The 70,473-nt window shown below is 41.5% G+C and overlaps 4 protein-coding genes and 3 long non-coding RNA genes across 10 annotated transcripts; 1 reads left to right on the top strand and 6 right to left on the bottom strand.

Annotated features, from left to right (window-relative positions):
• Positions 1 to 19,758: 19,758 nt before the first annotated feature.
• LOC108056483 (uncharacterized) lies at positions 19,759 to 20,567 on the bottom strand. The gene is made up of 4 exons (XM_017140292.3): positions 20,391 to 20,567; positions 20,229 to 20,320; positions 20,018 to 20,171; positions 19,759 to 19,955 (listed from the first exon to the last, which is right to left on the bottom strand). The coding sequence occupies exons 1-4, from the start codon at positions 20,494 to 20,496 to the stop codon at positions 19,828 to 19,830; spliced, it is 480 nt and encodes a 159-aa protein (XP_016995781.2). The 5' UTR covers positions 20,497 to 20,567; the 3' UTR covers positions 19,759 to 19,827.
• A 2,013-nt stretch (positions 20,568 to 22,580) lies between these two features.
• On the bottom strand, positions 22,581 to 23,073 carry LOC108056484 (uncharacterized). The gene is made up of 3 exons (XM_017140294.3): positions 22,954 to 23,073; positions 22,801 to 22,892; positions 22,581 to 22,745 (listed from the first exon to the last, which is right to left on the bottom strand). The coding sequence occupies exons 1-3, from the start codon at positions 23,036 to 23,038 to the stop codon at positions 22,581 to 22,583; spliced, it is 342 nt and encodes a 113-aa protein (XP_016995783.2). The 5' UTR covers positions 23,039 to 23,073.
• Positions 23,074 to 25,126: 2,053 nt separating this feature from the next.
• Positions 25,127 to 25,763, bottom strand: LOC108056496 (dynein light chain roadblock-type 1). The gene is made up of 2 exons (XM_017140305.3): positions 25,641 to 25,763; positions 25,127 to 25,586 (listed from the first exon to the last, which is right to left on the bottom strand). The coding sequence occupies exons 1-2, from the start codon at positions 25,659 to 25,661 to the stop codon at positions 25,263 to 25,265; spliced, it is 345 nt and encodes a 114-aa protein (XP_016995794.1). The 5' UTR covers positions 25,662 to 25,763; the 3' UTR covers positions 25,127 to 25,262.
• Positions 25,764 to 29,187: 3,424 nt separating this feature from the next.
• LOC138912611 (uncharacterized) lies at positions 29,188 to 29,715 on the bottom strand. The gene is made up of 2 exons (XR_011418171.1): positions 29,574 to 29,715; positions 29,188 to 29,509 (listed from the first exon to the last, which is right to left on the bottom strand). It is a non-coding gene; the product is annotated as an uncharacterized lncRNA (long non-coding RNA).
• On the top strand, positions 29,242 to 30,676 carry LOC108056485 (uncharacterized). Of its 3 annotated transcripts, none has more exons than XM_070213754.1 (6): positions 29,242 to 29,382; positions 29,436 to 29,530; positions 29,588 to 29,744; positions 29,811 to 29,920; positions 30,114 to 30,149; positions 30,202 to 30,314. In XM_070213754.1, the coding sequence occupies exons 1-4, from the start codon at positions 29,283 to 29,285 to the stop codon at positions 29,879 to 29,881; spliced, it is 423 nt and encodes a 140-aa protein (XP_070069855.1). In that variant the 5' UTR covers positions 29,242 to 29,282; the 3' UTR covers positions 29,882 to 29,920; positions 30,114 to 30,149; positions 30,202 to 30,314. The 3 variants fall into 3 exon arrangements, with proteins under 3 accessions (XP_070069855.1, XP_016995784.2, XP_016995785.2); XM_017140295.3 differs by having other exon boundaries at positions 30,096 to 30,149; XM_017140296.3 differs by lacking the exons at positions 29,242 to 29,382; positions 29,436 to 29,530; positions 29,588 to 29,744; positions 29,811 to 29,920 and adding exons at positions 30,368 to 30,524; positions 30,584 to 30,676 and having other exon boundaries at positions 29,985 to 30,149.
• On the bottom strand, positions 30,584 to 31,795 carry LOC138912612 (uncharacterized). 2 transcript variants are annotated; one of them, XR_011418172.1, is made up of 2 exons: positions 31,643 to 31,795; positions 30,584 to 31,510 (listed from the first exon to the last, which is right to left on the bottom strand). It is a non-coding gene; the product is annotated as an uncharacterized lncRNA (long non-coding RNA). The 2 variants fall into 2 exon arrangements; XR_011418173.1 differs by having other exon boundaries at positions 30,584 to 31,500.
• A 15,334-nt stretch (positions 31,796 to 47,129) lies between these two features.
• Positions 47,130 to 53,067, bottom strand: LOC138912769 (uncharacterized). The gene is made up of 3 exons (XR_011418325.1): positions 52,846 to 53,067; positions 47,450 to 47,827; positions 47,130 to 47,374 (listed from the first exon to the last, which is right to left on the bottom strand). It is a non-coding gene; the product is annotated as an uncharacterized lncRNA (long non-coding RNA).
• Positions 53,068 to 70,473: the final 17,406 nt, after the last annotated feature.

The raw sequence follows: 70,473 nt of genomic DNA, 5'->3' as shown, positions 1-70,473 counted from the left end.
CGCGCTTCTTGACTAGTACGACCGGACTGCTGTACTCGGACTCAGAGTGCTCGATGACCCCGTCCTTGAGCCACTGCTCGATTTGATCGTCAATAATACACCGCTCGGAGAATGCGAATCTACGCGGACGCGAGTGTACGGGGGTATCGTCTTTTAACACAATACGCATCGCAACGTTTGTTGTTTTTGTACTCGTCGGCTTGTAGTTCTTGATCAGTTCGTAAACTTCGCGTTTTGCTTCAGCGGTTGCACTTTCGTCAATGTTTATGTTAAAATTTTCGGCACTTTCGACGTTAATTTTCATTAGCGAACTTAATTCATTTTCGGAGTCATGGTTTTCTCGGCTTTGTATTTTAATTCCGTCACGATTTATTAGAATTTCAGCGTTGTTGCAAAATTCTGCGCCTAACACAACTTGTACGTCCAAAAAGTCAGAAGAAACAACTAGAAAATTCTCTTCAAACACTTGATCGTCAACTTCGAATTCCTCTTTAAACGAACCGAATGGTTTCACCCTGTTGTTGTTTCCGAAACCGACAAGAAAAATGTTTACAGCACTCAATTTAGGCTTATTCAAGCTTACGTACGTTGTTTCACTCATTATGTTGTATTTGCTGCCTGTGTCAATAAGAGCTGTGTACTTGTTGTTCTGTATACGAATTTCTTTACACATCGATAGTTTATCATCCGATACTTTGCGCGTATTTTTCGGAGTTTCAACCGTTTCAATTTTGCCTGTGGGGCAGTCTTTAGAAATGTGTCCATAATTATTGCAATTAAAGCACTTCCGACCGTTGCTTCGATTAGGGCACTGATTTGATGTATGGCCACTTGCACCACAGTTGTAGCAATTCACCTTTCTTTGCACGGACACGTCTTTTTGGCCTGCACTGTCTTTGCCAATCGCGTATTTCGACTTGTCTTCTTGATACTTAGGCTTTCCGGATTTTTCACGAATTTTCTCGTAGCACTTCAACTTTTCCTTGAACTCTTTCAAGTCTTTAGCGTTGTACAAAATCGATTTGTTGACGCTCAAATCATTGATGCCATCAATCACGTATTGCATAAGTGCACTGTTGTCTACACTTCCACGAGAAGCCATTTCTTTCATTTTAAGAAGATATTCTTGAACACTTTCATTGTTTTTGATCTTTCTTTCGGATAGCAACTTATGTAAATGAGCACCATTCACTTCGGCTTTAAACTCTTTGATCAATGCGACTTTCAACATTTGCCAACTTCTGATACCACGCTCACTCATAATGTACATTTTAGCGAGGCCTTTAAGAGAACGTTTCGCGAAAATGAATTTTTGCAGGTCATCCCAATACATAATGGAAGCCATGTCCTCGAAATCGGAAACCCAAACCTCAACTGCAAGAGTATCATCTCCACTGAATGGTCGAATAGAATCTTCGACATCGCGGAAGTTTACGGAAAATCGCGGCGAATTCACGCCGAAACTTTGTACCGAAGCGGAATCGTTATTCTTGGACGCCACTGTGCCTTTTCGTTTTTGTTGCTCCTCTTTGCTTGCTTTTCTGCGTTGCTGCGTACAGAACGAAACTCGTTTGAACTTTTCTCGTCGTTGTCTTCGTTATTCTCCTCTTGTTCGTCTCTTTCATCGTCATCGGAATCCTCTTCATCAGCATCTTCTAGTAGTTTTCCCACACGCAAATTTCGGAAAATGTGCAGCATCAGATCATTTTTATCGTGTTGCAAGCCCAAAATGTTGCAAATTATGGCGAGGTCGTTGTTTGACAAATTTTGCGCGACGTAAGACACTTTCTGGTTGAAGAGCTCATCACTTTCCACAAAATCAAAGCCTTCGAAACCACGTAGTCGTTTTCGATTATGCCGATCACCGTCGTATTCGTACACAAATTTGTGCAAAAGGTCCACATTCTTCTTTTTTTCTGATCTCAACGCCTGTAAAACCGAATCAAAATCAGCAAGGGTCGTCATGGTTGCAGAAACAATTTTTTGCACACTTTTCGCTTTGCTGTTCTTCCTTCTACTCGTATTCGTCGTTCACACTCACGGTCTGTACTCGTCGTTTAAATACACTTATGCGTCGTTATAAGCATATGAATAGTGCAGATTATCGTGGTATTTGTGGCGTCGTTTTCACACACTCGTACGTCGTTTTTCCAAGCTTTTCTTTTCTGTTTCCACAGTCTTCGTCGTTGTAAATCTTTGGTTCTAGCACACTTTCTCGTCGTTTTACTTAACACTTTTCACGTAGGTTGAGCCCCCATATTTGTGGGATTGGTTTTCCTTTTTTAAATTAGAAGTCCCACTATTTGTGTTTTATTATAATAAGATGATAGTTTTATTGAAATGAAATTAGTGATAAGTAATTCTGATATTAGTTTTAGGTAATTTAATGAACTTAAATGGGTTTAAACTGCGTTTTTTAATACTTAAATCGCGTCGTTCTTAAACTTCTTTATTTCGCACGTCGTTCTACTTCGTCTTTCTCGGATTAACTTCGATTTTTAATAATTTGATCGCGTTCTTCGTTAATTCGCACGTCTTGCTCCTTCGCTTCTCTCGTTCTTAATGCCCGTTGAATACTTCTTTTTTCCTTCGCCAAAACTCTTTTTATGTCAGCTGGTTAGTGATGGGTTGGTCTCAACGGAGCTGCCAGACCTATTCCCACATATTTATGTATTTTATATTTTATAAGACAATTCTATATTTTATAAGACAGAAATGTTTGCTAGAATATGTTGCAACAGACTACCAATTTTTTTTTATTTTATAAATTGTGTGAAGTTTTTAACTAAATTAAAGGTAAAAAAGCCAGTATTAAGTAGGTATGTAAAAAATTTAAAATTGTATTGTATAAAAATATGAAAAAACAAAAATTAAAAGGTTTTATTAAACGTGCTGATGTCAAATTTATTAAATATATTTATATATATATATCTATCCATTTTTCATGAATTAGTTTTAAATATCTTTAAATGACTCTGATAATCGTGTATTTAAGCACTAACAAATGTTGGTAATTCTATATAATTTTAAACTCATATTTATATTTGGTGGAAAATATTTATGACTCTAATTTAATAATATTTCATCAATTTGGTAATTCGCTTACACATATTTCTTTGATTAATATAAATCCTATTAGAGAACAATATTAGTTTTTCACGGTATTTGTAATCGTGAACCAATTTTCATGCTTTCTATTTACCATAAATACTGGCAGTGGCATATGGGTGCGAGGACCAAAGATTGCCATGTATATGGATGGCAAAGTGCCCGACAATGATTTAATCCCTTGGCCGTGCAAAATGCATTTTAATTACGCGCGCGCAGCGAGCAGTGCACTTTAGCATACTTAACAGGGCCACTTGGTGAGATTTTACTGCTCCGGGATGCCTGGATGCCGGCACTCCAACTATCCTGACCCTTCCGAATACCACCCTCTCGTTTTGACCCTCTGGTGCTTGTCTTTTCGGTGGCTGCGGGATTTTAAAATGCACATCATAAATGCATTCATTTGTGACACTTGATGTAATTTGTTAGTGCGGTAATTACATAAAAGTGCAATGGCCAAACAATCACACACTTAAAAGCCTTTCCCTGGGGAGAAGGAAGGCAGATTGGGAGCACTTCCGGTGCATGCGTGTGTGCGAAATCGCATTAAAATTAATGTAATTTACAACAATGACCATTAACTTAAATTAGCGATGAAATGCAGTGGCTCCACCCGAAGAGGGCGTGGGGCGAGGGCGGGGGCGTGGCTGCGGATTCCCGCACATGTCCTTGCGGCATGTGTGGCATGCAGTCACGTGCATCGTAGCCCGGCATTTTGGCCAGTGTCCCGTTGTCGTTGTCTGGTCAGTCAGCAGCCTTTGTTTTCAAACAGGCGCCAAGGAAACAAATCATTTGCACACACAGTGGAGTTCGGGTCCCTTTCTTTTTCCCTCCAACGTTGCCATGGCCAACAAATTAACGACCATAAAGCGATTTCCAGCGGGTGGCTGTCGAGAAGGGGGAAATTTACGAGCCAGCTCGCTGTCTACTGCCGCCCCAAAAATTATAGCGGACATAAATTGTTAAATGCGAAATCCTTTGATTTTAATTACGCCGAGAATTTTTATTGCCAGACATGCGGATGCCGAACTCGGACTCTTGCAGCTTTTTCCAGCTTCCAGCTTCCGGTGCTGGGAGCTTCTTGCCGCTTTTCTCTAGCCAGGCAAATTAATTTTAATTGTGGTTTGGCTGACGTAATTAATTGCAAGTAAAAGAAAGCGAAAACGAAAAGAAATTCATCTAAAATATGCGGCGTGCTCGACGGCCTATCAAAACAAATCAAATGAAACGCATATTTCTGCTTCAATTAATGGAATTAATTGAAATTTAATGAACTTAATTGTTATTCGGCGCCCGTTAACTTGGCCTACCTTACCTTACCATTTTGCACCTGCAGGCTTACAGGGAAAATATGCAAAACGGAAGAGCGGAAATGGCAATGGCTTCCCAAAGATGGCGCCGAATCAAAATCAAAGGCGGCGGCAAAGTACTCAAAGCATTTCCTGTGTTGAAAATTTAATAAAGTCCCCTTCGAGGCGCAAAGACAAAATGGCCACGCGCCTGTCAACGATTCCCACAGGAATCTCTTGTCAGGGATCCTCTTTTCCTTTGGCTCACACCGGTTGTCTTGGCATTTATTTGCGCACCCCATCCCCTTAAAAAACGTATATCTTCCCCTCGGGTCGCAGGCATTTTTCAATTTCTTGTGATTTTTAGTGTGGCCCAGCAAATGACAAAGTCTCAACATTTTAACAACGTATTATGGCTAAGCAGGATAATAACACTTGGACTTCCTTTCCATCCTGCGCGAGTGTGTGTGTGATGGTATCCGCGTACCGAGAGTCTTGGCAAGTGTGTAAATGTGTCTGTGCCAGTGCAAACAAAGCTGAAATAAAGATACTTCCGGGCCGTGACCAGTGACAAGCACTTTAGTTGCGGCCAGCGGACAATAGAATCAGAGCTGGGGGCCCAAACGATTAGAGCTGGGAACTCAGAGGATTTTCGGCGAAAGTCTAGGGGGATTTTATCTTAAATTTTTATCGGAAATTTTTAAGATTTTCGAGAGACCCGAGTACATGAAGCAATCTTCATTCAAAATTTCATCCTTTTTTTTAAATTTTTTCTGGTAGTTTTTATAACACATTAAATAAATCAAATAATTCCGAACGGGGTAAATTGATTAGCTTATTAGATAAATCTAGTCCAAAAAATTTGAGCAATATGTAAACATTTTCAATTTCTTCCACTCCTTATTAAAAATGTAATTTAAATTTCTAAATGTAATATACACTGTAAAATTTTTATTTTAATAAATCATTTTCTTGCTCTGAAAATCTTAAGAAATTAAAAAAAGATTTTGGTCCAACAGCTCTGGTCATTTTCTAATTTGTTGATATTTCCCCTTAGTTTATTGTTTGGCTTCTTTGTGCTTAACTTTTGTTTGGGTTGGCGAATTTCGCAGACGCCAACTTGAGTTGGCCCGACCGTTTGTTTGAGTTGGCCGATGTGTGTGAGTTTTTCCTCCATTTTTTTTATGAGCTGCCACGAGGATGCAGGACTTTGCTGGTCAACACTACACAAATTGTTGATGTGACCGGGTCCCGTGTCCTTTTGTGTGTGTTTGTGCGTCGTCGTCTTCTTCTGGTGTGTTGTTTGCTGCTGGCTCGTTCATTGTGTTTGCGCCATAAATCGCTTCCGTTTATGTTTTAGAGCCACACAATGGCCGGGCCAAGATAGGAGGAGGAGTAGAAGATGGCCAAAGGAGGAGCCATCGTCCTGATCACAAGCGTAAACAATAAAGTTTAAAACAACTAAGCAAGATACAAAATGTTCTACGGAATTTCATTTCGGACGGGTACAGTGAAAAAAGCCGCTTTCACATCATTACATATTTCAGTAATTTTCACAGTGATTGTAAGTGATTGTAAATAACCACAATTTTTTTAAAAAAGTTTTTATATTATGTTGTTGCTTAACAATTTTTAAAATGTTTGTATGTGTTTCAAAGGGGTTGTATTTTTTATTTATATTAATTATGTAAAATACATCCTTAAACCTTAAATAAAATTTGAGTATTTTCTTTCTTTGGCGAATTTTTACTGTGCACAGTCTGTTTTCTGATTTTCCCCTCTCTGTGTGCTTTATAGCCATGGCTCGCTTCACGCTCTTGACCATGTGACCAGCTAGCCGTGTCAGTCATTTTGAGCGCCGTTCCGCTTTTGTGCCCCCGGAGAAGAACAAATCTCATCTTTGTGTTTGCCCTGTCTCAGTTCCCCTATCCCCATTGCCTATCCGCTGTGCCCTCTCGCTCGCACCTCCTCCGTCTCGCTTGCCCGCATTATCATTGTCCACGCCCTGGACCGGCATAAAATAAGTTAGTCCTGGGCAAACGTCCTGTCCCCGGACACGCAATGGCCCAGCTCATGTTGACTTTTCCTATTTTAAGTCCGTTTATTTCTTTTACACTTGCTCCATCTTTTCGCTTTTCCTCCGCGCGACCCCATCGCCGCCCTCTAACCTTAGCGCGTTGTTGTAGTTGGCGGAAAAGTTTTCCACTCGCCTGCCAAGTGGCAGGACACAGAGGAGCAGCAACAATGCCGTGGAAAATTGTGTATTGCATTTGCTTGGCGAAAACTTTTAATGATCCGAGGCCGTGGAGAAGGGTTTGATCCCAAACCGGATCCAAAATGGCATCTTTATCGTAGCAGAAACTACGTAGGATCTTCATAGCTGCGTAATTTGTCTAATAAAGAGATGTTTTACAGAAATTCAAGGCGTTATTCACGTATTTTAGAGAGTGTTTTAAAGATTTATAAATATTTCCAAGTGAATGGAAGGGTTAGGGCAAAAATCGTCTATCAGTCAAAGAAAGGAAAACTTTCTTAGCCACAACATAGTTGAGGATTTGTTTCATCAAATTAATTAACATGTCTCATAAAATTCCTAAAATAATCATTTGAAAGAAAACAGTTTCAAACCAAACATACTTTTGGTTAAATATTAATTGACATATAATATCGGCAGCAAAAATATTTTATTGTATAAAACATCAGCTTTATGTTTTTTTGTGGCATAATAGCAGTGTTACGTACTAAGTATTAATAAAAATTTCCTTAAAGCCCCGCATCTAAGTAGCAGCTTCATATGTTCGACCCAGTTTTTACTTTTGTTCAGCTTATCACTTGCCCCTGCTACCCATTATTTTGGTCTTATCGCCTCTTACGGCAACGTTTTTAATGTATTTTTGGGGGCTAGGCCCGTAAGCCACTTCTATCTGCGCCGGGTTGTCGAACATAATCGAACTAATCAATTTGCGTAAATAAACTGCTCACGGTTTATTATCGACAAGGTGCCACGTGCCGCGCTCAGTGGCGGCCCCTTGCGACATAAATCTTTATTTACAAAAGTGTAAACAAAAATTACTCACTCACGCGCATTCACGAGGGAAAGCGGCAAAATGGGAAATCGGAAAATGCACAGAGAGAAGGGTGTAAAAGGCTGAAATGCGAAAAATCAACGACTTCGGCGGAGGGATAACAATGGGGACTAACCTCTCGAACTGGAACTCCCCATCGGATATGAGGGGGTATGCGAATTAGCATGTGAGCCGTTACAAAGGCCATCCACTCGGGTACCCGCCCACCCCCTCTGGAGCCAGCTAATGGCCCTCCCGTGAGTCTGATGCTCCGTTGAAAAGTCAACGATTGCCGCGCTGCGGAAATTAACGGAAAATCAGCAGCAGCGCACAAGGAGTACGAAATGTGGGTAGGGCAGAGCTACAGGCGAAACCCCCTAAGGCAATCTAAAAAAAGGCACAAAATATATTTCCTTAAAATATAAATTTAATAACGCGATTTCATCTGTGTTGGTAAACAAATTGGCTTTAAAACTGTTACCCTTTGTGTTTGTAAATTAAAATGCATTTGCGTACTAAAACAATTTTTTTAAACACAAAAAATGCTGTAGTAAAATATAAAGTAATATAGTTTTTGGTCCAAAACAGATTTTAAAATATCAGGGAACGAAAATAACTGTTATTGTAAATTTTTCATACAAAAAAATCACGCAATTAGAAGGGTCCTAAAAATTTTTTAAATACACCACAATTTTTATTAGCCATTGTAGTTTACAAATCCGTAATGATTTTTATTTTTTGATTTTTATAATAAAACTCAAAAAATAACTGTTATTTTTTGATTTTTATGAATAACAGTTATTCCCTTGACATTTTTGAAAAAATGAAATAATTAAAAAAAACATAATAGCCGTGCTTTTTATAACTTACTAAAAATTTGTTAAAAAAGGCAACCGCGCATATTTTATACCTATATTTTTTTAAAATTTTGTTTACCCACAAAATCGCCATAAATCAAGTTTGAGTTTTATTTTGATCACGACGAATAACTGTTATTTGTCAACTTTTATTATAAAACTCAAAAAATAACAGTTATTCTTTGAGTTTTACTTTACAAATCAGAAAATAACTGTTAAAGTGTGATTTTTAAAATAAAACTTATAACAGTTACGTTCCCTGTAAAATATATTTTAAACTAAACCTTGTATTGGAAAGCTCATTTTCGAATTCATTTTAATTTTTTAACGTGTTTTGATAAGATATATCATATATAAATAAAATGTTTTTAAACAAAAAATTTTTCTTTGCACTTCAAAATACGCAGTAGGTGTAAAGAGCTCTGAAAAATTGTTCGTTGTAAGTTAACAAACTATTATTATTAATACAATTCAAACACCATATGTTAAAATCGTGAAATATAATATTAATCCTCATATCCATATACTGAATGTTCCCAAATCCGAAGTTCCACTGTAGCTGACGTTAATAGCAACAAATGGCGAAGGATGCTTGATTTAATGTACAAAAGTTTTTGATGTTTCTCCGTGGGTTGATGATGGCGGCAACGTGAAGAGCCTTCGCTCCCTCGCCTTTTGCCCCGTGTGTGTTGGTTAACTGTCTGCTTATTTCAAATTGTAATTATGGCCCGCTCTTCCGCTCGTCCCCTTTCCCTTCCTCCACGGGTGCCGGGTGTCAGTATCAGTCGGCTGATACTGAGGGTCCTGCTCGCAGGACTGTCAGTCAGTCGCCTTGCGTGGCGTTGCCAACTCAGTGGAGCAGAATGCAGCAAATCACGGGGTCTCGAGCCTCTATGTTTCGCATAAAATGTATACAAATTATGCGTATTTATCGGGCAAATTCAATGAACTGTAAATGGTGTGGAAGTTGTTTGGCGCCCGAGTGTGTGTTGTCGGCAAAGGTGTTGTGCCATTGTTGTTACGCGGTTGTCTGTTACAACATTAAGCCTCGTGGATTGGGGCTGAGAATGCGCACAGGTGTGTGTCAAAAGGCCTGGCAGCTCCTCGGAGGGTTGCGTTTTCCAGGGGGTTGGGCGGGCATAATGAACGAAGGAATTTAGACGGGTGCACTGAACCGTGCTCATTAAAACGGGCGTGGGCCCAAACAATTGGTTGGCGTTTAATTCCATAACATAATGTACCCTTTTGGGCATTCGATTTGGCCCAAATCTGTTTTCCGATTGAACCATTTCACAATTAATATTCACTAATCGCTGTGGCCAGCAACTAGCATACATATCTGAAATCAGATTCTATATTTGGTTTGATTTATTTCTGTATCCCATTTAGTCATTTACCTCAACCGTCAAACAGTCGGGCCAAGTTCATTGATTTGCCTTTTGGGTTCCCCGTCGACAACCTTGAACCCTGACCCCTTGACAGGTGGCAGGCGCATAAATATTTCATCGGCTGGCTCTATCAACGGGAAAAAGGAAAACTTTTACGGTCAACACATCGGCCCACTGCCGCGTGCCAGTTATTAGTTAATAACTATTTGCTCTTTGTTTATTTATAATGTCTTAATTGCCGGAACGTGGGGCCCAATCCATCCAGGCATTGTAATTTAATGGTCGTCGCACAATTATTTTCCAATTCACAGCCCAATCGGGCCCAGGGATCCGCCGGAGTTCGTCCAATTTGCGTTTGCGTCCCCAGTTTCCCAGTTGCGCCTGGGCTTCGGCTGCCTCTCTTCCCAGCTGTCAAGTTAATTTGCTTGCCGCACAGCAGGTGTTGAGTTTGGCTAATTAATAGGCTGCCGGAGACTGCCTGGCTGGCCCACAGATTTTTAACGACAGGTTTCAAGGGGAATCGGGAACAGGGAACAGGGATCCGGGAGCACAGAACGGGTAACGGGTCACGTCCTGGCCCGTAAACGCATCCGTATCCGCATCGCAAACTATGCGGGCGACAGCTGCTGCTGCACAGCAAACAACTTCGGTAGAGCTAAATTAAGTTTAAAATAATAAATATAAGTTTACCCAGTCTGATTTGAACGTTTTTTTTTACAAATTCTTGATTTCCCATTTTAAATCAGACTACTTAATCAGACTGCACAACTTAGATAAGAAATTATATAAGCTCCAAAAAAGATTTAAATGTATAAGAATTAAAAAACAGCCTTTTTAAGCATCATTCTTGAATATTTAGCAATGTGTGCCTATTAAAATATAAATCAAAATAAATAATGTTCTTTTTATAGGCATTAACTGTAAATATATTTATAGTTTTTGAGCTTATGTTAAATACTTTTTAAATTCCTTGAAGTATTTATTGCAGCTAAAGGCACTTTAAGATTACAGGCCATTTTCAATTGTCTTATGAACAAAGAATAAAAACAGTTTTCCCATATTGGAAGATATTTATTTCATAAATGCATTTCTTTCAGTGTGCTCCTACTTTTTTATGGCTTTGCGTGTTTGGCAACGTTTTGTTTGGGGTCCGCGTTCCCCAGTTATTACTAATTTTTAATTTATGTGCATTTAATTGAAATTCGGCAGGGGCCTGCACTCGGCGACTATCCTCTGAATTTGGCTCTGACTTTGACTCTGACTTTGGCTTTGGCTCTGCCCCTGACGATGGTGATGGTGATGGTGACTGTGACTCTGACCCACTTGCCAGACAAACACGCATCGCATTGCATCGGAGGCTTCGGAGGCTTGGCATTGCCAAATGCCGAACGGAATCGCGCATCGAACATGGCCAACAAGTTGCAAACAAGTCGTCGCCAAAATCGCAGGCAACATAAATTTTCGCACATTTTCGGGCTGCGTTCGACAAGCACATGCAACCAGCAGGCCAGACAAAAAAACCAGAGTGCAAAAAGGGGAAAGAGTTATATGGCCGCACGTTTTTGCTGCCCGCTGTCCGCAAATTTATTACGTTAATTAAAATAATTCTTAATTAATCAGAAGCAAAGATGCGGGCAGTGCCGATGGCCACGAAAGATGACCGACTGAAAGTTCGGAGTGGGGGGAAAACCCTTTTGATGTCACTCTTCTTCTTCCTTAGCTGCAGCCAGTTTTGTCTAGTAATGCATGGCGCATCAATTATGGAAGAGGCTACCCCCTTCCGCAATGTCTTCCACCGATTTCCACTGCCCACTGGAGACGCGCCCACTTGGCGAGTTTCTCACGGGACTCGCTTAAAAATGAATTTAATATGCTCTTTAGTTCAAGTGAAGAAGCTACGGTTTCAGCGGAAACAGTGGGCTAAAGGTTACTAAAACATTATAAATGAAAACCATTATAGAGAAATTTAATTAGACTTATTTGTCCTCATTTTTCTTGTTTAAGAAATAATAGTGGTCTAAAGAAAGTCCCAAATCATTTTGAAAAATATTATATTTTCTTTAAATAGATATATTAAATCGATGTTTTAGTGCCATTTAAGTAGTGGATTTTCAATTGTTTATTGTTTTCTCAGAACTAGACTCTCCTTCCGTTGAAGTTTTTTCAAAAACTTAAATCTGTTTTTAACTACTTTGCAACCACTGTGGCTCCAGCGAGCGACCCATGCTGCACTTGTCCTCCATTCGCTGCAACTCATTACATTATTTTCGTGTGTTTATTGTTTCTTTGCAGTCTCTTGCCGCCAAAGCAGCGGCAACGGAGCCGCAGCTCGACTGGCGCCCTATTGTTCCCCGTCCTCCTCCTCCGGGCCAGGACCGCCGCCTCCTCCTGGCCAGCAGTTTATTATGCAGCAACGCACCCCCAAAGCGGTTTGGATCGGTCGGTCGGCTGGCAAACAGACAGCGCCTGACAATGAGTTTTTAGTTTGTGCAGCGTTCATTTCGCCGCTTATCTGCGCTCTGGCAATGTTTGCTGTCATTGCAAATTTCCGAGTTTGACAGCTTACAAGCAGCCAGAGTCGAGAGCCCCCCAATTGTCTGCCCTCCCGCCGTCCATGGTTCCCGTTTGCAGACCGCAGGCTCAATGTCCGTCGGCTTTTGGCTCTCCCGCCGGACACTGCGTCGCTGCTTGACGCACAGCGTCTTCGCTTAAGTGGCGCTATGCGTCGGACGTCTCATCGACCTGGTACACGGAGAGAAAAATATTAAACTTTAGGTTTATGAGATATGAAAGCATAAACATGAAAAGATTGAAGGGCAAAATAGTATTATTTCTTAATTAGGAATTTTTAAAGATTTGTTACCCCATTAGTTTTTAATACTATTTTGGCTTAAAATTGCTTATTAAGAAATATCTTTTAGGTCACTTATACGAAACTCTTCTTTAAGTAAAAAATTAAAAATATTAAATAAATAGTGGAAAATGGTCAAAAGTTCAAAGACTATTATTTTAAAAATTATGGAATCAAACGATAATCGTTTTCAGTGCACCCACTCTCCGCTCTCATTCGCATTCTCATCGTCGGCGGTTATTAGTTGGCCACTGCCACTGCGTCGAGTGGCTGTGGATGTGGATCCGTCGTAGATACGTGGATATGTGGTCTTAATGATGTCAGACCGACCGGGCGAACGGTACAGTGAACAATGCCAAACAGCCACGGACCTGATTAGCCATGTTGGCCCCTTTGGGTCTTGGGGATTGGGGCCTGTGTCTTGGCACCGCATCTCGTATATTGTTTGAAGATACACGTAATTAATGTGGACTTAGCAGTTTGGCACTCGGATAACAAAAGATATTGGCCAGACTGCACGGTTGGTGTTGCGGGAGGCAGTCTTGTCGGCAACGGGTAATGAGTTCAGGTCCTTGGCTTTGAGCTTCCCTCGAAGTTCCCTTGAAATTAGTTTAAACTTTCTTTAAAATTTTTTTAGTATTTGTTTCAAAATGGATAAAATAGAAAACATATTTTTGCATGAAATGTCTATAGTTTTTGCTTATATTATGGAGTTTTCTCTAGAATTGAAGTGCTTACTTCCTCCTAAAATAATACAAATTCAATATAAACCTCCCTTTTATCGGAATAACGTGGATCTATATTTACTCTCGGCTAGATTTGGCTTATTTTTCGATTTCTTAACAGCCTCTCAAGCCTTGTGCTAATAGCAATGACCATGCACTTTTCCCAATATTCCTGAAATATTCCCGGTTAAGGAGTAATCATATTAGCAGCCCGCCTGGCCCCGAAACCCAAATCCTCGCACATTTTCCTCCCATAATATATATGTCGATGCCAATTTAGCTATTACATAAGTGAGTCAGCTGAAAAGGAAACCCGCTCCAGCTCCATCTTGACTACAAACTGATGATGGAACGCGACTACAAGTTGGTTAGACGTCCCAAGCTGAGTTGTCAGTAAGTCGATTTAAGAAGCTCATAGAAGGGGCAGCGTCATCATTACGTTGATTTGCAGTTCAGAAATGCATGCACTTATTTGCTACCGTCCATGGCTTCAGCTGAATTTCTTCGAACCGAATTGGGTTTGGTTCGGTTAAACCAATTCCCTGGGGACCGGACTGCCACAGTGACTGACTGAATAGCTGACTGGTCCTTGACTCGCTGACCCAGTTGGCCTTTGTTTTAGCCCCGCCAATAATGTTTGCCCATAAGATATTTATTTGCTTTGCTTTTCCATTTGGAATTTCCAATTTTTCTGCTTCTTCGTCTGCCATTTATTGCTCTCGAGATGTTTTCACTTGGGAGCCGGGATGACGGCTCAACTCCTCCAAAGGTCATCCGCTGCAGGAACCCAGCAACAGTTCCGACTTCATCCATCCTTCGCTGTTGCCTTCGTCTTTGCCAGTCATCGGATTCCCCTCCAACTTTCACATTAGTTTGTGTGGGTCGACGTGCTCTATCGTTCATCGTTTATATTATCGGCATCGGCATCAGCATCATCATCATCCTCATCTTCCCCGTCATCGCTGTTGGGCCATGGCGCTGAGTTGGCCTTATCCGCTTGGCCCAATCGCCTCGCCCTCTCGCCTGGCCAATTCCTTTGATTACCGCACCCTTTTCGCTCTTTGTTCGGTCTTAGGTCATCATAAATTGTTTGCTTTCAAGTCAATTATTGATATAGGATTTGCGGCCGTGATTAGGCTGCCTCTTCCTTTTGCAATGGCCAAGTGGGTCAGTGGAGTGTGCCCGTTTGCCCATTGTTTTAGGCACCATTCCTCTCGCTGCCGAGAAAGTTCAATGCCAACGCCAAAGGCAACTGCACGCCAAGTGCATTAGCTGCCCCCATAAACATTGATAAGGCGGCGATGGCGATAAGGAGGATACCCACTCCAATGGCCATTTCGATCCCATTACGATCCGCATTCCCCGGGCAAATTGTAGCACTCATAATTTGTTTTTGATTGCCTGGCACTTTAGCCGGCTCCTCGGACCTAAGCAAACCGAAATATAAATCCAAACAAGTGCTCTCTGCGCCGTCTAGGGGACACTCGAAGCGCCGGGACAAACAAAACAGGACCGGGCTCAAGGGTCTTGGGACAGGGGATAGGGAGTGTAGGGGATAGGAAAACAGGGAAACGGGGCATCAGGGACCTGGGACCAAAGTCCAGAACCTGGGCCCATCTTTCCCTGTTTTGTCGGCATCTTTTACTCTTCGCTGGCGCTTCCGTCGCTGCAACGAGAGATGCAAATGGGAATGTCTGGCAAAGTGCACTGGGAGAAAAGTATATTTTAATATTTTAAAAGGTTTAGAAAGTATTAAAGTCACTGAAATAAAATTGTTTTTAGTGTGTTTTAGATAAATTTAATTTTACAAGTCATGTATAAAATATTTGAAAGTCTTGTGATTTCATTTCTCTTACATTTTTAAATCCTATTTTAGATTCAACCGATTACATGAAAAAGGGAGACATTAACGTTAAACTTTTCTATTATGCAAATATAATTCCATCATAAAAAGTTTGTCATAAAACCTTCAGAAGATGGCGTTAGAAATTAATGTATTCCTTTGTATTTCTGAATATTTTTTTCCACGTGTATGATTGAGTGGAGACCCCATCCACTCGGCTCAAAAGTCTTTTGACAATATTTGCGCGCCCTGACAATAAAACGCAAAGTGAAGTCTCGAGCTGCAGCAGCTCCTTTATCTGCCTCCCCAGTATTTTCGTATTTCAGTATTCCTGAATTCTTATATTTGTGTGTTTGTGCGGTGGGTCATTTAAATTTCATGCTAAATCAAAAATGCTTGTGTTTATTATTTGTTTTGTGTGCCGTGCTGAGGCCGAGGACTCCGTGGTTCGCTTTTCCTGTTTGTCTTTGAGTTCCAGTTCATTTCAACCGCTTGTGTGTAAGTTGATGTCTCCTCCTTTTGTTAGCCACGAAGGCGCCCTTCTCCATTCCCCCTTCCCGTTCTCCTTCCCAGGCCCCTGCCCCTCCCACTCATCGATTGCCGGCGGCATCCTTTGTGGCCTACACAGGATGTCGATTACATTTGTTTACTGCACTCGGCGCACTATAATTTCCCCTCGCTTAATGAACAGGTGCCCGTGTTGTTGTCGTTGCTGAAAGTGCATGCCTCCATCCAGGACATAGTTCTGGGACCCAGAGACATCGGAGACGAAAATGGCCATCTTCAGCTTCAGCGCCGCACAAATGACATTTAATCTCAAAAGCGCATCACCAGATTTACGCCCAAGACAAGATCAAAGCGTCAACTTAGCATTCAGCAGCCCACCAATCAGATGAACTGCGAAATCCACTCGAGATGCAAGTGGATATCGAGACTTCTCCTCTGGATTCCTTATTTCACATTCAGTGAGGTCTTGAGTGGAGAACTGGAGTAATAATCATGTGATTTGCATTTAATTTTTCAATTGCTTTGAATTAGACCTCAATCATTTTTGAAGAAAGAACATTTCATTCTTGCTTAAATCATCCAATGATGTTTAGATTTGTATTAGTTATTATTTTCGTAATTATTAGATTCTATTTATTTTAAAGGAATTCAATCTGTATTTTAAATTCATCTATCAGGACTTACAGTCACTCTATTCAAAATAAGCAGACAATACATTGTCCCTGAGTTAAGCTTTTTAGACAGTTGCAAATGTGCTCAACAAAGTTGCATAAGTGGGATTAGCGATGTTAAGAGCCAAGGTCTGGTGACCATGGTGACCACTCCCGGTCCAAAGATAAATAAGCTATAACAATTTAATGACTAGGACGCAGATCGCTGGAATCGTGGGTGTCGGAGAAGTGGGATCCCAGTCCCCGGTGTCATTACTCAATCAGCAGGCCATAAATGCAAGCTGATTAATGCAGCCGCCAGGCCGACGACAAGTGCAACATTTCCGGTGACAATGATGGGGACTTCTTCAAGCACTAAGAAAAATTACCATATTATTTGATTTAATGAATAGCTCAAACAGAGCTAAACATACTTAAAATAAAAAAATCATATTTTATTGGCAGGTCTTTCAAGAGTTCAGTATCAAAAACTTAAAAACTTAAAGTCCATAATTTAATTTAAACAAAATAATATTGGTTTACTTGATTATTAAAAAACGTATTTCACTTGTTAAATATTAAGTAAATAATAAAGTTATTAATAATAACTTATTATATTTCGACTTGTCTAATTATCTTTCTATTTAAAAGTATATTTTTCTGTGCAGCTTGGGTCTGGATGTAGTCGACGTCATGCAGTCTGCGGATCACGGAGTGGCCATCAAACGGAGGCCACATTCGGGGCCCATGACAATGACAAGTGTCAAAACGCAGGTTGCACTCATTTAAATTGGCATGATTTACTCTTGCCCCAACCAGCTACCGCCTTGCAGCCCATCGCCTGTCATCCGCTGGATGCAACTGTGGCAATATGGCAAATTCCAACTGCACTTAACAAGCCGCAGCCGAAGGAAATGACAAACAGCAGTGCGCAGCGGAGACAAGACGCTGACAGGGCTAAAGGGACTGGGAGATGGGGATGGGCGATCCCATCCGATCCGATCCGGATTCCGGAGTGGGCATTGAGTCGAGTCGGGGGCAGAGGGTCGCCGTCGCCTCATGTTGTCCATGTTCATCGCCAAGTCCCCTCCATCCTCACAGCCATTTGGTGTGCATGCAAAGTGTTGAATAATTTGTTGCGAAATATTTCTAGATACACAATGTCGCCGATTTAAGTGCACCTTAAAAATTTGTCAGTTAAATTTTCTAAAAAACCCTTCTTTTAGTCAATAAAAAATTATTGAAATATTTAACATTTATAATAGATCTTATAAATATATCTTATGATTTCGTTTTAAGTCAAGAATAAATTTGTTTTAGGTCACCAGGGAAAAAAGGGCTTTATTCAATTAAAATAGTTATATTTTTAAAGAGTGACCATGAATTGTTCCATCTATCCAAACCTAGAAATCGTTTGGATTTGAAGTTTTAGAGATTACATTTGAGAACAGACTAAAATTAACTTTCTTTATAATGTTAACTTTCTTCTAGATCTGTAGCTAAATATCCAAATATATTGCAGATGGCACAATTTGTAAGATTGATTTCACTTATAAAATCCGTCTGTTAAAAATGTATTTTTTTTAACAAGACTTTTCATAGTGGCTTACTCACAGCGTTATTTTTTCCATTCCTTCTGCGTTCTTTTGTCGGGTGCCCCGTGGCTAGGCTGGATTCCTGCCGAAGAGCTCTGCCTCCAAGGCAAGCTTGTTAGTGTGCAACATGCTGTTGCAACGCCGGCGACTGCGGCAGCAACAGCGGCAGCGACTGCAACTGTTGCGTTGCTGCGTAATTAAGTGGGCGACAGTCTGGTAAATGCAAATTTCTTGGCCTTGTCGCACTGCTCGCCGCAGGACATGGCCAAATGCAGATGCTGGCGACCGATATGGCCGATAAGCCATGAAGCCGTGTTGCGATGCCGCTGTTAGCGGGCTTCTGTTGCTGTTGCCGTTCCTTGTAGACGGCGATAAGCGCTCGCCTATGATCTATGATCCTGACCTTGGCTGGCAGCTCAGAATGCGCATACGCAATGTTGCACATTCTTAATTAAAATGTCAAAATTGGTTTAATGGCGTTAATGAACGAACAGTGCGCTGTTCGTTAGTCGGGCGAACAGGTCGCTCGAGGTTTGACAATATTGTTTGCTGCCCCTCGACTTCCCCGCGAAATACTTTGGATTCCTTCGGTACGATGCTCGTGGCCTGCAGATCGCTTGGCGGCTTTTGATCTGCCGGGCGATCTGGGCTTTGATTTATCGCCAAGTGCACTGCGTTTTGCGAACAAAAGCAGCCGCCGCCAGCGCCGGAAAATGGAAAGTTTTTCCCATTGCCTTGACAGTTTGCGTAGCGACTGTTGATTTATAGAAATCAAAGCGCGGTCTGTTATTGGCCATTGTTGAGTTCGTTATCGTGGCCGAAAAACTTTGAGCTGAGCTATGCCAAAAAATTGGTAAGACAACACATCGCTGGTTTGTTTGATCAATGACCCTGGCTATTGTACAACAGAGAGATAGCTAAAAAATTAATAATTTTAATCCGCAGGGCAAAAAAGATTTGAGTTTTAAGGATCGGAATGCATTAAAGTATTATCTTATTTGCTTAATCTTTAACCATCATATAAAAATCTGATATTTATTAAATTACTTTTTAATTCAATCTAGTCATTGGCAACCATTTAAGGTTTTATAATTATGTTAATAACTCATCTTCGTGCATGAAGCTTTTATTTGTTTTAAATGTTAACTCAACTGTGAAGAACCAATGCTAAAGTCCATCCAATTCATCGCATTCGCTCTTAGTCAAAGCAGGCGCCTGCAGAGCAACACTTTAAGAAATTGTTCAATAATAAAATATTTATTTATCAAAAAAATGCAAAAGTATAAATTATCTCCTTTAAAATATCTAAGAATATCATCCAGTTTTGACATAAAATGTAATTCCTTTAATATTAGATCCAAAACGATTTTCCCTGTGCATCCAGCCCGAAGCTCGACTCTTGGGGGATCCCTTGTCTGCAAAGTTGTGTGATTTATTTGGGCGGCTCGGGTGTTTTTTGCTCTTTGTGCGCTGCGCTTTTTATTATGGCACAATTTTTATTGTTTTTATTGGTGCGCACTCGAGTGGATTTCGCGGCACAAAGTGGAGCGCCGGAGTGGAGCTGCAGGAGTTGCAGGCCCATGACGCAGCACCCGCACCACTTTCCTGAGCCTGTAAACACACTGCACTGGCAATGTGGATATGGATATGCATATCCAGGCGAGCTCAAACGAATATGTGCATTTATTATTTTACTTGGCTTGCTCGCATTTTGCAGCAACGATCTGTAGACACAATAAATTACCAATTATATTTTCATTTCATATTTCTGTCATTGATTTCGCTTCCAGACTGTTGGTCCATGCCTCAATGAAATCGGAGGAATATGTGAGCCCCGCCCTGCAGCTCGGGCGAAAATTCATATCCAATATAAGGGACAGTTTGTTTTATCAATCAACAGACAGAATTGTATAACTTTTTAAATTATTTCGGAAAATACACAGACAGATTTACAAAAAAAGGAACAGTCCACAGCCCCTCAGAACATACAGCCAATTATGTTGATGCCCTTCAGTTCTTCTTTTTCTCAAATGCAACGAATACAACATCGTCTGATAAAGGCCATACAAACATAAACCTGAAAATAATCAAGTCCGTTAGAGTTTATGGGCCATTTTTTTTCCATTTCGAATAGCTCACATGGACCAATTATTAAACCAACAATGTTATACACTTTTCCTATGTCACCAAGGAAATCCCAGCTTCTGCACAGCCTGATAATCAGTACAGTCATGACTGTCACAAGCACTGCGAGCATTATTGCTATCCAGATCCATACGAGAAAGCGATTCTCCTAAAAATAAAGACAATTATTGGTATTAATTGTAAGACAGCAGCGGAGTCTTTACACCATTATAGCACCAATCAGAAGACATATTGCAGCTAAAAGTCCAAAGCAGGCTGCCCCCAAATAAATTTTGTTGTACAAGCCAAAATGGTCGCCTGCACATAAATAAAAACAGTTAAAGATTGTTACTGAATTTTGAGCTATTAATATATAAGGTTTATTTACGGGTAGACATATATGCTATAACTATGACACAAACTATTATTGCTGCGATGGCCAAAATACCGCATGTCATTCGAGAAGACTGATCCTGGCGACAAAATTTGCACATTGTACTTCTCTATCACTTATTTTTATAATATATACATTTTGACATTTTTGACACCAAATTTAACAGAAAATTCAAGAATGCGATGATTTCTAAACTTCAACTTAAACTTACAAAAAATATTAATAAAATATTTAAAATTAAATAATTATAATTTTAAATACAACTCAAATGGGATATTTCTGATTTTAATTTACAAATTTCTAAAACTTTCCTAACAAAAATACTTTGAAATAATTTGAGTTTATTCTTGTTTGGGATTGTCTCAAACCCAAACTTAATTGAAATTTAGCAGCCGGAAAAGTGCAATCTTCACCGTAAAGCTAGACCATCCCCCGAGCTCAGTTATCTGAAAGAAAAGCGCGAAAATCCCTTTGTTAGACTGTTTTTATTTTCGTCTGCTGCCGGGACCGTCTATATTTATTTCCTTTGCCGCTCTATAAAGCCGCCCAGCTGGCTTTGTGGAAAGCCTGCCGCCACATTAAGCCCCCGCCCAGCGAATGGGGGATTGGAAATCAAAAGTCGCCTTTAAAGTGTCTAGGAAATTGTGCATGCATTAAATAAATGAAACTCCCTTCATCCCGAAGGGCGGACAGAGTGACCAAGGGTCGGACCAGGGATAACCTCGGGTCCATGTGCAAATTAAAATGGGAATAACAGTCGACGGCGGGCGTTTGCTAGGGAGAGGTCAACGGTCGGGGGTTTGAGTGTAAAAAATTAAAACACACTTGACTTTGGGGAGGTAAGCAACGTGTAACAAAGGAGAATAAGTATGAGAAGTAGGAATCATTCAAAGCATGAATTAAAAATATTTGAAATATTTTCCAAAAATTCAAGAACATTGAAGATTTTAGTTTTCTTTATGTTATCCCTTGAACCATTGCAATGCAGTTGTTAAATTAAAGCTAGCTATAGATTTCGAAAAGAATATAGAAGTGTAAGGAAATTATTTAACCTGCTTTTGACCCCTCCTTAAGTTTTTTTTAATTGCCCTCGCCAATTATAAAGTTAGGCAGAAAATCCAAACTAGCCGAAAAACTAGGGAAAAGCCAAAGGCACGTCAATGAGGAGAGCACGTAATTCAATCTGGGCAGCTCAGTTTTTCCGGGCTCTTTGTCGAGCTTTGTGTGGGCTTACCTTGGGGGAGTGGGTGGGCAGGTGGACTAATTATATTCTCCAATTTTCATGGTTCCCTAGAATTTCTCAGCTCTGAGCTCCCCTTTTTTTTGCTTTGCATATTTTACCATAATTTGCTGTTCTTGTTTGTCTGCCAGTTGTCCTGGCGAACAAATTGCGAATTGAAAACTTCGAAAACTAACGGCAATTACAGAATTTTCCGAAAACCGAAACCAAAGACGAGTGCGAGCCCGAAGAAGCAAAGCCGGGCCCCAAAAGTTGGACTATTTGGCTGACTGTGCGTGTAATTATAATTTTCTTTAAGTCGGTTTGCGCAAACTTTTCTTTATGTCAAAGTTTCGCCTTGCGACCGCAAATAATTTTGTGGAAAAGTTGCCGCCTCTCCCCTTTTCACTGAATTTTCCCGATTTTTCCATGTTGTTGGTAATTATGCTCTTTGTGCGACGCTAGCAAACTTTTGGGTACATCGTCTGAGTGTATTAGTTGTAATGTGCTTCGGTTAGCCCAAGGAAGCGAGCAAGTTGCCAAACTTACGACAACAATAACAAGGAAAAACAAGCGTGGGAGGAGGAAAAGAACCCGTCTCCTTGCCGCTTGTATTTTGAAAACTTACCTTTCGGTTCGACCAGATCCTTTGGCTAGACAATGTGTCTTATTAGCGAGGCTTGCCAGCGGCAAACTTTCCAATGATTTTCATTCATTAGAAGTTCGGCTTCAAATTCTCAGCTAATCACGTTGGTGATGAATGGAAGAGCAACTTTATCAACTGCTTATTGTCATATTTGTTGGCCTGGGCATTCTGAAAATGTTTTACACAAACCCCAGTCGAAAATCATTTATCAGCCGAATGAGTTCAGGTACCATTTGTCTCATAATAAAAGTACACAGTAAACAGAACCCATAAGGAAGGAAATACTATTAAAATTAGTTAATTGCTTATAGAAATGAAATCACTTCTTACCTATTAAAAATGTCAGATGCAAAATGCCAATGATTTTCCACAATATTTTTAGCGAGCTCCAGTCTGTTAGTAGTGATCTTATCCTTAACACAAATTCGAATGTACAGCTAATTGGTATGAAAAAAATTGCCAGGAGCGCTAAATGTATATGTTCCTAAAAAAAGTTAAACGCTTACTAAATTAATCACAGAATTATTGCAGTTTATTACCACATCGGACATCATTTTTATGGTATACGCAAATCCAATAACCAAAACAACCGGAGTGACGAATAAAATATCGAGTGTGCTGACGTTAAATACTGAATAATACTTATTATAAATAATAAATTATGAAATTTTAGAGGAGCCACAATCATATACCATGTCTCAGGAGTCCTATTGAAATGGTCACGCAAACCACACCCACTAAAATCCACAAAATATGCAATTTATCTTTACTGCACATTTTAGGAAAAAATAAGGTTTGACATTGAATTCTAAAGTAACTCCTCTTATAAATGCCTAAATTCCACTTCTAATAACTCTCTTAAATGTATCCATCAAAGATTTTCACCTAATGAATTCCATCCATACTTCTGGCAAACAAATGAAAACTAATTTTAGTTGTCTGGCACTTAACACCAACTCACGACTTGTCCATTTCGCCTAATGACCAGATATATGGCCATACTGAGACCGATGCCGGCGGCTGTGATTTGGCTAACTGCGTCTGCATGATTCTCCCTTTGTGGCGTATGGAATGGCATTTTATTGGATTACTCAATCAAATATGTGCTGGGGGAACTCAGGTTGCGAAATAGGTAAATTGGTCGAGATTTCGACAATCAACCTGCAGCTAGGGGTAATCCGCTCAAGCATTTCTCTGTCCTGAAATGCAGATTTAACAGCGAACGTTAATTTTAAATTAATCTTTGTACACAACAAGAAATTGTATGTTATGACATTATAATGACATTGTGAAAAGTTGTTTTGCGTTCTGAAGAAAACTAAGGAGTATTTTTAATTTTTTTTTGTGGTTTTTAATTCATTTTTTAGTAAGGATCCAGTCTGGGTCTAAAAGTTTTACGTGATAATCAAAACCAAAGATAAGATTTTGGTTGTGTATATTTGATATTAAGACCCCTCGAACGGCAACATTCCACTGGTGCATTGCTAATTCGAATGCAAGCCCTCGAACATCCTTGAGAGTTATGCAAAGCAGGAGCTGCCGAATGCAAAATGTGTTTTCACTTTTGTTCGTTTATCAAACGGGTGTCGGGCTGACTGGCTGACTGGTTGGTTGGTTGGCTGGTTGGTTGGCTGGCTGGTTTGTCGATTTTGCTGGCAAGGCGCCATGGTCCGACTCCAACTGCAATATGACCAACGGCAACAAATAGCTGACAGTAACAGCGGCAACGGCGCTGGATACAGCTGAAAAGTGGAAAAGGACCCGGGGCAAATTCACGACTCGCATATTGAAAACAAAAACTGCAGTCTGAGTGGAGTGAAGACAGGCACACGTGATGGGGGATATTGTGTGATTGTGTTTACGGTGTGGCCGCATAGCTACATGGATGCCTGGATGTTGGGGGCCTCGATGTGGAGCGGGTGCAGCTGCCCCAACTCACAGTCGCAGCCCCTTCACCGCTGCTGTTGGTCCCTTGAAGTGAAGCCAAGTGAAAATGAAAACAAAGTTTAACAAACCGTGGCTAACGAGCTACATTATTAAAACTTCAAAAATGCATAAATTTTGCCGGAGACGAATGGAGCGGACTGGCGGCATTATAATAATATAATGCATATCCTGGGCAGGCATTTGAAAGTTATTGACACCTTCTCCCCTTGTCTCTCCCTCTATCATTCACTCTACAGGCGGGAAACTCGTGACGTGATCGGTCTGTGGCTCCTCCGCAAGAAGGTGTTGCAACACAGACCAGGTTCCCCAAAGCTGCACGATCTTGGCAACGGGCATTGGCACCCAATCCCAGTTCCAGCCCAACTGGATCTGAGGATCGAGTTCGAGACTCGGCTGCCAAGTGATTCTGCGCATATTAGTTGGCCATTAGGCGCACACCATTGTCAGCTGTGAACGGCAGTCAAAAGGCGCATTAAAATTCAGACGGTGTTAAATATTACAAGCGCCCCCTTGCGAAAAAGGGGAAAAGGTTTCGCGCTGATTTGCAGCTGCCACTCAAGTGCTTTCAGAGCGGGTGGAGCCGAAGACGTGGACGCGGACGAGGATCAGCGGATCGCGGAGCTTGTGAAATGTTGTGGCGACGTGATATGTTAATCTCGGGGGCCAAAACGTGGAGCGCTTCGGATGCGGATGTTTGGCAGACAGAAAGCCACTTGTTGGGTCAACATGGCTCAAACTGAAGAAGTGTTCACCAATGAGTCATCTTCGCATATTCATTTGAAACACTACAAATGTTTTTTCAGATTTTATATCTTCATGATTTTTGTTTTTATTGAAATCATTCAAGAATATTTTGAAAACGTTTAAAGTTAAAAAGATTTATGTTTATTCCCCATAATATTGATCAAAACTAAACTATTAGATTTTAAATGCTCTTTAATGGCTTGCAGTTTGAAATCGAACCATCTTCATTCATTTTTTATTACTGTTTGGTTAGTTGGAGATGAACAGCAATGACCACCATGAATTATATCTTACAACAGAAGGAATAGTGCTAGTTCTTCATGTTTATGAAAGTATCTTTGGCATTTTGGACCACTAAAACAGTGATCTTGGCATCTGGTGTAATGAGCACCTCGTGGTATTTGGTACGGACTCTCAAGAAGGTCAACGTTTGTGCTGGCTCCAATTTGGATAGGAATGCCTGACACTTTTCCCGCAAGTTGTCATATAGACAGGCGTACTGTAGGCTCTCCTGACGATCCATCGACGTTTTTACCGGAACACCCGAGTGATTCATGATCAAAATGTCCTCCACGCCCGGCTTCTCTTTTAAGAGACGAAAGGCTTCCTCCACATAACTTTTAGTGCGTTTTGGCTGCCGGTTTTTGGGATGATTTGATGTTAAAGCAAATAAATAAATTCAACTTACATCCACCTCTGCTACTTCCATTTTTAATATACTTTTTCGAGAGTTGACTTATGTATTTGATTTATTTTCTAAATAACTATTTCCTTGGCTGCTTAGATTCTTTTTTCTAATTATTTTTAAAAGTATATTTTGCAATGCAATGTTTGGCATTTCCCTGGAATTTTTTATTCGATATAATTGCAATAAACTGGCACTAAAATATTTTAACTCCGTTATTTGCAGCCATGAGGACAAACAGTAATAAATTGCGCGCGTATCATCCCTGTGACGTCATAATCACGGGCATTAGATGATTTAGCCCGATGTCGAGCAGGGCCAAATTAAGCGGGAGTTATTTGCCAAAGGTGGCTCTAACTCTGCGGCCGGTTGTAATCGGCTCCTAACTCAGCTGCCAAGCATCGTGGACGGCCCACTTTCGAGTTTAGAGTTTCGAGGTGCGCTCCCAGAGCATAAAGTGCAATTATAGCGGTGCAGCGAGGAGCAGGGCCATGAAATACCAACACCCGACAGCTGTAAACAACAATTTGCCGGGCGGCCATAACCGCATCGCGCATCTCGCATCGGGGACCAAATGCCAATAACTCGCCGTTCGAGCGAGAGCGCATATAAAAAAGTTATTTAAAAGCCCAGTCAGCCAAACTCGGCTGGAGTCCAAGAGCCACAGTTAAAGCTTCGTCCTCGGCCAATCCAATCCAACAATGGCAAATGATGATGAGACGTCCAGTCGTTTCAGGTTAAACGCTAAGCGTTTCGGCAGACGCGCAAAACCTTAGACTTGACTTGGCTGAAGTCAAGAGGATGGAAACTTGAATGAAAATACCCCGAACCGGAGAAGCGAACGTAATGAGCAAATTTATGGTCAATTGATAATTTAGAGGCACTCGGACTCATCAATAATGGTCCATTGCGATGCGGCTCTGGATCGACGAAGATGAGGCATTGTTATTGGGAGCAATGTGGCGCAAATTGTGCTAAATGTTTCGGCAGGCCCTGCGCAATTGCCGGGCCCAAAAGCACACACACGCACATAAAGTATATTAATGTGGGGCAGGGACATTATAAGGAACCCTCGGCCATATTTTATATGATTCGACTTTTGACTGTCAACCGGAGAACTGGGTCAGAGGTTCGGCTCGGAGCTGGAAATCCGTGGGCCCGCTTTTGTTGTCTAGGCCTCCTTGGCTCGCAATTTAAGTCGCTAATTGAACGCTTTGTCTGACACATCGAATAAATCACGCAATTTTCAGCTTGCACCTTGCAGTCAGCCGAGGTCTGAGCCCGAACTGAGCTTCCACCAACTGCACGTCGCCATGTTTATGCCAATAATATGCCATAAAGTATAGAAAGGAGCCGGCACAATGGAGCACAGAGCTTGGTGCACATGGGGTCCAAAAGCGGCTGGCTGCCGAGGAGCGGCTTCCTCTGATAAACTTTATGACATCGAAGGGAAGTGGAAGTGCAGCCACTTTGTCAGCGGCCATCCTGGTGCCCCGAAACACTGGTCCTCCGAGCCGGATCTCCATCCCTATCCCTTTGTCCGTGCCCAAGGAACGGCGCTAAAGTTTAAGCATTGCCCGAACTTTACGCACAACTTGCACACATAATTTACGTCCCATCCCCCCGCGCTCCCCTGCGTAATTATTGGCAAGAGGAGTCCAAGAGCCATGTTATATGTGAGTGCATTAGAGGCGACCACAAATTGTTTGGTTTGCTTTGGTTTAGCGCAAATTGTAGTCATAACTTCTTCCCGGGCTGCCGTCAGTCGGACAATCGGGCTTATGATGGCTAAAATTCACCTCGTTTGGCTGACGGAATTTGGGAAAGGTTAACTGGTCTCGAACTCCTCTCTATTACGACGTCATTTACTCGGGCTCGAGTAATGGGGCTCGTTTAAGAAGTTGCACCAACATAACATAGGTAGCATTAGCTTTTGAGGAGGTACCTTAATACGTTATTATTATTCTGAACTTTTAAAGGAATCTATTTAGGCAATAAGATAAAGATAGTAATTTTAATCGATATTTTTTATAGTTACTTAAAGGTAATTTTTCTTGAATTCCTGTTTATTTATTTGCAGGCCAACCAAGTACGCGCCTGTGAATATTCAATTGCACTTTGGTTTCTCTTGGCCAAAAGTATTACCACCTGAGCATTACCACTGTAAGTAGATTGGCCCATCAGGAAGACCCCTTCGGTGGACGGAACCGTTTGTGCCGGCAACTGCCGCAAATCCCACATCAATCAAATTGTCCGTTGCCCCGAACAACAGCTACATATCAACAACTAATGTATCAACAAAAGCTTTGTGTGTGTGTTGCGGGGCACTAAGGGTAAATTAAACCCGACTTAAGTAACCGCTAAGTACGATGGCGCAGATGCAAATTATATTGCCCATTAATCGGCGAAGTCAATCGAAGTCCAAGTCGGCTTTTCTTACCTTGGGTTTGAAAATTTCTTCGAAAGGTGTCTAAAAGTATGCAGTAAAAAATTTAATGCATTATGTGTGTTCTCTATAAAACCTCTCTGTAGTAAAAACCCTATTATATTGGAATGTCAGATCCTCGGGTTCCTACACAATGGTCCCCACTTTGCTTGCCCTGCAATTGGCTTGCATGCAGAATATAATACGGTGCCACGCCTCCGCAGCACTCACACATGCTTAAAGGGACACCTGAGTCCTTGGCCAGGACTACAAGTCGCAGGAGAAGAGGGAGCAGGACTCTGCCTGGGCTTGGACAAACTTCCGAGCCACCAGGATGTGTCCTTCGTTTTCTGCATTGATTTTGAATTTCCAAGGAAGTAGCGCGGAAACTTGTTAGTCCGCCATCCGCCCAACCTCCAACCCTTCCAGCGCCACATAATTTGCTTTGCATGCAGTTTGCAAAAAGGAGGGGAGACACGAGCCTGGCCCAGGCTATTACGCTGGCAAATTGCAATGTAATTAGTTTTTACATTTCTATATAGTCGGCGAACGTATAATTGTGGAAAATGGCATTTCTAGTTAATTAATGGCCTCCTGCTTCCCACCCACTGCCACTGCCAATAGCCCAGGAGTCCCGTAGCTGGGCGAAAACTTTCTGCACATTTGTTGCCGCTTCTCGGCGTGTGCAGTCAACAAAAAAAAAAAAAAACAAAAGTGCAGCTGCCACGCCCCCGCCCGCCCACTGTCAACCTTTGGCAACTTTGCTTGAATTGCTTGAAAAATTTAATTAAAATGCTGGCATTTTCATGCCCTCCACTCGTAAAAATATTCGTTCAATGAACACACTCACTCGGGAATCAGGATAAAATCCTGGCAGGATGAAGGGAATCCCTGCTGCCCCCGAAATGCACAAACAGCCACAAGCTGTTGATTCAATTACCAGGATGTTTGATTAAAATTGCATATTCCATAGAGTTCCTTTTTCCATATGCAGGGTATAGCTTTTGTGCTGCCAATTGAATTCGTTCGACTATCAATGCAAACCAAAGTGACTTAGTATTAAATGTCAAATCATTAGCAATCTTAAACTGCATAAAAACGCAAGTGATAAGTACTATTATCATATGTACAAACCATCGTATCTTGTTATCTTTACTTTCCCTGTCGCTTTCTTAGACTCATTTATTCACATTTTAAATTATTGATCAAAAGATATTGAGATGTGCTGCAATGTGAGCCGCCAGTACTGCTGCGTCTTTATCGGAGTGGTGGCGATTGTTGCGGGACTAGCGGATTCAGGATATAAGTACTACCAACTAGGTAATTACAATAGTGAAGAAACATAGCTACGAACAATGAAATTATACTTGTAGCCACACTTGGTGTAGAGAAGTTGACCTTGACAATGGTGGTAACCTGGAACCTCATCATCATGGCAGCAGTACTTCTGATTGTAGGCGCATTAAAGGCAAGTTATCTTGAAATATATTTCAAAATTTGCTTACCCTTACCTATTTTATTCTAGAAAATCCGATTTCTCTTGCTGATCTGGATAGTAGTTTCACTGATTGGCGGCGTTGTTCTGGTCATTGTAAAAATAGTGGTTTATGCTTGCTATTTTTCCAATAATCCTGATTTAGCCTATCACATTTTTGGCGCCAGTTCCATAATATTGTTCATATGTTAGTCAACTTGGTACTGAATTTTCAGTAGCATTTTAATGACAACAATATCTTTTCCTTTTTCAGTATTGATATTTTTGTTTGTGTACTTCCCTTACGCCTATAGGCGTGACCTGGAAGAAGAGCAATACGAATAAATTTTGGTAGATCAGAAATAACATTTTTCGAAACCAATGGTGAATATATTTAAACAGATCCTAGAAATTATTTCTTCTAACTAACTGCATCTCGTTACCTTTCCATTCCCCGTCATCTAATTATACTCATGTATTCAAATGGAAAATTATTAATTCCAATGTATTAAAATGTGCTGCAATGCAAACCACCGGTACTGTTCCATCTTTATGGGAGTGGTGGCAATTTTTGTAGGATGTTTGGAAATAGGATTCCAGTGCAGCGATCTAGGTAAAATGTTAATTATTTAACACTGTATAAGTGCTCTTGATTATAATTCTAGCTGCTGTGAATTGGAGTACCGAGGATTATTGGAATCGCTGGAAGATAGCGGCAGTTGTGTACTGGATTATCTTAATGATATCCGCAGGTCTTCTCATTTTGGGCGCAATAATAGTAAGTAATCGTGAAAAACACAAATTGTTACATTTATTTTTCTTTTGTTTTAGAAAAACCGCGTTTTGTTGCTGATCTGGATATTAGCTTCATTGCTTTGCGGAGTGGCTCTAATTATGTTGAAAATAGTATTGTTTGCATGCCATTTCTTTAGGGACAAAGATGTAGAGCAACTACTTCTTTTTGGCAGCCTAACGATATTTTATATTTGTTAGTCATATTAAGACAGTATTTTTAGTAGCCCTTTAATGATGTCTTTTATTTTGCAGTCCTTATATTTTTGTTCGTGTACTTCCCTTATGCATATAGGCGTGAACTCCAAGAAGAGCAATACGAATAAATTTTATTAAAGTTTTTTTAAAGCAGTGTTTTTAGGTAAAAACTTCATATATTTGATTTACAATAAAATGGCAAATAATGTTATGTATAAAAAACTACTCTGATCCCTTCTGCTATTTAAAAGGTTTTATTGTAAGGGAGTTGGTGGGGAAAATATGTAATTGCGACTTAAATTAAACTGAGCTAACGGTAAGGGCTCCGTAAATAAAAAGCTAAGTCCTTTTGGCTCAATGATCAACAATTTTTTCAAAGGAGTAGGCGCGGAAAAGTTGTAATTACTTTTCAATCTAAACTGGGCCAGCGGTATTGGCTCCATAAAGAGAAAGCAGCGTTCCTTTGTTTTATTGTTCGACCAGTTTTTGGAATGGATCTGTGGCCGATTCTGTGGCTCCTCCTTTTCCTCGATGGGCTCCAAACGAAAACATTTTGATGTTTCTGGACTAATCTTGTTCTTGTGCTGAACTTTTACTTTCGAGTGCTTGGACACCGCAAGAAGGCGACGCTTTAATATTCTCGCGGCTTTGGTCTCCAAATGAGACTGATTATCCACTTGCCTAAGAACTTGACCACTCTTAACATGTCCAGAAGTATCCACAGAGCTTCCTTTAAATTTAAACACGTCACCGTGCCAATTGTCGGTAAAGTCGAGGTGGCTCAAACTACGATTGTTTGCTGAACTGCCGCCAAAGCAAGTGGGTCCATGGTAAAATGGCGAGCTTAATGCTGTTGTCGTATTCAAGAAATTGAAGGGCCGCGGCTTAGCCCTTGAGGAAGCATGGTGGGTTGGATCAGTGGGAGTTTTACTGCTAGCTCCATCGACATTTCCCTTCTTCAATCTTCTTTCAACCTTGTCCATTCTGAAATACCACGATAATGAAAACAATTTTTTTGAGTCAATTTGTAAATGAGATAAAATTTATTTTGTTTTTGTCAAATGTCTTGAAACATCCAAATCAAAAAGCAACTAGCGTAACCAACTCCAAAATAACCTTGATCGACACCAAGCAGAACGCTTTCTTCAGAATTCTAAAATAGTAAATGGTCGGCAAATTCTTAGTTTTTTAAAGGTAAAATCTAATATTTTGGAATACTATAGAAACAGAAATTAATTATTTTTTAATGGAAAGCAAAGTGGCTTGACTTGAATTTCAAAGAAGTCTGATTATAAAAAATACACTTTTTGAGTATACCAAATTGTTTTAATAGCAATCAAACACGGCCGTAGTGTTCAGTGGACTCGAAGTATTACGATCAACTGTATAAAGCTTATTCGTATTTTTAAATGTTTTCATAAAATAACTTTTTTGTTGGTTGGTATGTTAGTCAACTTTAAATATTCTTTTGAGTACTCCTACTATACTATACTATACCAAGAATAATTTTTACTTTTCAGTGTTGGTCTTTGTTTGGGCATTCTACCCCTATGCTTACATGCGTTAACTGAAAGAACAACAATAGTAAAGTAATATTTTTTATTATAATAATTTAAAGTAGATATCTTTAAATATATAAAAAATGTTACAGAATTTGCAATTTAAAAAGTATCTATATAAGTTCTTGATTACTATCAACAGACGACCCATTTTACCTAAATTCAACATTTATTACTCTGCGATATTTTGACTCTGTTGCACGATTCCAATTTTTTATTAAACAAATAGCAAGCAGTGACCAGAGGATCCGAATTTGCATAAAATAACAAAAGCAATAACAATGGGCGACAACAAATCAAAAGCGAATGGTAAACCGACCGCAAATAGAAAGTGAAAATCAAACACAAAACGCTACCGTTTATTCCTGTGCTTTCGTATCTCGACATTTTCTGTCCGCTTTTCCAGGTCTTTTGTGTTTATTTGTCGGGCGTCTAATTTAAATAAACATTTATTTGTACAGAGCTTTAATACGTTTGGCAAATGACTTCCTGAATTGTGTGCGCCAAGTAGCAGGGTACCAGCCCAACTGCTGCTGTTCGAATTGCATAATCGGTGAGACAAATGCAGTAGGTTATGAAATCCTTCGCTCACAGGCTGCAAATCCAGCTAAAAAAAAACACGAGCTACAGCTCAGCGGAGACGCCACCGACCTGGCAACAACCTGTCGCATTTTTAAAGCGATTAACGGCACGATTTCAGTCGCTGCCTGCCAGCAGCAGCAACATCACAGCAGCAGCAACTGCAGCACAACAGTGGCAACACGGTGGCAAGGCTTCAGCATAAAAATTGAAATTGAAATGCTTTTGGCAGTGCCAACACTCTTGGGCCTGAAGTTGGGCAAACGAGACTCACTTGGGTCGAGTATTCCGAACTGGACCATCTTTATCTCCAGGGTTATCGATAAATAATAATACTCAACCTTAAAAAATTTTATAATTATTCTATTTTATTTATATCGATGTAACATATTTTTCTTAAAACAAACTGAGATATTTTAATTATTTAAATTACCCAAATTATCAAAAAAATATTAAAAATTTAACTTTTTAAATAAAATTCTTAGATAATATGATTTCTTATTATAATACATTTCTACGACTAATTTAAAAAAATTTAAAGTGTGTAGCATAGTTTAGTTTATTTTTTTTTTTAGCATTTCCTGTATTTTTTACGGGTTAATTCGTGCCCATAGTGCTGCAACAAAAACATTTGTAAATACTTAAAAAGTATTTCCAGCAATGGAACAAATACAAAATAGGCAACGCGGCCGCTGCAATTGGAAAATTGTGAAAAATAAAATAATATATTGTGCACAACACTTGCATGCTGGGGCCTAAGCCATTGTTGTTGCGGCGCTGCAGGTTCCCCCTACAAGCCATACAGCTCCACAATGAATGACCTATAAATAAAGTTGGCAGCCAAACAACTGGGCCCAGAAATGGCAAACAGCGCGAATTGTGCAATAGAAAAAATAATGTGAATATAACAACCGAAAGAGCCAGATTTTCAATTGGTTTTCCATCCCTTTTGCTTTTCCAGCGTCCTCCCGATTTTCCGACTGACTCTTGACCTTAGCAGTTTTTCGAATGGTTCCATTTTGTAAGCTGCTCTGGAGTGGGCAAATAGCGACTACAGGAATAGCAAGTAAATAAATATGGGTGATAGTTTTAAGTGCCCTAAAATGATGGCTTCTTTTTTAAGCATAGTTGGGGCTAAGCTTTGATTTTACTCTAATAACTTTGGAACCAACAGCCTCTTGAGTTCCTCCGACGCAGTATAGAATTTCTACATCCCTATGTAGCCCTGGGCTCTCAGTTCGGCTAAATGGCAAAAGCTTTTATCAGCTCCGATTACACACTTTAAGCAACAAAATTGTCACTTTAAATGCAGCGGAAGAACATGGAGCGCCCTCAAGTGGATGGACACCTGAGCGGACGAGTGCTGTGGTTGCCCCACCGCAACATTGTTGCCAGAAAACCACCGTAACCGAAGCCAAGCAGAAGGTAACCCACCCAGGACATTCGGGACATCCAGGACATCCAGGACATCCAGCGAGCGTAAGCTAACTCAACTTAAATAAATTTAATTTAATTACCAGTAAAAACCGCATGAGTAACTTCAGCCCGAGATGAGAGAGCAGAGAAGAGCAGACTGTCGTTATCCGGCGAACTGAGATGCGATGTTGAGCTGCACGTGGAAGTGGAGCACGAGCACCTGAACCTGAGCCATCCTCCCACCCGCTTGGGTTTATTTAGGAAATAACATTTTTGTGGCAACACATTTTTGGATTTCATTACTGGGCCCGTGCCAGGATGCTGAGTGCTCCTCACTCTCGGCTGCTCCGTTGAGGTCAACATGCATTTTATCATTTTAAATAGCAAAGTAGCAGCAGCTGGAGGGCACTCGACACTCGGCGATAAATAACCTTAATGTAGTGTCGGTTCGGGGGTTTTCCCTTGCTTTTGCTTTGGTTACATGTTTAATTACGAGCTGCACAATCTCAAAGCATACTTTTGGGCGGCGCTGAAAAAAGTGCTCGAGAAAGTGTAGTAGAAAAACGGGCTGCAACAGAATGTTAGTGTATGAGTGAGTGAGTGAGTATCTGTGTGACTGTGCCACAACCGGGTGAGTGTGTGACAAGGTCAAGTCGTCACTGCTCCCGATTATAATGCAAATTGGCCTCGCAGTGTTTGCACATGTCGGCAAATACTTGAGCGCCGGTGGCTCGGCGGTCCTTGAGACACATTACCCACTCAACCACACTAACACAGCCGCACCCCCACAGGCACACCGGGCGAAAGTTCCCAGGCGGCCTAATCGGAGGACTTTTTGCTTGGTAAAAGCTGTGAGTTAGAAAGGATTTAGTTCGGGGCTTGAGCTAACTTACCTGTGCTGATATTAAACATTTTATAAATGGAAACGGACGATTCTAAATTTTACCACATTTTAAGCTATCAATCTTTTGTTTTATAATGCAAATAGCTATAAATTAAACATTTATTCTGATGCCAAACCTTATCTGCTCTTTAGCAGCTGAAATCAGCCAAAAGTCATTTCTGTAGACCAACCTCACTTATTTGATTCTATTATTTAAAAGTTTCCTTCGCTTGAAAGAAATTATGTTGAATTTTTTAATCGACCTTTTCGTAATATTATTTGTTTTTTAAATAATACATAGTATTTATCAAGGTGCGAAGCCTTGTTTAAGAGCTTTGTATTATTTACAATTATATTTTAAAAACATTGAAAGCTTTTAGTTACTTACAATAATATTTATTTAATATTAAATTTGTTGTACAAATAAATGTGTAAACTATTCAGGAATATCCTGCTATAAATGAATGCTGAATAACGGGCAAACGTAAATTCAAGTGAAAAGAACCCTACTGTGGCATTCCGAGCAGATGAGTGCCAGATCCTTTTGTGTAATCGCTGCTTAAATGCATTTCATAAATCGTTTACCAGTCCAGCCTTGGGAAAATCCATTCATCGCCCTCGTGAGCCGTTGCCTGGTAACCTAGTTTAATAAATAAATCGCAGTTTTTTCGTGCCCTAGCCGCCGCCCAGCGATCCATCCACGTCCCCGTCCCGTCCCTCCCCCAGGACTCCTGTGTCTTTTTGTCTTCGGCAAGTCATTCATGTGTGCAATCTGTGGGTGTGACTAATTCAATTACAACGCCCAATTGTGCATGCCTCGGCGCCTGAACCTCCCCACCCCGCCCACCAACCTCTTTTCACTCCGTGATTTTTCATTTCGTTTTCACGCTTTCACCGTGCATGTGCAGGTAGTATTTGGCATGGGATCTGTGGACGAGCATTACTTGGGCTTTGGATTGTCGACTACGATTCCAAATCCGAACGGCGAACCACGACCCACTCCCTGTTTTCCATGTAACGGGACATTCACGTTCACGTTTCGTGTCACCCCGGGACTTAATTGTTTTTTGTCACACGAGTTATCCTTTTTGGGGCGTATCATGTTCGAAATTGAAATTAACTGACAGAGCAGCGGTGGTTGGGTAATGAACATGATTTGTGCAGTGCGAAAATCTGGGTGGGAGTCGTAGTCGCAGAATCGTTATGCCTTTCAGCCATTGCAAATGGCCCTGCGAAGGTCTGGGAACCTAAATAAACAAAAGTGGTTGGGCCTTTGACAGTCACGGAATGGGATTTGTTACACAAACACTGCCGCAAAAGAACAAAAAAGTATAAAATAGAAACCCACATGACACAAGGAATATTGGCTACGTCAATCAAATGGAAAGCCATTAACTAATAGTGCAATGCCGACTACCGAACCGAGTTCGCACTGTACTGCAGTAAAGAAAAGCCTGCAGTGGAAGAAGCCCGGTGGCAACACCTTCGAAAAACCCATTTTCCTGGGAGCCGTCGCTGCTGGCACTTCCCCATCATCATCGTCATTATGGGAAGGCCTCCTGGTGGGACTATCGGCGGCCCAGCATCTTGATGATCGGAGCAGGAACCAGGGCCATTGCGAAACGTGATTTGTAGGGTCATCATTCAAAAGGCATCGACTACAAGCGCGCCGAGATCCCATCCCATCCGCCGCAGCGAAGGAGTTCCAGCTCAGGAAGGCAGAGGCAGGCACCCAAAACCAGATCCCCGGCGATTCCGAGCAGCAGCCAAAAAGAAAATTAAAATGGTTATACATTCATGTAATTTAACGAAATTCAATTGAATGCCAAGTCACAACAACTGCCCGACCAGGGGCCAAACTAAACTAAAGCGAACTAAACCGAACTCCCAGTGCAGGTCGGACCTGGCTGCACAGAGAGAAAAGGGATTATATTATTTAAATTCTTAACGTGAGTTCTGGATGTGATTATAGAAAGCAAACAAAGATCATTAACAACATTCTAATATTTAATTTTATTATTTATTTTAGGTAATTCTGGTGGCTTTTCCTATTTAAGATTATATTTCTTTGCTGTATCGTTTAAAATGTCAAATAAAATAGGTTTAAAAGACCCAAAAACCAGGAGAAACATTCAAATGTTATTATTTTCAAAATTATTATTATATTCAAAATCACCAGAAAGTTATACACATTTTCCCCAGTGCGGATGCGCTGTCTGAGCCGATATTGGCGATGCCAAGCGTGAGATTATCGGCGATTGTATGCAGCGATGATGATGCTGATGAGGATGAGACTGTGGCTGGAACTGCAGTTTTGGCCTGGCCGAAACTGCCTTGGCCCATGGCTCCCGTAAGCTGGCAGTGCACTCGAGTGGTGCCGACTGCAGTCAAGTTCACTTTTCATGCCGGATAAGGAGGAGATGGTGGGGTGGCGCAGGTGGGGTTGGGGGATCGGGGATCGGATCTCAGACCGCAGTGGCAGTCATTGACTTGGGTTATCGCACGCCAAAAACGACAAAACAGTTGCATGCCCAAACCCAGAGCCTCAGAACCCAAGAAGAGCCCAGGTTTAAGCCCAGAACCTTGGCAAACTCGAGTCTCAGGGCCCAGCGCTATCTGCATGCGATCAAATTTCCTGGGCTTCTGTTGCAGAGAGGCAGCGGCGATCATATTGAGCCCGCTTTTGACATTTTGGACACAATTTGAACCTTTTACTTTTCGGTACCAGTATGCGAGCACACGATTTCCAGCTTTGGCTCGGATTTCCAGGAATCGCGCGACGCCAATCGAAATCCAGCAGTCCAGCAAAGCGGCTCTCCTCTTCCTCCGGCGAGTGTTTTGTATTCGCCCTGACATTGATTGAGAAATTGATTTAAAAATCGTTTTTGCTGCGCTGATTCTGATTCCGATTTCGATTCGATTCCAGCTCGGCCTGAGATGCAGATCCCGGCCGAGATTCGATTCGCATCTCCGGCAGGCGCTTCGCTTAACTGACTGATCCATTCAGTTAACTGGCTGTGAGTGCCCTTCAAATCGCTGAAGTTTTCGACATTTAACAGTTTTGATTTAAAAACTGTTCAGCTTAATTGAAAGCCCTGCGAAATGAATGTGTGTTCGGTCTGGTTTTTCTGCAAGTGGCTTTTTGAGGAGTCCATTCACCTGCCAGATGCATTCATTAAAATTAAATTTAATTTTAACATTTATTTTGAGTGGAGGAAAATATTTTATGTGAAATCTAAAGAATTATTTTGGAGTTTTTACAATAAAATATTTAAGCTTTTATTATTATTTATTCTGTACCTTTAGAGTATCATTATATTTAATGAGGTTATACAATTTTTAAAACCTCTTTGAGTGACCCGCCGAAATGCATACTTTAAATCTGAGTTGTGTTATCAAAAGCAGTTCCCACCATAATATCCAGAGCGGAAGGTTAACAGGCCGCATCCCATAACTCAAACTATCAACGAGTATGATGAAAAGAGCGCAGATACATATCAAATGAAATATTTTGTTATGCTCATTAAGAACGAGAATGCCGCGGACAAAGCCGGACAATCAACACCCCCGGCCCAAATAATTTATAATGTCTTAATTATTTCTTAGGCCTCGGCCCGAACCCGAAAGCAGGCCCAACAAATTGTTTATGAAGTCGGCGAGCGGTGAACTAACATGGCAACACTTCCTCTTCTCGTCAAAAGGGGCGGGGCGGCAGGTCTAGCTACGCCTCCGAAAATTATATGCAGCAGATTAGTGGACGTGATAATTCGTTCGACGCGCTGCTCCCTTGGAAAACTTTGCTTCCCGTTCCGCTCGAGTACCTCCAATAAGACCGAGACCAGGCCCGAAAATAAACGAAAAATTACAGAATGAAAAACTCATAGGGAGAGGGGCGGGTTTTTACTTATAAAAACACAATTTTTTCAGAGCGTCCAACTACTAAATTGAAAATTAACATATTTCGGCAGTAGATGCTATCGCTCTGTGGACTTGCATTTGTTTTGGCCAGCAAACAAAACACAGAAAACTGGCAAAGGAAAAGGGAAGGGAAAAGGAAAAGACAGCAGCAGCAGCCAGCAAAGGTTAATTTAATTTTCCATTTTCCGGCCACTGCCAAGACAGTAGGATATTTTTCACTTTTTAAATTGATGACCGGAGTCGTTGGCTTCCTGTCTTGGCAATTGTGCTGGCACAAATCTCAAGCCCACCGCAAATTGAAACTACGACGAGCCCTGGCCATTGTCCTTAGCGATTGAATAAGAATTATGCCAAGGATACCACACACTCAGTCGGGGACCAGGGACAATTCCACGTAGCTGCCTGTCAAGCCGTTTTGGAGCATTGTGATTAATGTGCTGCCGCTGTTCCGCCCTCATCCACAGTCTTTGTTGGCCGTCCTGCTGCTCCTTTTGGCCATTGTCTAGGGCTGCAGCCGTTTTGGCATGTTTGTCATTTGGGAAATTGTGCGGTGGCTCTAATGGCAAAGACAAACAGGCGGCAGGTAGCCGGAGGGAGTCGACCACACTGGGTCCTAAATGCGGGATTCAGGCTCAGGCTGAGTCGTTCGCCTAGACCGAAAGTCAATAAATCTGAAAGAAACCGATCTTGCTGGATTTCTGCTGTAAAAACTATCAATTTGAGGGATTTAAAAAAAAAATATTGATGTCTTCAATCTAAAAATGATTTTATTCCGCTCCTTAAAACTTTCCCAAACAATATTTTAAGTCGATAAAATTCCCATAAACCCCTGACAATAATTTTATTTAATTAAATAAAAATTCATAATTAACCTAAAGTTGTTGAGTTCTTTAAATATTTTAAAATTTTACTAAGTGATAACAAATTAATATACTGTTAAATGAGTAAATTAAATGAGTTGTGCCTTCACTGAATTCAATGTTAAATATACTTCAATTCCCAGTTTGAAAGATTGAAAGCGCCAACGCCAATCGTTTGCGAGGAAGTACTCGCCTTTGAGTGTTTTTTCTACTTGCTCACCCGTCATTAAGTCGAGCAGTCAGTCAGTCTGAAAGTCGGTTGACTGATGGCCATTGCCAGTCGGATCTCCATGGCCGTTGCTCATGCGCGTCGAAGGCAGCCATCGCCGACATTGTAGTCGAAGTTCGGAGCTAAAAACGAGATGAGGATGGGGCAGCTCCTTGAAAAGCATCGACGTCGTTTTGGTGCAAAATGTTTGCAGCGAAACCTGCAATTACCATCGCCAGCTTTGATAGCTTCTTGCCGGCCTCTTCGGCTTTTTGCCGCCTCGCACTTCTCTTCTAGGCTTAGCAGGCATTTAGCCTTTGTTTCGACAGCATTTGGTGCCCTAGCCGACAGCGAAACCAGCAGGATGCAGTCCAACTTCAACTGCAACTCCCAGTCAGAGCTTCAGCTCGTGGAGCAGCTGGATCTGGAACTGGAGCTGGAGATGGAGATGGCAGCATGGTAGCTCGCCAGTTGATATGTTGTTGAGTACTTTTAATTTGCATGCTGTTAATGGTGTTGCTTCATATTAGGCCATTGCCAGTCGAAGGCAATTCGACTGGTATTGCACAGAAAAGAAAAATACAAAATATTTAAGAGAATAATGCTACAAGATCGCTTTAAAAATAAAATAAGTGTGAAGCTTTTTAGCATTCTAAGTAGGGGAGAGTGGGGGAATTTCGTCACAGGGGCAATTTCGTCACCTGCAATATCTCGGAATCCATAAGTCGTAAAAATATATAATTTTTTTGTTTTAGTCCTTCAAGACGGCCAGACACAACCAATGCATTTGTTTTGCACAGAAGGCCAAGATAATTAAGCTATAATATTAAATGTGTTTTAACAGTTCAAAAGCTACATTTAGTTCTCGACGAAATTTTTTCTGTATGCCACAATTCAAAAGGAATAAGATACACGATTTTTTATATAATACACAGTGCTATAATGTGCATTTCTGCGACAGTGATTTTTAACTTCGCGCCTAATTTCGCAAGAAAAATAATTATTTCTAAAAAAGTACGGTCTGGGGAAATTTCGCCACCCTACGCTAAGGGTAAATTCGCACCTATTTTAAATACATATTTTTATATTTGACGAGCTGGCTAACGAACAGACTACCAGCAGCAGCAACAAATATGGGACGTCAAAAAAAATGGTACGCTTGATCAGTGTAGCATATTTTCAGGCGTTAAACTCCCTACATTTTTCAGGTGACGAAATTTCCCCAGTTGTGTGGTGATTTTACCCCCCTGTGTGGTGAGATTGCCCCAGTATATTGGTTTACATTTTATTTTTTTATAAATCACCAAGCTAATTAAAAAAATAGGAGAATGTCACATTTTAAAGCTTGGTGCTAACCGCATTCAACAATAAAAATAGAAATATGATAACGTGTCTCAAGATGGACAAAAAATAGCTTTGAAAAAATGCTGACGAAATTCCCCCACTCTCCCCTACATACATTTTAGGGTATCATGCCAATTGATTGCTTTAAAATTTTAATTAATAATGTTAGTGTTGTATCCTTTTTTTGTAGTGTACAACTGATTCAAAGCCGGAGGATATACGAATAATTCGAATACAAAACTGGCATATTAATGGCAGGATTGAAATAGAACTACCTCTCTTCGAAGTGTGGTAAAGAGTCTTTACTAAAGGCTAAAGGAATCCAGTAAGGAGCAGGAATCCCTTTACTACTTCATACTATGTAGTTGTTCGATAGCCCACAGCTTTTCTCCCTCCTTTGAGAGCCCGTTAAATTAATCGCAAGGCTCTTTTTATTTGCCATTAACAGTTAACCTGCCTGGGGGGCATTATTTCACAGCGAAACGGCTCTGACAGCCAGATTGCCGCTCTAATGGCCATATCCATGCCTATATGCACATGTCAGTTGGCCCAAAAAGATGCGGCAACGATAACCCAATGGGAATGACACAACTTTGGGTTGGCTAGCAGGGCAAGCGGACGGCGAGAACAGAACAGAAATTGCAATTGAAGTTAATTTCAACAAATTGCATGCCAAAATGTGTTAAAGGGAAGAAATTCCCAATCCGAGTGAGCGACTCGCAGAGGGAGCGAAGAAATGGCGATCGCAGCGCTAACTAACTGACTACTTTGGGCCACAAAATGCAGCAACAAGAGCAGCAGAAGCAGCCGAACGGGCAAAAAATTAAATTACAGGCTTAGTCTTCGATTGGAGAAGTCTGTGAAGTCGAGAAGCCCGCAGTTTCTTCCTCCACACGCAGAAAAATGGGTATTACCTTTAATAAGCACTTACAAAAATAAATTTAACAATGATTAATGCTTTTAGAGCAAATCATCTAGAATTTAAGAACATTTTTAAGTAACATGCATGATTAAAGGTTGTAATAAAATATATAATAAAATGCTTTTCTTTGGCGATATTTTCTATAATAATATTTTGTTTAGATTTTAGTATTACTAAATAGCACAAGACCCAATCGAGGGATATTGTTTGCATTAAATTAGGCATGTAACGATTTTATTTCGATTTTTTCCTGTGTACAAAAGCCGGCATGAATGAGTGACCGGGCCAACTGACTGCCTGGCTGACTAACTGAGTGAGTGAGCGGGTCGGCGAGTGAGTGAGTGACTGGCATGCCCCTGCGGATGGCCGTGGACGTGCAGCGGACTGAGGACAGCGGACTCCGGCGGACGGGGCATCACTTAAGTATCTGCGCTCGCGGTGCCCACCAGGCTCCGCCCACCAAGCTGCAGCCGTCTTAACCCAACCAAACCGTCTTAGCCCGGACGAAAGCATTGGGGCGCGAGATTACTCACGCGAATGTAATTTGGCAATTGCTTATTAGCGCTAACGCGCCGCCGCCGCCGACTCTGCGCCAAGATCCAAGACATCGGCACAGTGGGCTTAGGAACCAAAAGGTAAGTTAAGAAACCCATTTAAACTCAGTACTTTTTAATATTATCGGAAAGGTGGTTACATTTTGTATAAAATCACAAAAGTATGTTTCTCCATTAATAGAATTTTAATATTTTCAGAAGTGAAATACTAGTATTAATGCGGTTATTCCACTACATTGTTTGGCTCATTCATTAGAGCATTCATTGGAGGCTTAGAAAGGGACAAATATATATGCTATTTTTGGGATTTGTTTGGATAAGATGGCATGGTCACTTAAAATTTAGACGTTAAATTTAAACTTTATAATTCAAATAACTTTGACTGGTTATTTTTAGTTGGCAACGGAGTAATTAGGCCACTAAAATAATTTTTGTATTGTTCATATTTGTTTATAGCACCTTATTAGACGCAAAAGGTTTGGCAATTCAACCAAAAAAAATCAAATCAATTTTTATTATTGATCCCATTTCACAGTAGCAGCAAAATTGTACTTTTTAGATTCAATTTTGCTCATTGCTCATCGGTCCAGGTAATACCGTTTGGAAGTATTTTAAAATCCCAAAAAAAAATACTAAAATTGCCCATCGGTTTTTACAATTTTACTCATTTATTGCTCATTGCAGCTGACATACATCTGTCTTGCTCGCACCTATGTAAAATCGTATAGGCTGAGAAAAAATTGCTCTAATGAATGAGCCGAACAATGTAGTGGAATAACCGCATAATAGAAATAATATGTATGTAACCAAAAAGACTAACTTTTAGATTATATTCAAAGTAAAATAATATTAATAATAATTATAATTTACAAAGAAAATCATCTACAACAGAGTTTTATAAAGTCGACTAAAATTCCTTTGTTTATCAGGATACCATACTCAACCCTTCTTTTTTTTGCTGTAATTTTAAGTTAAATTTAAATTTATAATTTAAAATATTAGAAAAATTTTTGATGTATTTCTACATACCCCTTGCATCTTAAAATTCTATTTGAAAAATATTTTTATATTTATGGCAATGCTGGTTAGAGAGGGTTCCTTGGCCGAAAGCAGTGTGCAATGGCTGCGGCAATCGAACCACTTATATCACCTTCTTGTTAGAACGAGTGGCGGACCAGCCGGCTGTCGATCCTCGATCCTCATTTCTCGGTTCTCGATCCCCATGCCCGATTCTCGTCCACGATCGGTGGGCCTGGACTTCTTGGTCTTCTGGTCGTCAGTGCCTGTTGCGCAACGCGAAGTGCAGGAGAGGACGAGATGGCCCCGGGCCAAAGATGGCACTGTCCGATGACTGTGAATGTGAAGTGCAATAATTTTCTTTTTTATTATTATTACATTTTTCTTACTTTGGCACTGCGGCGTTTTACAGCAGGACGGAGGAGCTGATGCCGAGAGTGTTGAAACATTTGCGCGTCATTTGCAGATTCTTTTAATATTATTAAGTTTTGGTGGCTTTTTGGTGGGGCTCTTGAAGCGAGATTGGAGCGACGACATGGCAGCAGAAATTTTTAGTAATAAAAGATCGTTTAGCCGTTGAAGGCCCCTGGCAGATGGATAATTCAGTTCTTTTTCGTTCGAGTGGGCTGAGTAGTTTTTTCAGTCCCTTCTCAGACAATTTGAAATTTTAAGCTATGAGTAGGGGAGAGTGGGGGAATTTCGTCACAGGGGCAATTTCGTCACCTGCAATATCTCGGAATCCATAAGTCGTAAAAATATATAATTTTTTTGTTTTAGTCCTTCAAGACGGCCAGACACAACCAATGCATTTGTTTTGCACAGAAGGCCAAGATAATTAAGCTATAATATTAAATGTGTTTTAACAGTTCAAAAGCTACATTTAGTTCTCGACGAAATTTTTTCTGTATGCCACAATTCAAAAGGAATAAGATACACGATTTTTTATATAATACACAGTGCTATAATGTGCATTTCTGCGTCAGTGATTTTTAACTTCGCGCCTAATTTCGCAAGAAAAATAATTATTTCTAAAAAAGTACGGTCTGGGGAAATTTCGCCACCCTACGCTAAGGGTAAATTCGCACCTATTTTAAATACATATTTTTATATTTGACGAGCTGGCTAACGAACAGACTACCAGCAGCAGCAACAAATATAGGACGTCAACAAAAATGGTACGCTTGATCAGTGTAGCATATTTTCAGGCGTTAAACTCCCTACATTTTTCAGGTGACGAAATTTCCCCAGTTGTGTGGTGATTTTACCCCCCTGTGTGGTGAGATTGCCCCAGTATATTGGTTTTACATTTTATTTTTTTATAAATCACCAAGCTAATTAAAAAAATAGGGGAATGTCACATTTTAAAGCTTGGTGCTAACCGCATTCAACAATAAAAATAGAAATATGATAACGTGTCTCAAGATGGACAAAAAATAGCTTTGAAAAAATGCTGACGAAATTCCCCCACTCTCCCCTAAGCTAAAAAGGGATGGTCGTAGTTAAGTTTATAATATACATTTGTCTCTTTCGAGCTTGGCTTTCTATATACCAGGCCTAAACAACCCCAATAGAGACCCCGCCTCTCGATAAAGAATGATATTTCTAGCCAGGGGCGTGGATCCCCTCAACCGCTGAGGTGTTCCGCCCCTGAGAGCATTAATCCAGAACAACGGCAAATTATCCTAACTGGTCCATTCCGAGCAGACAATTAAAGAGACGATGGCGGCCTGCGGTGTAATTCAATCTGCATATGGAACTGCGAATCTGGATGGGGACCGGGCAAATGAAATCACAGAGAGACTCAATACAATAAGCTAGACAAAAGGAACTGTGCCCAAAAATAGAGCGAAATGCAAAAAGCTTGTTCCACAGCCAAGAACCAAAGAACGAAAGACCCAAGGAACAGGCTCAAATGGCTGGAAATTCTGTCAAACGAAAATACGGGCGTAGATTTCTATTAAAACGATTCGGACGGACAATCGACCTTTTGTCTTTTGTAATTTTATGCGACAATTTTTTCCTTGTGCACCGGTCCTTTTCGAAGGTAAATTAGAATACGGCCGAGGAGGGAGCCTACTACAAAGCATTTAAGGAATGCAGGGAAAAAGTATTGAATAACATTTTGATATGCTTAGAATTCGGTTCGAAATTCGAATGGATATGCCAAATGTCATCGGCAGCTGCGTGCTGCCCTCTCAGCCAGCCAACCTGCCCCTTTTCCCAAGGAATTGGGATGAAAAGGAAAACAAATTAAATGGAAAAGGCGGAAAAGAAACGAACGTTCAAGTGCAATTGAATGGAAATGAGAGCCACGCCTTCCTTTGGGGCGGGGAGTACTAGGGTAAAATAATAATAAAAAAGAGAGATGAGAGCCCAGCGAACTCGAACCGCTGACCACGCAAAACACATTAAAATTCAAATGCTTTGATATACCAATTAATTTTTTTCCTTTTATTTGGGAAACTTGAAAAACTTTGGGTTTGGAGTTTGGCTTTTGGAGTTGGCTTGCCTCAATTAAATGCAACGAGACGCGATAACAAGATTATCCGCCGCAGACATCTTGAGACAATATCTATAAGCCATAAAAAGCCAGGACAGCACCGCAACAGCATTCTTCGGCTTCGCCAGCTTCCTTCTCCTCGTCGCTTGCCAAATTGGCGTTTTGGCAATGAAACGCAAATGTTGCCGGCAAAGTTGCTGTTGTCCTCCTTGTCGTCGTTCTCGACGTCTTGTCATTGATTTGAATTTTATGCGCACGCAAGAGGCGACCAGGAAAAAGCGAATTTCCTGGCCGACTCTTTCAGCCTTATTTGTCAACCCAGACGCAGACGCAGGCCATGTGGCCATGTTGCCTGTTGCCTTTTGCCAATCCCGGCGATCTGTTTTGACTGCTACAGTTTTGGCAAGTGCCCGGAGTTGAACTCTGAAAGAGGGGAAAGGGGCATTGGATGCCAATCTGAAAAAGTCATGACTCAACCGCAATAGTGCGTATAATCCGAGTCATCATAAACTTTAATCAAAATGCAGATTTTTCCAATTAGGCATTCAGTTTTTGACAGACAACTGCAAAGCTTGAATAACAAATTCGATTTGGGCTTTGGCCATTTAATTATCCCCAAATACCACACAATTGTTCAGCTTTTTGATTAGAAAATGTCTAATTAGTAATTGACGTAATCGAATAGGCAGAAAGCATTTAATATTTATTGTTCCAATTTAACGGCCAATTTATATTGAATTTTAATTTGAAACATCCACAGATATATTCTTTCACTTAACTCCATTAACAAACAAATTTAAAAAATTAAGAATTGGTTTATTTATTTCTAATCTACGACAATCAACGATTTTCCTTTCTCTCGAGTCGTAAAACAATTCATTTACCATTTAATGTATTTACTCAAGCACAAATTATTCTTGGCTCCAAATCGGATTAGTGGCCCGGCAAGTGTCATGTGCAATTGTCTCCTTGTCTGCTGACCTTATCGCGGACTTCCTCCGACTTCGGCAGTCTTCTGAGCTCTGGAGAATGCAGAAAGACCCTCTGTTCGAGCCGTGCTAACAACCTAAGCCAATCCCAGGCACAGGCTTGCCAAAAACCAAAAACCAAAAAAAATAAGAAGAAAACAACATACAGCGAAAAACTAGTTTTGTGCGACTTACCCAACTTGAGCTCCCAGACATAACGTCCCTCGTACCCTCGCCACCTATCTTAGCCCTAACTTTAACTCCTTGGCCGGCTCAGAGCGCATCAAGTGTTCGCCGAGGCTTGTTAAAGTTCATTTTCGATGCAACGAGCTGCAATAATGCATAATTGTGCTCATTAGTCTTTTTGGGGCCAACGATCGTGTATGAATTTAAATTTTAGCGCGGCCAGCCGAGCTGACAGGCCAGAATGCCTGGCAAAAGGCAGTTGAGCGGGCCCTAAATAAATACAATTGGACAGCAATGGTCCGGACTGGATCGGTTGGAGAGCCGAGATCAGCTGAACCGAACTACACTTAGGGAAATATTAGCGTCATAGTATCAGGTAATGCCATCCTGAAGAGAAACAAACACTCTTTTACAAATCATAAGAAAGTTTCATAAATAAATAATCTAAATTAAATCAATATCTCAGAGTTATTCAACTCTTTTGCACGACAAAAAAATTGTTTTTTATAACAAACTTGTATTAATATTTTGTAATATTCATTTAGTTTTAAATTGCATACTTGGCTTTCCATTCTTTTTATGAAAAACTCAAAATGTGTACCACCTAACAATTATTTTCTGTGTAAGCTGAATTGGCGATCGCGTTGTCGGCGCGAACTTGAAACATTTGCGCGCAGGATTTACGCGTCCAGTTAAATTTACGCGCACCTTTGCATGAAATTGACGTGGCATTTTATTTAACTCCCCCCTCCTCGCACACTCGATTTTGTGGCTGAGGTCAAGACGAACGTGGGCCGAATCGAGTGCGATTGCGACTGTGTGTGTGGGTAATATGCGCGGAGTACAAGGCTTGTTAAGTGATTAATCAGCGCCAGATATAATTTGTGTCTGCGTTAATTTTTTCCTGCGAATAAAGCCTCCTTGTCGGATGTCTGGATCCAGAGGAGTCTCGTGTAAATTAGGACGTAGCCACCAGTTGGCTTTCGGGCCAAGGAAGACTCACAGATAGAGTGGACGTGTGAAATTACCGACAGAATTATGCCCGCAGTTTGGCAAGTTCTTAAGCCTTCTTTGGGAGCAGGGCCTAATTCGAGGTGGGACTATCACTCATGTCGGACGGTGTACTTGATTTGGCAATGATAAAGAGAAACTTCAAAGGCGATTTTTAATTAACTTCCTATCGCCAACATTAATAAGGAGATGCCTTTATCTGCCTTTCCGATAACTACCTATATCTTATCGTTAAAGCTTTGAATAAGTTTAAAATTGTATATCTTAAATAAACCAAAGTCCCACAAAACCTGAAAACTTCTTTAAGATCAAATTTTTGTACTTATGTTTTTTTTATTCTGCAGAAAACTTCGATATCACTTGAATGATCATACAAAAACAACACAAGCTGCGGATTTCCCAATAAAAACGAACCAAAAACCTCTTTTCCCATTAACCAACAGAACCGGAAGAGTTTATTAAACGAAATGCAATTATGGACTTTCTTTGAATAAATCATCGCATAAGTGATGGGATTTACCCTCGGCAATTCCAAATACATGCATTGAGGGGCACTGAGCTGCGGTGAGTTATGTAAGAAGAGGTCCTAACCAAAGGACAACTGCTCATTCCCTGGCCGGCAGCGCGTTGCTTTCGGATCAATCGAGCTTGGGAATATGCGGTTCCAAATAAAAGGCAACTGAGGCATGAATTACGGATGCCTGCGAGGGAAGTGCAGTCAGGCGTTAGATGAAATGAAATCTCCTATAGGGTTGCAGTCGCCTGAGAACGCCGGCGAAATCGTCACAAACAAGCAAACAAAGCCGGGCAATCTTGTTATCGAAGACGGGGCTGTATAAACTACTTCAGGTAATCTAGGGCTTAGAAATGCTAATCGCCTTTATTTCGGTCTATAGCAGGCAACAACAAACAAAGGCGACCTTTTCGCTTTGTCACCGACGTCGCCCGGCTTTTGATAATTGAAACCGTAGAGTTTTTCGGGATGCCAAAAGGATTCGCTGGGTTTTTTCCTCTATTCGATGGGGGTCCTACCTCTAACCCCCCTCCATTTGAGTGTCGCTTGTCGAGAGTTATTCGTGCGATTATTCCTCTTGGTATCTGCACCGTATTGTGGCTGAGCTGCGACGTTACCAGGCCCTCTCCATCCCACTTCCGGGCACTTCCTTTACATAGGAGTCAGCCCCTAAAACGCTCGCTGCTTTTTGATATTGCCTCGGATTTCACGGAGCACCCTTTTCCCTTTCCTTTCTCCAAAATCGGAAAAGGCAGGCAGTTGTCCTGGCTTTGATTTTCGGCTGCTTTGCCGCGGTTTCCCCTTCTTCTTTCTTGTGTTTCGGATTTCAGTTTGTCAAGTTGTCCTTGGCTTCGTTTGCCTTAGTTCTTCTCGGCATCAGATGCGTTTTTATTTGTTTGCTATCTTTGTCTCCTCGCCAACATCATCAACAACATCGCCATCACCATCGTTTCGTTTGACAATTTTCCGGCCGACATTCAAGATTTTAATCGCTGGCATTTGCCATAACTAGATTCTTGGGGTTTGCCGTTTGAACAGTCTCGAATTTCACCGAGCGAGTGATATAACGGAAAATTCCTTTACTTTGAGTAACGATAGGAAAATGTTCTTACGATTATTTACTATATTTAAAGCACTAGAGAATATTTTTATTGCCCTATAACTTTATTACCACAACTTTACCTCCTCTAACAGGCTTTTGTTATTCTTCAGTTCGATAATAATAAAAAAGTAATTCAATAAGATAGATAAAAAGGGTTCCATCGCAAACATGTCCCCTTATAAATTACGATTATTTAATGCATTTTCAATCCCTCACACAAAAGTCCCATTTCCACATCCGGGCCAACCTCCATTAGGTCTTCTCGAGCGTTGTCAAAGGATCTGCCGGCTATCTCATTTAACCCAAGTACCCATTTCCACATTGCGTTTGGGCCAAGAGCTCATTACGCGCCTCGTTATTTAACGGGGGAGGCCAAAAGAAGGGAAGTCAAAACACAATGGCAAAAAATTAAAAGCAAAATTAAACACATTCAATTATATTTTGTGAGCAATTTTTCGCCAGTCCAAGTTCCCCGGGTTTTCGCCCGCGAAAGGTGAAAAGTTATCCCTGTTGCCTGTTGGTCTGCCATTAGCGTTACGTACAGTTCGCCACCCCCGATTCAGCTGACCCCCAGTAATGCTTTGTTTTTCGGGGGACTTCTGGGGCAGGTGGGCTACCCGAAAAATATGGAAGAGTAATGCCGAACATCAGCGCTTATAACTGTGCCGATTATGAAGTTAATTTATCAGCAACAGAGCGGATGAGCAGGCAGTCAGTCAGTCGGTCGCTCATTCATTCACTCACTGTCAGCCGGGCGGGGATTATGGCCAGGTTTGCAAGGGCGAAGTCAAAGGCAAAGCCGAAGCAAACGGCAGGGGAAGTGGTTGGCTTTTTGGTTGCCATTCTGGATTGAGCCATTTGCTGGGGCGGACATTCATTAAGCCATCAAATTGCTGAAGACAAATTTACCCAGTCAAATGAATAAGTGAGCAGGTAACGAGGGCGGCTCTTGGAGTTTCCATGTTCCATATTCCTCTACTTACGGCCAAGTTATGGGCCACTCCTCGTTCGCCAGCTTAAAGCTGCCCCAAATAGTTGTGCGGGAAGTTCCTTTAACTTGTGAGCAGTCGCAAAAGTTTTGCTCCTTGGCAACTTTTTGCGACTGCTCCACCCCGCTCTTTGTTCACTTGCAGAAATTCCTGCTTCAATTTACTTTCAACATGCTTTTTCAAGGAGTTTTCCTTTTTTTCCTCTCCTTGCTTTCCGGGTATCCTGCCTCCCACACACACATACGTATATGTGGGGACTAGAGCCTTAACGATAAGACGCACGCACACCAGGATGAGTGGGGGTTTTTAGGGGGCGGAGTCTACAGTGCCGTAGACACTACCGCAGCCGAGAGCGTGTTTTACGTTCATCTGTCTACTTAACGTTGCAGGACTCATCCCCAGATCCTGTTGGCGAACCTCCCCTTCCCCTTTCCTCGTCCTTGTCGTCGTCGTCTGCGTTTTAACGTACTAATCCTTGCTTTTATCTCTTGTTTGACTTTTGCTACGCGCACTCCATACACTGGCTCATTTAATGTCATTGTCGCTGCCGCCTTGCCGCCATTTTCCCCTTTTTCCCCCGCTTTCTTCGCTTTCCACTTTTTCCCCAAACCCCCGCTTGCAATCCTTTCCAAATATTTGTCAATTTGTATGCGCAAGTTTCTTTTCAATTCGCACCACACGGCGTATGCGTGTAATAAGCGTTTCTTAAAGTGTTTGTCCCGTTGCCTTGATTTCGCTACGACTGCTCCGGAAGAGTAAAGAGTGGAAGTGTTTGCGCTGGTTTCCGCTCATCGCATTTGGATTTTCATTTATTTACTTTTCATCTTTCGCAGAATTTTTACCGTTTCTGTTTCGTATATTTCATTAATCAACGGCACGTGACCGAGTATTAATTTTTAAGCCCGTCGGGAATGCCAGAGTGGCTAGCTGTTTGCTGATGTTAAAGTTCAGGCCTTTAAAGAAGAAATAGGGTATTTTTCAAGTCTTTTATTTGTAGCAAGTTGCTTTTGCCACTGGCTTACATGGCGTATGTGCATTAAGCAAACAATTCGACTTTCACAGAGGTTGCTTTCCTTAAATTGAATTGGGGTTTTCTGTTTATTCCCGCAAAAAAAAGCGTGAGGAATATGAACAGTGGGGAATTCATTCTTTTAATCACGTTTTTAACTTACATTCCCTTTTCTAATGAATAACTCTTTTTGTCTGGCTCACATGCAACCCAATAAACCCAAATTAGCCAGATGACAATGACAACGAGCCTTCTGGACCAGCCAGAGAGTCAAGCGCTTTCGGGGACTGGAATGCGTATTTATTATAATTAACAAAAATTAAAAGGGCTAAAAAGTAAGAGCCGTTCGTTAAAGAGCAGGAAAAGCGGATGGGGAAGCTTGTGTGCTTTGCCATTATATAATAGACATTATCAACGCTAATTCAGTTATTTCTTAATTATAAACTACTTACGCTGCGAGCGTAACAAATTTTCTAACTCGACGGCAGTTGGGAAGTGCGATGTGGATATGGTGGGTGGTGGTGCTGGGAAAGCGGATGTCTCGGAAAACTCGGGACACGTGTGCCGTTGTCTCGGTTACAGTTTCTGCTGCATAATTACCCAAGTTGTGTGTAGTTATGATAGCTCGGATTACGCTGCTGCTGCTGTGCAACTTTGGCCGCCTTCTCCGATGGCCAAACTCCGGGAAAACAAGTTGGAACTGGCCGGAGGCGCCGGGCGTTTGTTTGCCCAATTTGCTACCCCTTTGAGCCCGCGGAGCCACTACAATTGGCAACTTACCCGCCCGTCTGGCAAAACACTTCAAGCAGCGAACTTTGATTGAAATATAAAATTTTAATGAGGCGGCGGCTGTTGAGCCGAATCGCGCTGCCAGCAGAATAGTCGTTTTATTTCGCTCTCTTTTGGTATTGTAAAAATCGAGGGAGGTAAACAAACGGCCAAACACAAACAAATGGAACTTAAAGAAACAATGATGCCGGAATCAGAATCGAGTTAGGGGAAGTCGGGCGGTGACTGAATTCCGGGGGTTACTTTGTTGGCAACTTATAAGACATTTTCGAACAGACAAAAGATAAACAAAACCGAGTAAACTGCGTTGTTTTCTAGTTGCTACTTTAAAATTTATGATGTTTGCGTTCTTGTATAGCCTCTGGAATATTCGTTATTGAATTGAGCAACGGTGCTTTAATTTTAACAAATTATATATATTTAATCAATATTTAATTTAATTATGTGATAATTTTTTAGACTAAAGAAGTATTTGTAAAAAAAGTTAATTATAAAATCATTATATGAATGTGGAATTCATTGAAATTCATTCCTCTGTTTCTCAACTTCAACTTTCCCAACAGTAAAGTACGCAGCTCAGCAGTTGTAATAAAAATCAAATCACCAAACCACATTTCGGGTAGCAAAGAATCCAAGTTCTGGTTCAAAGAGCACAAACGAATGTTAATGGTAAATGAAGTATTAATTAGCATCGAACTACTGTGGGGCACCAAAGAGAAAGAAAAACACAGACACAGAAAGAAAACCCCGAAATGGTAAAGGGCGGGTCACAAATACAGTGAATTACTGGAAAGACGAACACACAACACAACCCACACACACACACAACGGCGAGAAATGATTAATTACGCTCAAGAGTTGCCAGAGTTGCCTTTGAGTATGATTTATTGTAATTTAATTGTGGCACATTATGCGGTCGATTTGGGGTTTGCATTTGAATGGCATTTTTGAGCATGGAAATTGCCAAACAAGATGGAGCAAGATTGAACCGACATCAAAGCCGCTGGCGAAAAGTTTTGCTTGTCTTGTGGGAGGAGGCGAAACAAAAGCAAATTATCATATCATCGAAAGTTGAAGGACCCACAGGAGTTGCCAGGCAGTCGCAATGATGAGAAATGATGCCAACTGTTGGTTACAAAGTATGAGAAAACTAAGCTATGAAGCGGTTACCAAATAAATATCAAATAAATGCTTATATAATTCACGATTAATATTTCCTTGGAATATTTTGATAATGGAATTTTCCATTTCCAATAAATATTACCCAAATTCGGCTAGACAATAGCCAGGCTGGCACCTCTCCCGCTGCCTTTGTTTTTCCGTTTGGCCGTCCTTCTGGCAAGCCAGCCAGGTGAAAGGAATTATATATTCCCCTGATTATAATTTCATCAGCGGCAACACTAAAGAATCATCGAAGGCACGCCGAAGACAGCCATCCACTCCGTTCCACTTCACTCCACTCCACTCCTCGCGATGTGGTTGCAATGATTGAGTGGTGGGGCAGGATGCGCCTCCCAGTGGCCCAACTTATTGACTGGCAGGAGCCAGGAGGAGCAGAAGTCCTCGTGCTCGTCCTCGGAACCTGTCCTGGCAAGACCTTCGCATGCCCCAACAAGCTGGCTGGCAGACAGAAATCAATTGTTCCCATTATTATAATGAGATTACTTACCTACTGAACGACAAAACGTAGTGCCCAGAAAACAGCTCTGGCTCCTCTTTCCCGATAGATATAGATATATAGATGGAAATAGATGTGTAGATGGCAGCTCGCTCTGTGTCGACGTTCGCCTGCCAATATAATGACTTTAGTAGTCAGCGGAAAATGCTGGAAAATTGCTTGGCAAGTGCTCCAGTTGAAGGTTCGTTCGAGTTTCAGGAGCCCCAGTAGCAGCAACCTGAGCAGCAGCAGCAGAAGCAGGAAGCACATTTTTACCTGTTTTCCTTTTTGTTTTTCCCTATATATATTTGTATGTACGGGAACATTTTCCCCACCTGCCCATCTGCATTTTCCCCAGCAGCGTTTATCAGTTTTGCATTGCATTTGAGCTGAGATTAGCGGCGGCATCGCACAGGAAGGGGGCCACAGCGAAATCGAATCGTTAAGTCGTTTAATGGAATTCTGATTTATCTTAAATTCTTGAATAGAGATTGGCTGAAAGTTTGCTGCACTCCGATTGAAAATTAATAAGCCATCTCCCAATAAATCCAAATTTTGATTTGATGATAGTGAAATTAAGCTGTATTTAATGAACAGAAGATTTCATTGTTTGCTAGTGTCCATCTTTAAATTTACAGTAAAATACCTAAAGCCAGAGACATTTAGTTAACGTAAGTTAGTTGTAAGTATATAATTCTTATTATTCATTCTTCCTTTCAATTGCATTCACATTAAGTGAATTTTTTCAACCCTCCCTTTTGATTTTATTATTAGCTAAAAGCCCTATTAAATGCTCGTTCCCAAGACATATTTCATTTGCAATGAACTCATTCAGCTCCATTGTTGCGATGCCCGGACCATACTTTCTTTAGAATGGTACTCATACTTCTTTATGTGCGTTCACTTGGCCCGACTTGCAGAAGAATGACAGCGGAAATATGTGTGTCAAAGCCTCAGACAATAGAAAGTGAAGCGCCGTCCATTAGAGAACAAACAGATTGGAGTCTTCGATGGAGATGCCACAGGGCAATGGATACTTTGGAGCAATGTCTGGAGTGTTTGGTTTTTGATCTTAACCCACATAGCAGATATCAGCTCCAAAAAAGTAAGACCCCATGCACATCTCTCCACCGAAGGTGTGAAGCAACTTTCGATTTTCACAGCCAAGTAAACAACAATTGAAATGCGTAAGGCCCCAGAAAATGGAAAAAGCCAGCGTTGAAGGAGGAATGGTAACGAACGGTGAATGGTCAATGGTCTGGACACGGCTCAATTTCAGACGGACGGAAAGAGTTAACAGCCAGCTACAGACACTTATAGCAATATCGATTAACGAGCCGAAGATGGAACTCCATTTGGAGCCATCAACATCTTCAGGACACTGGGAGAAAAATTGCCCTCAATATTGAGTTCATTAGGCATATTCAAAATTCTTTCTTAGATTATTCCATTATTTATCTTTATTTAGTAAATAATATTTACAATGAAAATATTTTTTATTCAATTAATTTTTTTTTTTTTTAATTTGTCCCCAAGATTACTTATTCATTTATTTACGTGTTAGACTTTAAACTATAATTTAATTTTATATTTCATAATATTTTTTCCCGTGTACAGCTTAACTGCCCTGCAACAGATTCGATGGGACAACCAGGGTAGCGGAGGAGTGTGAGTATCGCATGTCAGTGGAGGTATAATTAATGCGGGTCAGACGCCGATTACAATGCGCCGACTGACAGCTTGAAGTGTCCATATGTGTGCTTGTCTAGGAAATGGCCAACGGGCAATGACAAGACGAAAGCCTGGCCAGCAAGAAAGAAAAGCAATGATAAGCGAATTCGACCGGCTTAGCTTAAATGTATCTGCCGCTTTCTACGCCGGTGAACTATTGAGCCGCAGCCTCAATGAATTTAATATTTATGGTTCAACAGCCGCAGGAATTTGTCTAACAATTTAACATCCACCTCCGGGTCCATGTGGCTCATGGCTCGTGGAAAATTAATGAATTTCCCATGCAAATGCTGGAGCGCGAAATAAAATTTAATGTCGAGCAAAAAATGCGCTGACGACGTGCCCGCGACAAAGGAGCTAAGGATCCGCGGAGCTGGCAAATTGTTGCTGAAGAAAAATTAAACGCATTAGCGAGGGCGAATCCTCGTTGGTTGTCCTTAAAGCGCTGCAACTAAACTAGCGAGCGTCTCCATCGATTTATGCAAAACTCAGACTTGCCACCGCCCCAAATGCCTGTCATTATTGTGTTCGTTTAGGCATTGTTGCCTCAGCCATTGTTGTTGCTCTTGGGGCCCGTGACAGCCGTTCACTCTGTTTGACTTTGGAGACAGCCAGGAACTGGGTCACCAGCGGATAGATGAGACACCAGCGACGTCCTTGCCCCAGTCTCAATCCCACTGACACTGCCACTCCCACTCCCAATACCGAGCCCATTTCAAGCCCCACTGACGCGCAACTGTCGGCGGTGGGCAAAGCAAATCAATTGCCGTCAATAAACAATTTGCAAAATATTCAATGCATCCTCAAGTAAAGCCGCTCAATGAATAAACCGCGGCCTATTTGTTAGCTGTCTTTCAGTGAGTTCGAGTCAAGAACATTGGACCAGGAGTTCTTAATGGGATTCGGATTAGGGCAACTAGAATACGGGATTAGGGCAACTAGAATACGGGAAGTGAAAATGGCTGGGAAATATTAACAAAGAAAAACAAAGCATGAAAAGGGATATTAAAATTAATTTATTTTTGATTTTAAAACGAATACTTTTTATACCCGTTACTCGTAGAGTAAAAGGGTATATTGTATTCGTGCAAAAGTATGTAACAGGGAGAAGGAAGCGTTTCCGACCCCATAAAGTATATATATTCTTGATCAGGATCACTAGCCGAGTCGATCTAGCTATGTCCGTCTGTCCGTCTGTCTGTCCGTCTGTCCGTCTGTCCGTCTGTCTGTCTGTATGAACGCTGAGATCTCAGAAACTATAAAAGCTAGAAGATTGGCATTTTGCATGCAGATTTTAGGAGTTCCTACGCAGCGCAAGTTTGTTTCAAAATGGTGCCACGCCCCCTCTAACGCCCACAATCGCTTATTTACGATTTTAAAAATTTTAATATTTTGGAAAAGTAAAAATGCAGTTTTATTGTGTTTATCAATACCTATCGAAATGTAGAAGAAATTTTTCAAATCGGACCATTCGTTAAAAAGTTATGCGTGATCAACGTTTTCTATCTCTATCTCCATCTCCCTCGCACTCCCTTTACCTGAGTAACGGGTATCTGATAGTCGGGGCACCCGACTATAACGTTCTCTCTTGTTTAAGCTCAGTTACATCATTTAATCTCACAAGTTAAGATGGTTAATAACTTGTACTTTGTACTTTGACGATAACTCCATGAATTATACCAATCCATGCAAATCTCCATTCAAATACAATACCTTTATTTGCTCTGTTTAGTTTTAAATAGTCAAGTGATCCGATAAACCTTAGTGGAAACTTTTCGGGGACTTTCTTTTGTTTGTTAAATTTTCCATTTCATGCAACCGCATTATCTTTACATCGACTATTGAAGTCATATTGAAACGTTCTGCATGCAATTTGAGGCCATTTGGGAAATCATGTAATATCATTGAGCGGGAACTGCATACCTGTGGGCGTGGCACATCCCACCTTTATAACCGCCATCTACCAACCACCCAGGAACCACACCACCCGCGTCGTCTTGCGGTGGCATTTTGCATAAGAACAGGGGAAGAAAGTTAATATGCTTAGAGCCTGGCCCGCTGCTCCTGCTGCTGCTGGCATACAACAGCATAAATTGGCTAATTAGGCGCAATTAAATATCCCTTTTGATTGCGGTTGCCACACTCACACTCGCACTCGCACGGGAACAGACATCAACACACGTACGCACCCGCACACTCTGTCATAAGTTTTTGTTGCAGTTTTTCGCCCCTTTCTGGGAAATTTCGGGCCAGGAGAAAAGTCGAGTGTTCGTTGGGCAACGCCCGGTGTTAGAAGCCTGTAATGTCCACCGCCCCACGAAGACAGTTGTGTGCATCATAATAAACATATTTAACACAATTTATTAAAGCTTTTATTTTAATTTTTTTTTTGTGTTTTAGTGTATGAACTGTAAAAAATATATTTGTAGAATATAAAAGTGTCGAAAAAGACTAAGTTATTAGAATAAACACTTAAACTCTTAAAAAATAAATGCAATCTTTTAAATTTCTATTTATGTAATATCTATTAATTTATATATTTCACATCACTTATCCGCTATAATCTTTAAGAATAGTTATAAAATAAATACTAGCATTTTGAGCACAACTGTACCCCAACTTGCACACCCACTGGCTCACTCACACACTCAGAAGTTTTGCCACAACGTGGAAAAAGTTTTGCCGCCAAGCACAAATGTTATTTTCGTCGCTGTTTTTGCCCCTTAAGGATAGTGCCGGTGCGAGAGAGATAGTGCGAACCAGAGAGAGAGAGGGAAAGCGGAAACGGAAGACGGGACTTGCCAACCGCAAACTTTTCATGTAGCAAAAACGGCAGCTCGGAAGAGCTCGAGCTTTTTGCACACCCACGAATGTGTGTGCTCAAATAATTGAGTTGGCATTGGTCTCTAAAAACAACATAATTACCGTAATTAATTGTAATTAAAGTCAAATAAATTATGTGCAATGAAAAATTTGCCTATTTTTTGTTTGGTTCTGTTCTTTTTTTGGTTCCGACTCGAACAACTGTAACAACTGCTGGCCCAAAAACCCGTCTAGACCCATTGACACTTACAAGCGCCAACGCTGTTGGCCTTCTAACGGTTTCTGGCATCACGCATACAGCGACAGAAGGCCCAGCAACTAGCAACCGACAACTAGCAACACACAACCAGCAACACCAACTGGCAACCAGCAACACGAACTTAACAACAGCAACAGCAATCCCAAGGAACGTCTAAAATTTGTACCTACAACTATTTCAACTAATTCTGCCGCACATTCCCAAGCAACACTTTGTGTTCTGGTTCCCCTCAGTTTCAACTTCTTCTTTATAAGAGGTGCTGAAACTCTTCCTGAGATCTTGAGAAAAGCAAAACCAAATTTTTTATCTGCTGCTGCTGACGCACAGTGGTTGCGGCTGGAGAGATTTAGATTATGATTTAAAGTTCACAGTTTAAATGTTTCCAGTTGGTAAGTCAACACCCGTTTATTATCCTCTTAAGTGGTTTAATGTTTACTAAGAAATATTCAAATTAAACGTTAGGTAATATCAATCAATGTGTTGGCCATGTCAAAATTAAACAACCGATTGCTGGTCAATTAAAATTAATGGGATTTTTGTATGTTCATAAACGAAACGATATTTAAAGCGTTTAATATAAACCATTTATGTATTCAAGGATTTTAAATATAGGTAATTAATAATTCTCTTTAATTACTTAACTCTTGTTTTTATTATCACAATCAAATTACGGGAAGGAGAATATAATTTATCAACTAAACTGTTTAGCTTATGCACCTGGTAATTCATCAAATATTCACAAAAATCCCTTTCCATAGCCACTGTATCTTAGCCCTGTTTCGGCAGTATCCGTTTTTGGCCCTCTGCCCCTCGTCCACCGGCCCCTTGAGATCGCGTTTGCCGCGACGCATGCGCAAAATGCCAAACAATTTTCGGCGCAGCTGTGCCCGACTGAACTTATCTTGGCGATCTGGATCTGGCCTCCCCCCATCGTCTGCCCCCTTCTGAGACCCACAACGCTAACTATGCTGACAACGAGAAGTGCCGAAAACAACCAAGGCAACGGCAAAGGCAACGGCAACAAAAGCGGCCAGAACGATCCGGCCTGGTTAAGCTGCACTCGTTTGCCTGTCGCTCATTTGGCGGCTGTCCATTTGGTTTCGCTTTGGTTCGTTCTTGTTAACTGTGAAACCGACGAGGGGAACGAGCGGTTTGGGCCATAAGTGGTATAATTTGGGCTGCTACATTATATCGCACTCACACACACAGATGCTTACACTGAGCCGAAAAGTTTGGGGTCTCCGCAATTAAACGTGTGGGCAATTGGCAAAGGAGTCCAGAGGCGTTTTTGGCTTTTCTGGTGTCTGGTGGTCAAATGAGTGGGTTAGTTAGTGGGCCGTGGCTCTGATTGGGCATTTGGTGGCATAACTAGCCCGCAATGTGTCCAAGTAACACAGTTCCAACTGCTTTTGGGTGCAATTGCAGTTGCAGTTGCAACAGCAGCATGTTGTTCCCGCTGATGATGGGGAATGCGTGATATTGCAGAGATTTCGGGTAGATAAACGCTCGACAACTGCGTCTTAAATGGACACACGGCGCAGATCTGAGGCATTCGGAATGCGATATCTGGGAATTTGACTAATTCCCCTTCTGCACGTCCATAAAGGCTTCCCACGCACATAAAATATCCAAATGGGCAGGGGAAAACCTCCTCATAACGAGGGTAACTTTGTGACTTTCTCAAATCGGAAATCAACGGAATAAAACAAAAGATTAAACAAAACGTGTGTCTACAAATTATGACCACCAACCAGTCGGGCTTTGAAACCCCAGACTATCTCAGATCGGAGTTCTGTCCGAGAGGCTAATAAATTACCACCACAGCTGCGGATGTGGAAGTGGATGCGGATGCATAATGGGTGGTTTCAGCATCCACCACACGTGTCTGCCGCTCTTATCTAGCCACTGCAGTTGCCCGAAAAGGGGGCGTGTCCCCTGCGTGACCTTCGCCAAGTTTTTGGCCTTGTTTGTCATGTTTACACCTCCCAACAGAATCCCCTGCTGCAGCAGCTGCCGCCTGTACTTAAGACTGATATGATAATGAGGACTTCCTCCGCCGAAATAAATCATGGTTAAGCCCCACTATGTTAATTGGCCCAAAAGGGCTGGCCAGAGAGCCGAGAACTGAGAGCACCAATTTGGAAGCAGAAATTCCTGCCAATTTAAACAATTTTCGCCAAAAAACAAAGCAGTCGGCATTCGGCAGTTGAAGAGGCTCCACCAAACACTTGAATACGCAAATTTAAATAAAATCATCAAGAATCGGAAATTTGAATTTCCGAAAAGAGGCACTCAGCTGGTAGGTAGCCAGGTAGCCCAAGCTAACCATCATTCCATCGAGTCGTCGACTGGCCACTTCAGTTTGCTGGCTTGGAGCAAACTTTTTGGTCTGCCAATGCCGGTGTCGCTGGGCTTTTTAGCCTGGCCAAAATGCCCGTCCGTCAGCCAGCCAGTCAGCACCTCATTCAAACGGCCGTCCCGAAGGTCCGCGGTGGTTCTACGGGCTGTGTCCTAAGTGCACCACTCGACTGGGCCCCACCACCACAATGTCTTCTCAAAATGTTCGTTTCGTTTCGATTCGCTCCGGTCTTTCTTCCTCTGTTTCAGCCAACTTTTCGTTCTCTTTCTGGTGAAGTGCATACAATTGAAATAATTTCCGTGTGCCCTCCTCGGTCGAGTGCAGCGCACTTTTTGCATAATTAAATTTATTTTTTAGTTGCATGCCATCGTTTGTAGCTGCCCCATGTTGCTCGGCATAAAGTAGTCGTAATATTTTAATTAAAATTACTTTTGTTTTCAGGCATTGAATTGTGCGAAAAGTAGCTCGGTTGCAAGCTACCGCTACTTATGTATACAAATAAATATATATATTAAAAGAAATTTGAAACTTAATTACGTAAGACTTTGTATTTTATAATAAAAAGATAAGGACTACATAATTTAAAAAAATTTTATTTTGCAGAAAAGCCACTTTTAGTTTTTGGTTTTTAGAGCATAAAAGTGAAATGTCCTAATTTTATGCATTAATCTAGTTTTCTGGCAGCTAAACCTCCTCCTTCTTTTCGCCAAAAAGCACTAATAATAGTGCCTGCGCATTGCCTGTAAGCAATTTTGCCAGGAAGTAGGCTAACTAAATTTATGTCAACTGACTGCGCACAACTTTTGTTGGCTGCAGACCCGCCCTCGCATTTTCTCCACATAAACGGAGGGATGACCAAGTAAGAAGTCTGGATTCTTCTGAAAAAACCTGAGAAAAACTAAAATGTATCTGCGGGAAAACTCGAGGGCAGAGCTGGCAGAGAGCGAATAAAAATAAAACTGTCCAGAAATTTTAATATAAGCCACTGCGTTGTTCTCTGGCCGGGAAACTGTGTCACTAGTCACTAGGCAGTAGGCACTTCCTTGCCCTTCCCTTTTGTCCATTTCTCCTGCCACCTTAGCTGGCATCCTGGCTAAGGATAGCTGCATTATGGCCGGGCTTAGGGCCAAAGCCAGGCTCCTGTTGCAGCGCCTTTTGCTTTTGCACCCAACGAACCGTTCCCGAACAGAAAGCCAATTCCTGCTGCCGTGTGGAGGCATTTTGTCTTTGACAAAAATTTAATACACGGCAGTTTGTCTTCGGCTTTGTTCCCCAAAAAGTTCACAAGTAGTGGTGGAAGCACCTGGATCAGGAATACCAGCAAAGGGAGTACAAATCTTGTCATCACTTGCAACAGTAGCAGCAGCAACAGCAACTGCAACTGCAAGCCCCGTGTTTTACATGACAAGCGAGTAAGTCGTACGGGGTAAAGTTGGAGTTAGGGTGGGGTTAAAGGTCTTGCAGTTGTTACGGGAAGTAGGTGCAGTTGGTTTTTCATCTTCCGATGTCCGGGACTTCAATGCTTCAATTCATTATAACATACTCACAGAACACAAAATAATCTCTGCTGTCTTTTTCAATTGGTACCATTCAGTTCTGATATACACAGTATAAATTCAAAATATTAAATATTTTCCAGGGAATTATAGACAAATATATAAGGGCAAGCAGCCTAGCAGTAATCCCCATCGATTGAGTTTTATTTTATTAGTTTAGCTTTTATAGCATTTTGGGCATCTAAGCAGTGCAACCTTAACTAATTGCAAGACACATTTAATCCTTTTGCTTGTTCATAATTCACTCTTTTATTCCTTCCAACAATACCCAAATGGAAGGTATTTTTCCTTTAATGGCTAAACACTTTTCTGTACTTATAGATATTTTATAGCAATTTTATTTCATATAGCCTAATGAATTTTCGGCTGAAGGAAGTACTAGGTTTTATGCAGAAGCATATCTCTTTTAGTTATTGATTTCGATGTAGGCAGAAATGTACAGTCGGCATAAATATGATCTCGTAAACACGTCAAAAAATAACTTTAACGTCAACTGTTAGCTGTTAGAGAAGGAATTATTAAAATGTCATGTCATATTCAAACTACATGCATTGCCGATACAAACCAGTTTAAAGGGCCTACAGTTCTGTGAATCGTTTTTCAATCTGTTGACCATCTGCAGCTGCAAATTAGGTCGCTGAGGCTGCTGCAGTTGCTGATGTTGCTGCCGTCATTGTTGTCACATTCGCTCGGAATTCGCTGGCAATTTTCGCAAACTGCTGCAACACGACGCCAACAATGCCGACACATATGTGGCAGGACTTCCCATTCCCATCCCCATTCGCAATCGCATTCGGAAACCCTTTCTGAGACCGAGTCCATGTTCCTGGCGTGGCCAATGTCGGTTGGCCAATGGCTTTTAATTGAAAGCGGCATATTCGCAGCGGCGGCCTGCTGCCGTTAAAAATTGTAATTTCCATTTCCCCGACTTCTTGTAGTGGCTTTTTTTCTGAAAGCACCAAGCGGCTTTAAAATTGCCTCTGGGGCAAAGGCAAGTTCCTCGGGCAGTTCTTTATGTTGCTGTGGTTGCTGCTGCCTCCGCTGCTGCCGCCAAATTAAATTGGCTTTAAATTGACACCTCCGGTGGCAGGATATAGCCAACACTCGCACACACTGGGCCCCCACACATCCGAGTTGCTTAACTTTATTAAGGATTTCGTGCTGCAGCTGCTGCTTCTGGCCACGCCCCTGCTGCAGCCGAGGCAGTTAATAAAAAACCAAATTATTGTGTTGTTCACACTTTGACACATGGAAACGGAAATTTAATTAAGGATTTTTTCAATAAAACTGCCCGCTTTATTGCGAACTTTAAGGTTCAAGAGATCCCTTCTTCGAGCAGCTGTGCCTGTTCGTGTTCCTATAAAAAAGTGCAGCACAAATTAGTTTGCATGCGATGGGCTGCCATTGCCACTGCCATTTTCATTTCCATTCGGTGGCGATACGGGGCACTAGCCCCGATTTCGATCCCGAGATGCCGGGAAGATGCCGCTGGCAGGGCGGCACTTCAGTGCGGAGCAACAAAAGAACTAATTAAAAAATTAATCTAGCTTAAAGTTCCATTAGAGCGCCAGCGAAGTTTGCGGCAAGCTTTTCCCAGCAGCTTGTTATAAGACGGGGCGGACGAGGAAATGGAAAAACTTTTCTAGTGCAGCTCGCTCTGTGCCGAAGACAAGGACAACAATGGCCGGAGCGGCAGGCCGGAAGTGGAGCGGCGGAAACCGGAAGCGGAAGTGCAAGCTGTGTGCAAAAAGTCTGCGAAAATAAGGCTGAATAATTAAATTGTCCTTGAAGAGTGAGAGGGAGACGGCCAAAACTGAAATGGCCAACTGCAGCATGCATAAAATGTGTGCAACATGCAGCGCAGGCAGAGAACAAAGCCAAGGCGAACTAATTTAAATGCCGCACTCAGTCGCTCCGGGCTTAAAAAACTATAACTTATGTTCATTGCGAATTTATGACAAGGAAAGTGGACCAGGACTACAACATTTCTTTTCAAGAGACTGAATCAAAAGTGAAAGCACGAAAGCAAGTGCAATTACGACTGGGTCAGATCGTTAACTTTGACTGTGGACGAGGGATTAAAGGTAAATCGGCTTACGTTATGCCGGTCTCTTGAACAAAGCAGTGCTGAGAATTATGTGAAAGTGAAGGAGGACCAGGAATATCTTCGGCCGGAGAACTTTCCCCCGGCCGAATTCTCCTTTTGAAGAGCGGTGTGTGCGGTGTCACTGAAGGAAATCGCCCATTTGGTTATTTGTTTCCCCTCGGCCTCGGCACCTCGTAAAAATGTAACTGACTAAGCAAAAAAGGCTGTGCCACGCCCCCTTGTCGGCGTCGTAAACGCCCGTAGAGCATTAACAATTTCCATAAAATATATACATATACCATACTTTCATATAGGCGAGAGATATAGGCTAGATTCCAAGGCAGCATAACGAGTGGCCGTTCGTCCCATCACGTTTATGAGAAATTCAAAATGCTGACGATTTTATGCCCGAGTCAGGGACTCGACCCTCTCGCTGGAGATCAGAGAAGAGGCCAGAAGACATAAAAATACTTGTGTAGGTGCCACGCCCAGTGCCATATAAATTCTTTCAAATCCGGCGGCATTAAATTGGTGGATCTCCAGCTCTCCAGCTCTTTTCTGTGTTGTTGGCACATTCTCGTCAGAATTCAACATGTTTCACAAGCAATAAAATTGCATTTCTCACATCATACTGAGAGGTGTCATAAATGGCAGGCCCACAAAGGGGTGGACTTTACAGTATAATGCTAAAAATCCTCGAGAATTGTTTACCTTTTGGCTTTTCGGGCACTGAAAGGGGTCATTGTCTAGCCAAGTGTTTGAGTGGAGTTGGCTCAAGTTCTGTTTGCCGTTTCATTCCGCATAATTTGACAGACAGACAATCACGATTGATGGCTCTCAGGGCATTGAGCTCCATCCGGATTCTGGATTCTGGATTCCCGATCTAAATCTGACTGGAAAGATGGGGGAGCCCCTTCAACCCAAATTACATGCATTTAATCAAACGCGCTCGAGTTCCATTTGCTGGCTTCTCGGGAAACTTTTCAACGCTCCTGCTGATAACGAGTTTTGTGCATTAAGCTCCATTATAACGCCCAAAATTACAGAGACACACAATGCGGAGTTGAATCCTAGTCGAATCCTCCGTCGTTTATCTTGGCAAACAGCCGGCGATTGCCTGCTGGGATTGGGAGTGGGAGTGCTCCTCCTCCTGCTGGGATCTGCGAAACACTCGTTTAGTGTAATTGGGCCAATGGCTCTTCCAGCTACACCCACGCAACTAACTGAAATCGGAGCAACTCGAAGGGGGGCGGCGAAGGCTCTCTGGTAACAAAAACTGCAAACTTTTTGGGCCGGCACTCGATGTCGACAACCAGCCAGCCAGCCCCCCGACTTCGGTACGGTTTACCCCAGACGAATGTATATTTCTGCGTGGACGGGAGATATTTTGGGCCAAAGTTTTATATTTTATGACAGCCAGACAAACCCGGCAACCCAGCAACCCGACCAGCCAGAACAGAGCAGAATAGTCAGACAGATGGAGGAGTGGCAGCGCCGTTTGAGCGACACTTGCAGCTCGACGCTAGATAAACTTGTACGCCAGACTGTATATAATTACAGTTAGATGGCATTACAGTTACACTTTCACTTGGCAACAAAAAGTGTCGGGTTTTCGGAGTCGCACATGTCAACGAAAAAGTTAACTTTGAAGTGCCCTGACCCACGGCTGACCCCTTTTAAAGTGTCATTGCAGTCGGAGATTGTTTGTGCCCGGATAAAAGGCGAGCCACAAACCACTCGTGAGTCATTTAAGTAACATAAATTCAAGACAATCGCCCTAAGAACAATTGAAATTTGTAATTATTTTATAATTGAAAAGGGGTAGAGACAATGGGCTTGGCAATGCAGCGAGTGTTCAAGCCAGAAACTGATTAAAATCATTTGCCGATCGCTTTTCTTGATAACTTTTATCAATGTGTCAAGTGGTTTTTAACTTTACTCTTATTAAAATGGCAAATGACAATCAACCAAAACAAATCTCAATAATATTTAAACTTATGACCTTGCAATTTTTATACCCTATAATTTCAGTCAGATGTTTGCAACGCAGTGAAGGAGACGTTTCCGACCACATAAAGTATATATATTCTTGATCACCACCAATAGCCGAGTCTATCTAGCCATGTCCGTCTGTCCGTCTGTCCGTTTCTATGCGAACTAGTCTCTCAGTTTTAAGGCTATCGCGATGAAACTTTCCCGAAAGTCTTCTTTCTATTGCAGGTAGTACATATGTCGGAACAAGCCGGATCGGACCACTATATCTTAAGGCTCCCATAGGAATATTCAAACAAATATGAGAAAATTCATTGTAACTTTGTAGGAAGTTGGCGTTTTGATTTTTGACAACTTAAAAACAAAATTGAAAAAATAGACACGCTAAATCTGGAATCCCTGGAACCGCACTGAGTGAGCATTAAACTATAGGTATTTACTTTATCTGCAAGGGTATATAAGCTTCGGCTGGCCGAAGGTAGCTTCCTTTCTTGTTAATTTTTATCTGTTACAAAAGTAGAGATTACTTTCCAGTTTTAAATATATTTTTTAAGCATATCATTAAATTCAAGGTACGTACTTGATTTATTCATCGCTTTAATTATTTTAAGTTCTCTACTGTTGTTTAATTTTTGGCCGACTCAGTCTTAAAATTGGATCATCAGCTCTGCCAACCATCTGTTGATCAATCGCAGCGCTCTGACGAAATGCCCAAATGAATCATAAATACGCTCGTTCTGCTTTGATTATGTTTCACCCACTTATAGCTTATAGCTGCACTGTTGGATCGCCTCGACGAGTTGAATCGAATCGGTTCTATATCAGATCTTGTTTGCTCTTTGACGCGCATCATCGCTGACAAATGTAACACTTAATTTTAATATCGCACATCATGACTGGCTCTGCGCGCTGTTATTGAGTGTAAGACGAGGATGGAGCTGGAGAACTTGGCTGTGAATGTGGATGAGATGCGAATGAGGATGAGGATGACGGGGCTGCCACCATATGGCCACATAAGTATCTTGGGGACGGGGGTGGGGAGCGTTCAGATGAGTTGAGATGAAAGCGCATTGCCGCCGCTGCCATTGAATCGCAAAAAAGGGAAACAAAACAAGTGGCACTCGAGGGTCGGGAAACAAGCCTAAATAAGTGGAAGCGATGGATGGGGGGATGGCGTATAAATATGACTCTTTTATTTTTGCACAAATTATGCAGATATATACAGCGAGTGCGTACGAGTATTTGCAATTTGCGTTGCTAATTTGACAGCCGTCAATGGATTTGTCTTGGGAAACCGGGGCTCTCCATCGAAGGTGTTCGCCGTACAGGAATGGTTTGGGTCGCGTGCCCTGGGCTTTGATGTTTGAGCCGAAAGACTCGAGTCTCGAGCAGAGCTAATTAGCCAGCGGACCATGTGCCACCAGCCACCAGGCAATCCCTCAACACTCGCCACCCAAATATTTCTGGGCAACAGCTGCCGCCGCCCGAAAATAAAATTTAATTACGCAGATTTTTACGCCTTTGCCCATAGCTCAAATAACACATTCGGAATTGGGAGCAGAGCGGAGCGGCAACTCAGCGACTCAACGACTATTTCCTTTTGACATAAAAGTGCCCCTTAACAAGCGTTTCAACAAATCTGTCCGCACTGTGCACAATTAAAATGCTAAAAAGCGTCACAAAATTCAAAAATTTATTTGCACGACCAAGTGTTAGGAAAAATTATAAAGCAGAAAGACGAAATCCTGGTGCTCTTTATTTAACAAAAGATTACAAAAAAAAATGTTTGGACTTCCTATATTTTAAATTTTTAGAATTTATGTTGAATTATTTCTCTATATTAAAATTCGTTGCTTAAATTTGTTATTGTGGGTCATTCTAAAATTGATTAATTTATTTCTAAAAGTAGTATGAAATTCTATCGATTCGATAATTTCAAAATGATCGATTTTAATCGTTTCTTGTGATTTACCTCTTCAGAATTTACTTTTATCGGGGGTAGAAAATCAACTACATGCAATCATCATGCAGTTGACGCGACCGTTAACTTGATTTATGAGGGGCTGCGCAAATGGGGGGACGGGTAGCCCCCCGGCACCAACCCCCCCCCCCCTTACCGGGGGCGGTGGGGTGGTGTGTCCGTGGCAGATCAAAAACAGCTGCGCTCTTGGGGATGACTCGCCTACAAAAGGAGTGCTTAACACTTGCAAATGCCTTCTGTTCGGCGTTGTTCTTTTGACATTTCAACTGTCATAAATGGCAAATGCAGTGCGCCCCCAGCTTCTCCGCCGTTCCAAGCGAGCGCCTTTAATGCTCATGTGGAAGAGATTCACATGTTGGCCCCCGTTGATTGACACACAACGAATGCTGAATGCCAACTTCTCCTCCGGTCATCAGTTACTTCTACATTTGCTGCAGTGCATTCACTGCACTGCATCATCGGCTGCAATTCATATCTGCCGTATAACAACTTCGCATTCGCCGACTGACTGTCAACAATTGGCGCAAAGTAGTCGTGGTCGGGGGCTGCGTTCCTTGGGTTCCATTCGGATAACCCGCCCAATTAATTTCAATTAAAATGCCTAGACAGTTGGTCAGTCAAACCGGGTGCGGTGTTGGCTTCAAATTCGCATAGACCTTTTAATTGATTTACGGCTGTCAAGTAATTTAGCCCGGCGGCAAGCGAATATCGGTGGATAAAAACATTATGATACGCAGAAATTATAATTGCGAAATGAGGAGCTAAGCATTTCCTTGGAAATTTAAAATAAATACGATTGCCCTGCAAACATGCAAATTTCTTTAAATATAGTGAGCTTTAAAAAAATAAAAGAAAATCTCACGATCATAAAGGAAGTGCTTTTCCCCCATTCACCATTCAATCGAACAGAGAAAGCCTCGGGAAATTCTCGGCTCGCTTTAACAAACTGCCAACTTTGCATATGGGCAGCATTTATAAAAATCAATATTTCGCCTAGCCAGATGGGATGCAGCCACGGCCAGAACCCAGAACTCTGAACCAGGCCGAAGTCCCCATCCTGGCCAGACTGCGTTGTCATATAACTCAGCGGCATAAAAAATGTCAACTGTCGGCGACACACAAAACTTATTTGTCATGCAATTTTGCCGAACGCCTTGAGAGGCGAACGAGGATGG

The sequence above is a fragment of the Drosophila takahashii genome, chromosome 2R, assembly GCF_030179915.1.
Source record: "Drosophila takahashii strain IR98-3 E-12201 chromosome 2R, DtakHiC1v2, whole genome shotgun sequence".
Taxonomy (NCBI): domain Eukaryota; kingdom Metazoa; phylum Arthropoda; class Insecta; order Diptera; family Drosophilidae; genus Drosophila; species Drosophila takahashii.
This window is presented reverse-complemented; position numbering and strand designations above follow the sequence as displayed.

Excerpts from the sequence above, each read along its gene's own strand:
- LOC108056483 (XM_017140292.3), bottom strand. The coding sequence starts at position 20,496 with ATGTGCAAATTTTGTCGCCAGGATCAGTCTTCTCGAATGACATGCGGT. Across the intron at positions 20,172-20,228 it reads TTCTGATTGGTGCTATAATG|GAGAATCGCTTTCTCGTATG; the intron begins GTGTAAAGACTC and ends CTTTATTTTTAG. Across the intron at positions 19,956-20,017 it reads TGGTTTAATAATTGGTCCAT|GTTTATGTTTGTATGGCCTT; the intron begins GTGAGCTATTCG and ends GATTATTTTCAG.
- LOC108056484 (XM_017140294.3), bottom strand. The coding sequence starts at position 23,038 with ATGTGCAGTAAAGATAAATTGCATATTTTGTGGATTTTAGTGGGTGTG. Across the intron at positions 22,893-22,953 it reads AATAGGACTCCTGAGACATG|TATTTAACGTCAGCACACTC; the intron begins GTATATGATTGT and ends AGTATTATTCAG. Across the intron at positions 22,746-22,800 it reads TAAAAATGATGTCCGATGTG|GAACATATACATTTAGCGCT; the intron begins GTAATAAACTGC and ends AACTTTTTTTAG.
- LOC108056496 (XM_017140305.3), bottom strand. The coding sequence starts at position 25,661 with ATGGAAGTAGCAGAGGTGGAT. Across the intron at positions 25,587-25,640 it reads TGGAAGTAGCAGAGGTGGAT|CCAAAACGCACTAAAAGTTA; the intron begins GTAAGTTGAATT and ends AAAAACCGGCAG.
- LOC108056485 (XM_017140296.3), top strand. The coding sequence starts at position 30,050 with ATGTGCTGCAATGCAAACCACCGGTACTGTTCCATCTTTATGGGAGTG. Across the intron at positions 30,150-30,201 it reads ATTCCAGTGCAGCGATCTAG|CTGCTGTGAATTGGAGTACC; the intron begins GTAAAATGTTAA and ends TTATAATTCTAG. Across the intron at positions 30,315-30,367 it reads TCATTTTGGGCGCAATAATA|AAAAACCGCGTTTTGTTGCT; the intron begins GTAAGTAATCGT and ends CTTTTGTTTTAG.